This window comes from Camelus ferus, chromosome 15, assembly GCF_009834535.1.
Source record: "Camelus ferus isolate YT-003-E chromosome 15, BCGSAC_Cfer_1.0, whole genome shotgun sequence".
In the NCBI taxonomy this organism is placed as follows: Eukaryota; Metazoa; Chordata; class Mammalia; order Artiodactyla; family Camelidae; genus Camelus; species Camelus ferus.
This window is the reverse complement of record NC_045710.1, coordinates 26,957,467-27,029,555: the sequence shown is the minus strand read 5'-3', so window position 1 is coordinate 27,029,555 and position 72,089 is coordinate 26,957,467.

Genomic DNA, 72,089 nt, shown 5'->3' with positions numbered 1-72,089 from the left:
CTGCACAATGGAGATATTCCTTCCCAGGCACGGTCTCTATACCAGGAGCTGGTTTGGAGCCCTGAGGAGGCTGCCTGTGGGAGAGAGGTCCTGGACTCTGCTCACAGAACAGGAGCGAACAGAGGCGCCTGTGTTTACAGTCTTGTCCTCAGTTACCTGACACTGGTCTCCAAGGGAGTCAGCTACAGGCATCTCAAATTTCAGGGTACATATTTCTGTCTGAGGTTGAGCTGTCTATCTTCTCCCTCCATGGACCTGCACCACATCCTCCCAGAAATAAGTCACCCAGCCTCCTTGTGGAATGACCTATACAGAAAGCATGCCTTCCTGGGTCAAGAGACGAGAACTGGGACAATCCACGAGGGAGAGGTAAGGCTCTTGTGAGTTAAACAGGGCACACATAGCTGGTCAGGAGCTGAGCCGTTAATGTTTCTTTGATTTCCCTCTGGAGCAGTCAGGAACTGTTTTTCCTCTCACCTTCACTCCTCTCCTTTGCATCTTGCAGCCCCTTTAATAATCAAGATGGCACAAAAGCAGGTACCCAGTACCTCCCCATAACCTTATTTCAGTGTCTCCTTTCCTCCTTTGTCCTTGGGCAGCCACCCTCATACCCCAGTCTTCAGGCTGCTCGTCCTCCCATCTCATTTTCCCCTGGGGCTGGTTTTAGCTGTGGTCCTACCCATAGACCTTCATTGCATCTCACTGTCTCAGCACCAAAGTGTTAACAAACTAATTGAATGAATGTTTCCAAGCTAAATGAGAGAAGACTAGAAGGTACTCCAGGTTTTCTGTTGAGTTCCCTGTATCAGTCCGGACACACCATCCCTGACTTGGTGGTTCTGATGTTGGAAATTTCTCATAAAGTGGGAAATGCTTTTGGACTAATGGTCATTCAAGGGGTTTCACAGGATAATGGATACCAAAGTTCTTCATAAATTAAAAACGAAATTATGAGATGACCATCAGTATCATAAGCAAAAATACTGTGCTTGGTGATTGGGACTAATACTATAATTAAGTATGACATAATAAAGATAATCTGATGTCTATTTAGTGATATTATTTTATTCTTCCTTCCAGCCTCCATTGTAATTAGCCATTGAGGAGGAGTATCTTTCATTTTGACTTTTTGATGATAATGTATATTTTCTGATAAATTGTAGTTTTTCTTTGAAGTGTAGAGTATGATCTGAGAGCCGGTAACATCACCACCATCTCCTGGGAACTTGTTAGAAAGGCAGATTGTCAGGCCCCACCCTAGAATTAGGAAGTTAGAAATTCTGGGTGTGGGGTGCAGCTGTCTTTGTTAGAACAAGCCCTCCAGGGGACTGTGATGCACACTCAAGTTTGAGAACCACTGGTGGAGAGTAACCCATTAACCAGTCTGTAGTCTATCAACCTGCTCTAGCTTGGAGCACCCCAGCCCCTTTGCAGGAAGTCTCCCAGAGAAAATACAATTCTTGTTAACCTTGTCTCTTTTGTAATCAGCTTGCCCTGTTTTGCTTGGAGTGTGAATTGAGGTGAGGAAGAGGGATCCAGTCTTTGGAACAGAAGGTGCACCTGGGATGAATTTTAAATTGAGCAAAAGGGGAGGCTTAGACACCCACTGGGCCCTGAGGGCTGCTGGCCCCACCATCCCGGGAGTAGGTTCCTTGTCTGATCCGCCTCTCCTCATTCATCAGTGGGACAATAAGAGCCCTATAACATCTTTCACTTGTGTGTGGTCTGGTTTTACAGTAAGTCGGGGACAGGACTTGTCATCATGGGGATGGTCTGCAAGGGTACTGCCTTCTTCCTGACTAAGAAGTGATAAATTCGATTTTAGATTGGAAATGATTTCTGCAGAAGAGATGTTAGAATCATAATGGTTTGCACTGAGTGCTTCTTGCTGTCAGTGTGGCCACGCTAGGTGATGCTCCTGTTAAATACCAACTACCTCGTTGCAGTTGCTACTCAAAACCTTTCAAGGGAGGCTCTATTATTATCGAATTTATAGATTGGGAAACTGAGGCTCAAAAACGTTGCTTCAGCTGCTTGTTAGAAAGAGACAGAACTGGTACTTAAACTGAGAAGCCTCGAAAGCCCATGTGTTTAACCATCAAGCTGGGCTCCCTACCATGAATCTAATGGATCAGAATCATCCTTTATTCGTTTTCCATGAAATCTCAGCTTCTCTGCCCCTCTCCCTTGCCTTCTTGCCCCCTCTCCCACTTAGTGTCCCTCTTCTCCCTTCGTTTGTTGACAGTCTTTTCTCCATCCTGACTGAATGCTTTGTTTTCAGGGGTCTCTATGGGCTGCTCTTTGCCTGATCCGTCCGTAATTAACCCTGAAAAATAATCAGAGACAGAAATGTGTATTTAAAAGTTTTTGTACTTTCTTAGGCTATAAAACCCCAATAGGTTATGTTTTGAATAGTATTTATCATCTGAATGAAGGACCAGCAAGCTGGTCTCTCTTAGATGTTGATAGTGTTGGGCTGAGGTGGATATTCTAAGTAAACCAGTGCTTGCTGGAGCCCCAGGAGAGGGCCACAGCCTCTAAAGGACATCTGAATCTGAGCCTGGCTGTTGCAACTCTTCCCTCTCACTCTGATTCTGAATCCCCTGGGACAGGGGTCAGATAATGGTTTTTTTTTAAGAGGTCCCTGGTAATACTTAAGATTAGGCCACCTTAGGAAATGCTGGGCTGCAGGAGTAAACCTTGGTTCTCTCATTTTCTTGCACCTCCAAATCACCTATTCCAGAAGCTCCTTGGAGATCCTGAGGCTAGGGGTCCCAGGACCAAAACTTGAGAACATTGCTGTAGAGCAGATGTCCTCAAACTTGAGCATACATCAGAATTCCCCCCCACGAGGCTTGTTGAAACGCAGACTGTGGTCTCCTCTCCCAGAGTGTCTGACCCAGTTGGTCTTCAGTGAGGTTGGGGAATTTGCATTCTGTTAAGTTCCCAGGTGACACTGATGCTAGGAGTCCCAGGACCACACTTTGAGAACTGCTGTGCTAGATCATGTCGTTGCATTAAAAAGTAGATTGACCCTCAGCCTAGACCAGAGCCCTTTCTTCACTTCAAGCTAAGATGTATGACAATAGTAACACTTGACATGCTAGGGCTTCCTCGTAAGTCATGATGCTGCTCTCAAAAGGTGTAGCAGATGCTCTATTTACTGTTAATACCTGGTGCTAGGAAACTTGGGTCCCAGAATTCCTGTTACAACCCCGACAGTGACTTTGTGACTGACCATAGGGAAGTCTTCTATCTTTCTCTGGCCTGATTTCCCCCCATTTGCCAAATGTGACATCCTGAGGAGATAAAATGAGAGAATAAATTAAAACACATTCAGAAAAAAAAAACACATTCAAGGTCCAAATACTAGCCATTACCCTGTGTCTCTGACTGGGGAGGTGAAGACTGGCTCATGGGTCTTGGTTTTTCACTAACTTTTGGGGTGACCTGGAGTCAGTGGTCAAGCTGCTATTTCTTCATCTGAGCTAAATAGAACTAGACCCTGAATGGAATCTCGGCCAGTTTAGCTGCCTCCCCATGCTTACCTGTAATTTACAAGTTGCATTTAAAATTGTCTGCCGACTGCTTTAACATTCATTCTCGTTGATGTGTTTATTTTTAAAGTCTTCCATTTATAAGCAGAGAACTCCACCAGCAGGCTGTTGGGCAGCAAAGGCTGGGGGTGGGGGCAGGGGGCTGCTGCTGAATCAGCCTGCATCTGGGGAGCAGTTTTTGGTTGCTAAGGAATGCTGTGACAGTTAGTGAGATGTCATTAGAGTACATAAATATAAACAGCTATGAAAACTAATTTTTGTGGTGGTTAGGGACTGACTGATAGTAAGAGAAAATATTTAGCCCGGATCACTAGAATTATAAAACAGTTGACATGTATTGTCATTGTTACTTGTCCACAGCCGCACCTAGACTAGAAGGTGCGTTCGGGTGGGATCCATCTTTATCTTTTCACCAATGTTCTCTCGCTGCTAGTGGAGGTGGCATTTAATGATTATTTGTTGAATAAAATTATTGAATGCAATTGATGATAGACACGAATTGACTTAAAAATGTCATCTTTTGGATAAACTGGTTTCACCTTAAATCCATTTTGTGACAAAGCAGGGATAAGTATGTTAATGAATGAGTAACTGAATAAACCAATGATCAGATGATAAATGAAACAGACAAATGAGAAAAAAAAGTACATCAGTAGCCTCTTGGCTTGTCCTGATGGAATGAGGCTTTGGACATCCCCTGTTCTGAAGATTATTTTGGGCTCCACAGAGGTCCCTAGTAGTCAGCCCCATTTTGATGGAGACCAAGGGCATCAGCTTGACTTACACAGGAGCCCCTTAGTTTTGCTCTGCCTGGTGGCCCCGGCTGCAGCCTGGAACCAGACCCAAGTCAGAGAGGTCCTGATGGATGATGGCGGGAGCAGCGCCTGCCTTCTCAGGGGTGCTCCTTGTGGAGCGATTCCTCATCTGCCTACAAGGGTTAGAGCCACGCTCCATGTCCCAAGAACATGTTCCCATCCCACAAAGGACAACATCCCAAAGGCTATCGTTTTCCTCCATTTAATTCATCGAGGGGCCTTTCCCATGGTATTCTGCTCTGCTCTGTAGACAGTGGATAGGACCTGGTTACCCTAGTAAACGGGAACGGTCTCCAAGAGGTGAAAACTCTCGTGGTGCGAATGTCAGACCTGAGAGCCAGAGAAGGCATTTCTGGGAAAATGGGCCACCCATTCCTCCCTTCAACAGGTTAGTTGTTTACGTGTTAGATGCCAGGCCAGGTGCAATAGAAGATTAAATACAGACACAGACCGACATTCGTGTGCGCACACAACACGCACACTCCAGAACCTTACAGATGAATGGAGGAAGCCTTACAGATGCATAGATCATTATAATAAAGGCACTATATAGTGAGAACAATCACTTTTTGTTTAAATAATGGTTTGCTGATTCCTATAGATAGCCTCTCTTGCCCTTCTTTTCTTCCCATTAACCTTTCTTTCCTGTTCACCTTTATCTGATTGCACTTTGCAGCTCGGGGCATTATACAGAATGGCAGTTCCTGTGAAAAGGAAGAATAAGAAAAACAATAGCCTTTCAGTCCATTCTTGTAGGCAGGAAAACACTGGAGACTAGAAGGGTCACATGAGTCAGTGAACTGTTGCTCTTGGCAATTGAAATATTTAACTTACCGCCTGAAACAGGGAGGTCAGGACTGCCCTGGAGCTCAGCTGAAAACCATGGGGTTATCTGAAGTCTGGGGCTAAGTCACCAGGACAGGAAAAGGGAAGTGACTGGGGGGGGGGGGGGAGGGCAGGCAGCAGAGGCTCCAAGAGGGACGCAGCTTCTTTTCTCTGCTCTGCCATGTCCTGCATCAGACTTTGGGAAGTCATGTTGCTTCTCTGAACCTCAGTTTCTTCATTTGCAGCGTGGCCATAGTATCTACTCCGTCCACCTCATAGGGTTGTTGTGAGGATGAAATGCTCATTTCGGCAGGACTCACATTTCTTGGTTCCCTGGAGAAGAGGTGAAGTAGACAAGTACCTGACACCCCTTGAAACTGGAGAAGTGATTTAGTGATTTCGCCGTGAACCTTGTAAGGACACAAACAGCTTTCTCAGCATCCACTCTGCAGCAATGTACATGATTTAATTCAGTCATTTCAACAGCCCCACAGGGAGGTACATTCTTCTCCCTTAGACCAAACCAAAGATCAGGAAAGGTGACTGCTACAGGATTCGAACTCAGGTCTGTCTGACTCAGAGCACATTCATTTCTCACTGTGCCCCACAGGCTCACACTTTAGATACAGATGGATATGGAAATAAAACCTAGGCCTTCTCATTAAGTCACTGGGACCCTGTATACCCGAGTAGGCCATGGAGAGATGAGAGAGGAGACAGTGGGAGCTCTGGAAAAGAGACCTCACCTCAGGACTGTTTTGTGGAGACAGCTGAGGGCCCAGGAGAGGCCCGTGTCCATGAAATGGGCAACACATCTTCGTCCTCTTTCTTTCTCCAGTGTCCATTGAGGAAGACCAGAGCCCATGGGCCATAGAACACATCTTCTTGGCCTCACAGAGGGCTCTCGAAGCTGCCCTGCTGCCCTCCAGCAGTCGGGCCAGGTGGACACTTCTGGCGGGACCTAGTTGGGGAATGGCTTGAGGGCTGAGTCGGGGGAAGGGTGGGTGGGGGCAGGCTTCACTCTGACTCCCATTGTCGCAGTGCTGCCTCCTCCTTCTGGCCTGCTTTCTGATGTCCCCAAGGCCTTTCCAAGTAGGGAGAGTGGAAGGACAGAGTGGATGTGGCCAATCAAGAAACGACATGCTCTAATCAGGTCACCCAGGCAGCCCCCTGTCTAACCCAGTTGGCGCTGAGCCTTTTGCCTGGGGCTCATTCTGTTTTGTAACAGTAAAGCTGACCTCAAGCTAGGCCACTCTGACCAGATCCTTGTTTGATCTAAACAGGCACAGCAGCTGTCCCGGGGAGAGTTCTGTCCTGTTGGCAGGTCTCCAGAAGGGGGCGTTGCTGTTTAGCCAGGGGAGTCAGCAAATAGCCTTTCTCCCAGCTTGGACTTCTTGGGTAACCTGCTGATGGGTTTTTCCTTGGGTACAGAAGGATCCAGATTTTCTAGAGATGTGTGAAAAAGAGCTTCAAGGAGTTTTATTATAAGAGAAGGCATCAAGGTTGCTAAATAGAAGCTCATTATACAAATATCGATTTGTATTTTTATGACCAATCACAGTGAGGGAGCAAAACTTTTAAAGCTAACATTTATAAGAGAAACAAAAGCTATAAAGGACCAGAAATAAATCTAATGAAATATATGCATAATCTTTATGAATAAAATTATAAAACTTCACTTATTTAGGTATTCTTTGATAGATAAGGTGTGTTCATGATACACAGATTCACTGTCATAAGATTTCAATTCTTGCTAAATTAATCTATAAATTCTAGGTGAATCCAACTAAATCACGACAGGATATTTTGTGTAACTAGATAGATGATTCTAGCTTGCTGCCAAAAAGCAAAGGGCCAAAATAACTATGAAATTTTGAAGAACAAGATGAGCGACTTGCCTAATAAGACTTATTAAATTAAGGCAGTGTGGGGCGAGGATGTAGCTCCAGTGGTAGAGTGTGTGCTTAGCATGCACAAGGTCCTGGGTTCAATTCTCAGTACCTCCTCTAAAAATAAATAAACCTAATTACCCCCTGACCAAAATAAAAAATAAGTAATACAATAATAAATATATTTTTAAAAAAGTTAAGGCAGTGTGGAATTAGCCCAGAAAGAGACAGACAGACCCAGGGAACTAGCCCCCAGGCAGGTTCCTGTGCATGTGAAGACTTGATACATGACAGAGGCAACATGCAGATCTGTAGAGAAAGAACCAACTATTCAGTGAATGGCACTGGGAATTCAGGAAGCCGTGTAGAAAACCAAAACCAAAACAATCCATTAAATTCTAGGTGAAAATTTTCAGCAGCAGAACTTTAGGACTTTTAGGAGAAAATATAGAAAACTTTCAAGATCATAGTGTAGGCAATAATATCTGAAAACACAAAAAGGACACCACCATAAAGAAAAATAGTGATACATTTGTCTGCATTAAAATGTAAAGCTGCTTTTCATCAAAAGAGGCCATAAGGGAAAGATTAAAAATACACAGACACGAACCAGGAGAAGCTGTTGGTGACAGGGCAGCCTAAGGCGTGTGCTGCTCGGTCTCCCTTCAGGAGAGAAGCACCAGCCTGGTGTGTGATTGGCTGACAGCCTGTAGCTGCTGCACCTTCAAGATCCACCATGTTTGAGCCCAGGCCATGCTTCCCCTTGGCCCGATCCCCACCAGTGTCTGAGCATGGTGGGAGAACCTGAGCTGAGCCATTCTTGCCCAGTGCTGGTCTCCTTCAAAAGGCAAACTTTCTTCTGGGGCTGCTCCTTAGCCTGACCGAGACTTTCTCAGAACTGCCTTGCTGATGGACGCTCTCCCTACCCAGCTCTCCTTTCTTCTCTCCGGTCACTGGTATCAAGATCTGCATTGGGGTCTGAAGGCTCTTCCCAACCGAGTACTCCAGCTCCTTTTCCCATTACCTTTCAGGAGCATTGACCCCCAATAATTGGCTTGCACTTCTCATTCTCTCTTGGTGTCTGCTTCTTGGAGGACCTGAACAGACATAGCCTATAAATAACGGACAGCTAGTGACCAGAATGCATATGTAAAAACAAATAACTCAATAGAAAATTAGGCCAAAGATACAGATGGGAAATCCACAGAAGAAATCTAAAAGGCCAGTAAATGCACAAAAAAGTGCCTGATCTCCCTAGTAGTCAGGGTAATGTAAATTACAGCAAACCAGACACCAATTCATACTCATAAGATTGGTGAAAACCAAAAACATTTGCTGAAGTCTTGGGGAAGATGTGGAGCAACAGGAATACATATGCCTTTGGGTGGGGTGGGAAGGGTGGTAAGCTTGATGTGACCATTTTGTACAGTTTAGTAATTACTTGTTTAGTAAAGATGGGCCCATCTTTAGATTTTCCCACACGTGCATAAGCATACACACAGAATACACTGCAGAATTATTTATAAGAGGAGAACTGAGAACAACCTCAATGTCCAGCAAGAGAAAAAGACATTGTGAAACAGACGTGCTACAGAAGATCACACAGCTGTGACAGTAAATAAACCACAGCAAAAACTTCCACATGGAGTGGAAGTGAAAAACTGACTTCTGGCTGCAAAAAGTCCTAATAATATATACTTTATTTATTTTAAAAAGTTAAAAAAAAACAGAGATGGGAATAGGAAAAAGAGGCTTGTTTATCTTCTAGTCTATATGAACTAAGTTTACAAGGACTTTTGATGTGATTTGTCTTGGCTTCACTAACTGCTGAAGGAAACTAATAATGATTTTGTAAACCTTTCCTCTATTAAAAACAGATGGAAAGGAGTCATTTGTTAACATTTTTTTTTCTCCTCAGTCCCAGCAGCTGTTGAAGTTGCTAGAAGTTTGATAGTACTGTCTTAAATGTCTGCCCTGTGTGGGTCTGGCATTCAGGAGTACATAGGAAGGAAAGGGAGATGGGGAGGGGGCTTTGGTGGGGGAAGAGGAGGGGTAGGGGTGGGGGGCGGTGGGGGCTGCCACACTGGCCCGGCCTTCATCTAGCCTGAGGCTGACAGTCCAGCTGCTGCCTCATGTGTGCTGTCCTGGAATTCCTATTATGTCGCAGGAATCTGGCTCTGGCCAGCGATGAAATTACAGACAACAGTGTCCAGCCTCACCCATGTGACCCTAGAGGGGAACCTCTCTTCTGGATCCCTGCTTCGGAAAACCTGCCAGGACTTTCTGCCAGGGCCTTGTCCCCAGTTGCCTTCCTGATCTGGGACCGATAGACAAGCCTTGAGCTGTTTACTGGCCCCTTCCTTCCCCTAATAAAGTGTCCCTCTGCTGGATTTGTCTCTACGCTCTTCAATCAGGCCAACAATAGGTAGTAAACACTAAGAAAACAAGACCTGGGCTAGGGTTGAACATAGGCAAACCAGATCAGGTCTGAGACCCAAAGGGTTTTCAATCAAAGGAGTAATTTTATTTTTAAAAATTCTATTCAGAAAATATTTATTGAGCCTTATGAGGTAGTTGGGGGACAATATGGAACCAGATTCTGACCTTGTCCTCAAGGCAGGTAAAGCTCACAGAAGACAGGTCTGTGACAGGCAGTTACGAAAGGATGGAACAAGGGCTGGGATGGATAAGAGCAGTGTACTTGTGCCCACTGGAGCCGGAAAAGAGATGCTGGTGTGGTGGTGTTGGGTGGGAAGAGGTGTGTGGTAGGCAGAGTAATGGCCCGCAGAGGTCCATTTCCTAATCCCCAGGACCTGTGTTACCTGACAAGGCAAAAAGGACTTTGCAGATGGGATTAAATTCAGGATTTTGAGATGGAGGATTATCCTGAATTATCTGGGTGGCCCCAAGGTGATCACATGAATTCTTAAAAAGATGGATGAAGAAGGCAGAAAAAGTCAGAAGGTTGAAGATGCTGGGCTGCTGGCGTTCAGGATGGAGGAAGCAACCAGGAGCCAAGGAGTGCAGGCAACTGGACAATGTCAAAGGGACTGATTCCCCCTAAAGCCTCTGGAAGGAATGCAGCCCTGCTGACACATTCATTTTAGCTCAGTGAAACCCACTTTAAACTTCTGATCTCCAGAACTGCAAGATAATAAGTCTGTGCTGTTTTAAAGCACTGAGTTTGTAGTAATTTGTTACAGCAGCCATAGGAAACTAACATAAGGTGAATGGGTTCCAGAATGATTCAGTAAATAATTTCATTAGGGAGAGTAGGTGAGAAAAAGACCTCACGGGATGTCTGGGTCCGGCAAGTTGAATTGAGGTCCTGTCTCCTGAGCTCAGGTTCACTGGAGAGGGGTAGGGGAGGAGAGATGGTGATACACTCGGTTTTGGATGCGTCACGTTAGGTTTGTGTGTCCATGAGTGTCAAGGTAAAGATGTCCAGTAAGCAGTTGTCTGCTCCAGGAAACTGGCCTGGAGATCGGGTTGTCGTGGTAACTGAAGTCCAAGAGATAACCCACAGTGAGTGACACTGGGGGGGAGAACTGAGGACAGAGCTCGACATCGGAGGGAAAAATCTCTTTATAGGTAGAGACAGAACAGAACACACCTCCAGTGAGTTCTTTTTTGTTCTGTAAACATTTCTATTCTTGTATCCTCTTTGCCCCCAGGATTCTTGCAAAACCTCCTCTTGTGTATGAGTGGGCAGATTTCGGTTCTACACTCCTGGATTCTCCCTTTTATTCCAGTTCATGGCGTCTCAGACACATAAGGGGGTTTAAAATGTCCCTAGGCTCCAGCTCCCACTCTTCCTTCAAGCAGAGCAGCCCCGTTCCTCCTGGTTGGGGATGTCAGCGTCTGCACAGACAGTCTGCGTGGCAGGAGTGTGCCCAGCTGTCTCGGCAAGCCTGCTCTCCCAAGCAGCACCCACGAGTCCAGAAAGGCCTTAGGGCTGCCTGATTGTCCAAGTAACCTCCCTGGCCTCCCTCCTCCCTGGCCTCCCGTCTCCCCACCCTGCTGTGTCCCTCCCGTCCCTGCCTGACCTTACCTGCTCTCTTCTCTCAGGTTCTCCTGTTCAGATTTTGGCCCCGTTGTAAGGAGGCCACCTTCCTACTCTGCTCCTGGCATTGAACCTTAGCTTAATTTGATTGTTTCAGGATTAGAGCACCCCAGCCCTGCTCCCTGGCTTTTGTATGTACTGTTCTCTCTGCCTGGAACATCCTTCTGGAAACAGCCACCAGGTCTGCCTGACTCAACTTTCAAAGCGCTTCTGCAGGATTTTTGTCGACTGGAGATTGTTTCATTTTATGTATCACATGGATTTGGACAACTGGTTACTGGCCTGTGTCCCTCTTCTTGACCACAAACTCCTTAGCAGCCAACAGAGGACATGGTTCAGTGAATGCTTTTGCTGAACTGAACGGCCCCTTCCCGATGGCTCTCTCTGTCTTCACTCTGACAGCTAGGTGAGCTCGCGCAGGCTGACGCGCAGCGCACTTAGCAGCCGCAGGTGAATAGCTGTGCTCAGACCCATGTGCTTCCCTCGCATAAGGAACCCTCCTCCTCGGTTAGCTGGCTCCAGGCCCCAGTCACTTCCTCCTCTCCACGCGCCAGAGGCCGCAGGGATCACATGCTTCGGCCTCCCTGACCGATACCTGTCTTTGGCCTCACATATCTTCCTTGACAACGTGAGCCAGACAGGAAGGAGTGGCCTCTGTCTTGGAATGTTCTGGCAAGCCCAGAACCCAGAGAGAGCCAGAAGGAATGTGTGGCTGGGGGGAGGGAGGGGTATGGGGCTAAAAGGTGACAGTGGGACGGAGTCTCCTAGGCTATAAAATTCCATCTTCCCCGGGGGTTGGTGGGGGGCCTCGCGGTTGAGAACTGCTAGGGGGACTGAACCTGAAAGTGAAAAGGGAACGGGGAAGCATGTGAACAATCTCAGCTGTCACTCTTCTGTCATGGGCCACACTCTGAGTTCTGGTTTCCCAAGGGAAGGACCAGGACCAGCTGGGGCAGGTCTTAAGGCTACTTCTCAGTTGCCTGGCCAATCCAGACGGCTCTGAGGGAGCCACATGCAACCACAGCTTTTTGTTTACTTTGCTGGACCACCCCGAGCCTAGAAAAGCAGCAGATCCAGTGAGTCCAATTACAAATTTGGCCCGTTGCACCTCCTCCTCACCCTCAAGGCTAAAATAGTTGACTCAAAATATGCATGATAATGGAAACAGCCTAAATGTCCATCAACTGATGACTGGATAGAGAAGATGTAGTATATTTATACAATGGAATACTACTCAGCCATAAAAACCAACAACATAACGCCCTTTGCAGCAACATGGATGCTCTTGGAGAGTGTCATTCTAAGTGAAGTAAGCCAGAAAGAGAGACAAAAATACCATATGAGATCATTCATATGTGAAATCTTAAAAAAAAATCATAAATACAAAACAGAAATAGACTCATAGACATAGAATACAAACTTGTGGTTGCCCGGGGGCTGGGGGTGGGAAGGGACAGACTGGGATTTCAAAATGTAGAATAGATAAACAAGATTGTACTGTGTAGCACAGGCAAATTTATACAGGATCTTGTGATGGCTCACAGCGAAAGAGAATGTGACAATGAATGTGTGTATGTTCATGTGTAACTGGAAAATTGTGCTCTACACTGGAATTTGACACAACATTGTAAAATGACTATTACTCAATAAAAAAAAAAGGTTAAAAAAATGCATGATAACCCCAGCAACACTGAGCTACATGTCAGTGAAAGTTTAAACACAAAAGCCAAACAGAGATGGATGAAGAGCAAAAAGATGAATGATTTAGGACTTTTCTAGGGTAGTGGGCCTGCTGAGGAGTGGTTCTCAAGCAGGCCTACATCAGCATTGCCAGAATGGGCTGCTGGCCCCACCCCTTAAGTTTCTGCTGCTCTGGGTCTGGGGTCACATAGAGCATCCGTAGTTCTAACAAGCTCCCAGGAGATATTGATGCTGCTGGTCCAGCAACCCCTGTTTCAGGAACCACTGGTTTTTTAACAGCTAAAGAAACTTATTTAGAGAGAAAGTCAAACAAACAAACAATAAACAGAACACAAGGTACTACTGTATGAAAACTTGGTCTCAGGACAGTTGCAAGTAGAAAGGTAGAAGGCTTCCGGACACTTCTTATTGCCCCTTGTATGATAGTCATGTTCTTCCAGAATCATCCAAGGTCGAGGAGGAATGGCTTTTCCAAAAGGGGTGCTCTGGGATTCCCAGCCTTTCCCCCTTTGGGCTCTCACAGTGTCCCTCCCACACGGTGTCTATGCATCCACCCTCCTGGGGCACAGCCAAGGGCCGACGAATCTCACGAATCTCAGGGCACAGTACATCTAAGACTATGGGTTTCGGAGGTTAGAGGGATCAGCTTGTATTAACCAATAATATTACTGAGCTATTTCCCAACCTTCCCAATCTCCTGCCCTTCTCTACTCCCCTAGCCTAACTTTTAAGTCTCGTGTCTCCTAAAAGCTGACTTTAAATGCCAGTGTTTCTCCCCCGCGTTTCCCCAAGAACATGCACACATGCTTCTCGGTGAAGACTGAGTTCTTGCCTTTGCTCTTAATTCCCGAGATGAGTCCAGATACTTTCCTGCTTGGGCTCCATGTCTGCCCTCTGATTTCACTCCAACGTCGTTCTCCCACAGGCTCAAACAGCCTCAGTTCCCTCCCGGGAGACTTCCTGAGCTGGACTTTGCCATCTCTTCCCCACTCGGAGATGACAGCATCAGGCTCCTCCCCTCCAGAGAATTCTCAACCCTGCTCCAGCGAGCTGCCCCTCAAGTGCCGTGGCTACTTTAGACCACTTTGCAGTGTGAGAAAGGCTCTCTCTCCCCCTCTGGGAATGAGCTCTCACTTTCTAGGCAATAAGCACTCAAAGGCAACCTCTCCTTCTCTCCCCCCCAAGGCCGGATTAAACATTTGGTGGAGGGAGGCGGGTGGAGGGGTGGGATCATTTGCTAATGAAGTATTCATCATGGGGAAAATCAGATCCTTGTTTTCCTCCCTTTATAATTAAAAAAAAATTTGCAGTTTAGTGTTGTTTTTACTTGGGATGAGGTTTCTTAATCAATTCTGTATTTACGGTCTCTAAAGGTCTTAATCAGGTCCTGACCACAGCTGCTGGATTATCAAATCTTGTGAGTGACTACAGGCTGTGTTTTAGTGAGAGAAATTTATGCATCGCTTAGCAGGCTGTTTTGGTTTTTCACTGGCTCATGTATTTGTTGGAAGAGGGACTGGATTACGCTCCTGTGGTCCCACAGGCCTTGGCTTCGCTGTATGATGGGATTCACAGTAACAACATCATGCCTCATACAGACTTTGCTCCAGAAAATATTGAAATTTTAAAAATATTTTTGTGATTGGAAAAGGTAAAATCTGCAAAACGTTTTTGACCTCCACAGAGAAAACCTCACCACCTGTGTCCCTTACTCGCATACAAAGAGTAATTCTCTCCTGGAGGAAGATGCTGTCAGTCCCAGGTCAGGGCCTGCGCAGCTGGGGAGCAATGCGGGGACTCTCGATCCGTCTTTCCTGACCCAGAGCCTTCCTGGGATTGCGTGTTTGCGTCCTTGGTGAGGCTCGGATGTACTGCTTCTTACCTCCTGTTACACCGGTCAGTTGTTAGGATTCACTTGTGAAGCAGCTATGGAAGCTGCAGGCCGGCAGAGCCCAGGGTTCGGCTTGGGATCTGATTCAAGGACAGACGTCTCTGTGCCATATGAGTAAATACCAAGAACTGGTCACTCCTGCTTATGGCTCACATCTAGGGGTTAGGAAATCCAAACTCAGAGCCAAAGATGTCACTCTGGCCACACATGAAGGCTGTCTGTCAGTGACAGACGGCGTGGCCGAGTGTGGCAATCCAACCAGCAGCCGACTCAACACACAGAGCCACTCACAGTGCAGACACTAACTTCTAGATAAAAAAACAAACAACAGAGTCCTACTATACAGCACAGGGAACTCTATTCAAGGTCTTGTAATAACCTTTAATGAAAAAGAATATATACATATATATATATGTATAACTGAACCTCTATGCTGTACACCAGAAACTAACACAACACTGCAAACTGACTATACTTGAATGAAAAAAAATATGTATATAAAAATGCAGTGGGACCCTCTCCCTTCCCCTCTCCAGTCCTTCTGCTCCAAAGGAGACTCGTCTCGGGGTCACCAGGTGATCATCTCTGGGCAGTTGACATTAGAACTACTGCAGAAGCACTGAGTGATGCGTGGTGGAGACCCCCAGCCCTTTGCTGCACGGACGGCTCAGCTCAGGCCAGGCCGCCAGGGTTTGGGGCTCACTTGTTCAGATTACTCCCTCAGAAAACTCTGAGTGAGGTCACTTGGGCTGGGCGTGTGCCCTCCCCGCTCTCGGCCCACCAGCTGGGTCAGGGCCCGCTGGTTCCAGTGAGGGGCTCTGCAGAGGAGAGCAGGCTACATTCTGGAAATTAAACTCTTCTTAAAATGTCCACCTCGTTGTGAACTCCAGGTGAGGGGTTTCTGTGCTCCCAGCCAGGAAAATGAAAGACAAAAGAAAAGCTGGGCAATCACTCCTTTAAAGGAGGTGAGAGCAAAAACCATTCTCTGTGCTTTGCAGGGGAGCTCTTCAGGCCCAGAGTGATTTCTTGTCCTGGTTCCGTGACTCGTGTGTGCTCAGGCCCCCTCCACGGTCAGGGGCACGCCTGGAAGTTGTGGAGTACAGGGTTTTTCTGGGACGCAGCAAACAAAGCAGTCCCTGTGATTGTGTGACAGGTCATTATGATGGTCTTTCCTTTTGGAGGAGACCGAGGCTCTGTGGCAGGAGGGAGCTGCACGAGGCCCCACAGTACAGATGCAGCTGAATGAAGGCCTAGCACTGGCCTTAAGGGAGGAGGACCCCCCAGCAAGGGTTCCATTCTGATGTGCACAGGAGGGCTGTGGGCACCCACACAATGTGCTTCTGGCCAGAGGAACCTGTTGCTCTGAAAAATAGTAGTCATTTATTGAGCATTTACTATATGCGAGGCACTGTTCTAGGCACTTGACATGTGCCAACTTCGTTAACAACCCCATGAAGCAGGAACTATTATTATCCTCCCCACTTTACAGATGAGAAAACTGAGGCACAGGAAGCTAAGTCATTTGTTCAAGGGCACCTCATGTGAAGGAAGTGCCAGAGCCACAGTCTGAGCCCAGTCAAGTCTGACTCCGGAGCCGGTGCTCTTACTGTCCACATCCTGCTGTCTCCTGCCCTTCCTGGTCTGGGCATTAAGGACAACTACCAGCCTCACACACTGTATAGGCCTAAGTAGGTTCACGTGCAGGATCACCTTGGATTTCCTTCTGCCACAGCCCTAGGAGGTGAGGGGATTGAATAATATTGTTCCCATCAGGTGCTGAGGAGACTGACCCAGAGGTCAAGCACCTCTCTCAACATCACCTGACTGGTTAGTAATACCCTACTCAGGGCTCCTGATTTTGAAGTAACATTTGCTCCATTGACCCACATGGAGTTAATTCCGCGCGTTGGAATCGGAGTGAGTCATGCCCAACACAGAACTCAAGGTGTCCAGTGGTTTATGACGCAGGCCTTCCCATCATGACCTACTTACAGAATAGAATGGAGACATCATCTCTAGGTGCTTTGGGGCTTGTGCTTAGGGTTGCAAGGACAAGACCTGGAGACCTGGCTCTCCTCAGATGATGGATGTTGACTGCAAGGCCACGAGAGAAAGTACGGGGCCCTGGAAAGCATCTTAACAGTGGCGCAGCTGTGCCTTGTCCCAGTGCGCCCAGCGCTGGCCAGGGGACTGCCCGGGAGAAGTGGGACAGTGGCCAGTCCTCGTTCAGAGCACCCTATCTTCCAGTGGTTACTCCCGCATGCTCCCTGTATGAACCTCACATTTATTCTCCTGACCTGGGAGGACCTGAGGGTCTGGTCACTATCATTTAGGAAGGTCCCTTTTGGGTGGATCACCTCCCTGGTGGCAGCCTCACTGGTCCAGTGTGTGGATTGCTCTTGGTCTGGGCATCTTCTCTGTTCCAGCTGGTCCTGGGCAGGGCTGCAAGGCTGATGTCATTCAGCATGCAGACACTATCCAGGGTAGTGTCACCAAAAGAGCCTCCTGGGCCCCTTTCCTCAGAGCAGGGCTAGGGACTCGCTAGGCAGTAACCATTGGTGGCCTATTAAACACAAAGGTAGAGAAGAGACCTTAGAAACAACCTTTAAATTTTACTGAGAGGCCAAGTTTAGAGAGTCAAGACATTGCTGAGGACCACTGAGACTGTCTGTAACAGAGTGAGAAGCAGAGCTGGCCCCTGACTCCAGGTCCAGCACCCCTCCTGCTGCCCCCTAGAGAGGTCAAGGAGGAGTCTGCCACCTGCTCTGCTGGATGCTCTCCAAGTGCTGCCCAGTAGTTAAAAAGAAAAAAAAGCAGGACTGTTTGTACTAACATTTCCATATCTTCTCTTCCCCCCGAATCCATGCTATCTAATTTGATGCAGACTCGGTGTGGAATGGGTGAGAAGGCATGAGGAAACCCCACACAGCAGAGCCAGGAATCTGTCTGGAAGTGGGAGAGATGTGGAAAGGCTCAAGCAGGTGGGCAGGTATCAGACACCACGTGTCTTTGAGCCAGCAGCACTGTCACCCAGTGCTGCCAGGCTTCCTGGCAGTATTGGCTGCCTGCCCCCTCCCCCCCTGCCCCGGGCCTCCCTGACAACCCAGAGGGATGATGAAGCCAGAGGCCACACTAGAACCTGCTAGGCATGGAACACCAAGTAAACAGCCCCTCGGAATTTCTCTTACTTGGATTTCAGCTCATTTATTTGGGAGCATCTGTCCTCCCCTCTGGTTGGGGAGAGGGAGAGTGGGGGTGGGGAAGGCTAGGGTTACAGTGTCCTTCTGCCTAAAGGAGGCTGCTGGCTGAGGAGCGGTGGTCCCCACTCTTCCCAGCAGTTTGCTGGGGGTATTGCAAGGGCAGAGGGTGGGGAAAGGGGAGACTGAGGAGGAAGCTCATTCTCTCCCCTCACCTACTCAGCTTCTGCTTCTCTTAAACTGAAGCATAGTTGATTTACAATATTATATTATTCTCAGATGTATAGCATAGTGATTCAGTATTTTTGCAGATTATACTCCATTAAAAGTTATTACAAGATAATGGCTTTAATTCCCTGTACTATATAATATATCCTTGTTGCTTATCTATTTTATGTGCAGTAGTTTGTGTCTGTTAACTCCATGCCCCTAATTTGTCTCTCCCCCCCTTCCCTCTCCCCTTTGGTAACCACAAATTTGCTTTTTATATCTGTGAGCCTGTTTCTCTTTTGCACATACATTCATTTGTATTATTTTTTAGATTCCACTTATAAGTGATATCATATAGTATTTGTGTTTGTCTGACTTATTTCACTAAGCATAATATTCTCTAGGTCCATCCATGTTGCTGCAAATGGCAGAATTTCATTCTTTTTGATAGCTGAGTACATTCCATTGTGTATATGTATACCACGTCTTCTTTATCCATTCATCTGTTGATGAGCACCTGGGTTGCTTCTGTGTCTCAGGTATTATAAATAATGCTGCTGTGACCATTGGGGTTCATGTATCTTTTCAAATTAGTGTGTTTGTTTTTCCCAGATACACCCAGGTGTGGAATTGCTGGATTGTATGGTACTTCTATTTGTAGTTTTTTGAGGAGCCTCCATACTGTTTTCCTTAGTAGCTGTACCAATTTACATTCCTACCAACAGTGTACAGGAGTTCCCTTTTTTCCACATCCTCTCCAACACTTGTTATTTGTAGCCTTTTTGATAATGGCCATTCTAAACTTCTACCTGCTTTAAACAGTAGATTCTGCCTACATTTTGTTTCGGGTGAAGATCCTGTTGCTGACACTTTCTGAGAAGCGCTGATCTAGTGGGAAGATGCAGGATGGGCAAGAGCCAGGTCTTAGGCTCATACCTGCCACTGGTTTCAGAGTGAACTTCATCAAGGCTGCTCATCCCAAGGGCCAGCGCTTGATCATTTCCACTTCAAGGAAGGCCTACCTGGGCTCTGTCCTCCCTTCCCTCATGGGAAGGCAGTGAGGGTCACAGCCCAGGTGGGCTACCTTCCTTGGAAATGTTCTCAGTCTTCCATCTATGCTCCTTGGCCAGCCCCACAGCTCACTGCCCTCCAGGCTCCCACTCGCCTGCCATCCCATCCCTAAAGTCTTTCTTACATGGGCTCAAAGGTATGATGCTAACTAAAAAAAAAAAAAAAAAAAAAAAAAAAAAAAAGAGATTCAACATCAAGGTGTTATTATCACATAGACTGACCAGGAAGAAGAAAGACTGGAGGGTAGAGAAAGGGAGTGAGGGAGAGGGGAGGGAGGAGGAGGAGGGACTCTGAGTCGTAAACCCTTCCAGAGCTACTTTTAGCAATTAACATTTACTGTCTAGTCAAACAAGCTTCAGAGATTCAGTAGAAAGGAATGCAGAGAGTTTGAGGCAGCTCCTGCTGGCTCTGGTTAGGGAAAGTACACTAATTAGAATGGGGTAGGAAGCCAGAAAAGACATAATTACTCATCTGATTCCAAATGAGGCTCATTGAACCAATGGGAATCTTGCCACGGTAACGCACACTGGAAAGGTCAGGATCATCAAATGAAAACTGCAGGCAGATCAGGAGTGTCCTCTGACATTCAGCTGAAGACTGACAGGTCTCCATAAAAAGGACTGGCTCCTTTGCTGACTGTTGAGTTCCCAAACGCAAGCTTGCTCTCCAGATTCCATGACGAGCATAGTACTCCACCTCCCCCGAGTGCCTCCTTGCTGTTCTGTGCAGTTATCTATTAAAGGAAAGATGACTTTTCCAAACAACATTTCCTATGTAGTAGGTGTTCAGGTGGGGAGAACGTAAGTGATGGGGAGTAATGGTGATGACGAGGAAGATAAAGATGAAATGAGGGGGGAAAAAGACCCCAAGATATAAACAGATCAGCAAATATGGATTTTTAGAAAATAGTTTTTGGAGAATATCTATTCCCCAAAAATAGAGGTAATGGAAGGGAAAAAAAAGGTCTAATATTTCCATTAAGATTCTTAGGAACAGATGGATTTCATCCCAAGGGGATGGTAGCATGGTAATTCAACTCCCTTGTCCCCATGACTAAAAATAAGTTTGATTAAAGAATGGAATCTTAGCACCCCGTCATCCCAGACAGCCGAGCCTTGTCCCTGGACCTGTGAGTTGAACAAGCAAGCACACTGGAGGAAAAAATGGCCTTTATAAATATTTTGACCATTATTCATCCATTATTAAGGCAGTGAGGTCAAGGACCACAGGGTCATTATTAGAACCCCACTGGGTCCTTCTCTGGCTGAATGCTTTCTGGGTGGATCAGAGTACGTGCCTGAAATGACTTGAAAGTCATCTGCCCTCTCTCAGACCATCTGTCCACGTGTCCCTGTATCTTCAGTAGCTGGTGGCAATTTGCATGTCCTCCAGAATTTCTCAGGCTGGATCTCCAAGTGCCTTCTGCACTGTTGGGAATGCCCTGCTCATCTCACAGCCTGTTCTTTCATACCATGTGTCAGTCCCATTGGTCCCACTGCGTTCCCTGCATCTGTACCAGGCGCTCACACTGCCACAGTCGTGCGAGGGGAGCGAGCCAGTAGACAGGTGAAACTGTCACTTCAGCAGTTTCTCAGACATGGCAAAATTATTCCAGCAAATGACAGAACCCAAAGAACGTCTCCTTTACGGAGGCTGGTCAGTGGGACGCATGAATCCTTAGGGGCAAGGCTTAAAGATTTCTGAACAGGGTCAAGGCCAGTACTGTGGTCAAATGGGGCAGGAAAAGATGGCCTAGGGAGGAGGAAAAGTGAGGGCACAAGTAAATCCAGAAATGCCCTGAACCAGGCCAGCGAAGGACAAATTTAACACCAGCTCATGATTTTGTGTGTGTTTGTGTGTGTGTGTGTGTGCATGCATCTTTAAACTACTTTTGGGATTCCCCATGTACTAAATTCTCTGAGACTTTGACATTTCAGAAAGCATCGAATGTAGATTGCTCTGTGTTCCATTTGCCTTTTACTAGAGTTGTGCAGGTTAGGATAGTCTTTGGCCCATGTTGGTTGGCTAAAACCAAACTGCACAGAATCCCATGAGAGATAAGGATATATTTATTTAACTGTTCCAGAATCCCACACACACACATACACATGCACACACGTGCGCACACACACACACACACTCTGCAGGACTTTATTATTATCTGTATTGAGCCAGTGTTTCTGCTGTCCTGGGAAGAAGGAGGGGAGGTGTTAATGGCATCGGTATTAACGAGTTAGTATAGGTTTTTTCTAGGGTTGGCCTCTGGCACTGGAAACTGGGAAGTCAACTTAAAAGGAAAGAGAAAGACCAATTACTCTGCCATCTAGAAATCTTAGGAGATAGGCAACACAAGGTGAACTTGTATTATTGGTATCTTCAAGGCTTCCCCTTGGCTCCAGTCATTCTGGAGAACCCAGGAGAGCAGATCTCCCCCACCCTCCATGAGCCTGCGATGCCTGTGGGTGGGCTGACCCCATGAGCTGCTCCAGGAGAGAGTGAGGTCCTCATACAGCCACTGAGGACCACAGGTTGGATAACAAGGTTGTTCATGAGATAAAGCCTGATTTAGAATCTGGGCTCCACCATCTGCCAGCTGTGTGATCTTGTCCATGTGCCTTTGAATCTCTGGGCTTCAGTTTGCTCATGTGGTGCAGTGATCAGAAATTATCTTAAGTGACATTCTGGGAATGGAAATATCTAAAGAGGATGCTTACTCCAGAAACTCTGTCCTAGAGCACAGTGCTGCGGGGGCTTCCTGGGAAGCAGCCTCAGATGGAGACTGGAGAGCAGGGTGCTGACTGGGGAGAGCCATTGGGGTCAACCCCTGTGGAAGTAGGTGGGGGAGAAGAACAGCAGTGGCTGGAGGCGAAGCTGGACTGTAGTGCCTGCCCAGTGAAGGCCTCCACTCGCCCACAGGGAGCTTGGGAGCTGGGCGGGCCCTCAGTTGCCTCAGGCAGGCCGAGGGAGCCTGGCCATTCTCTCCTGTGTCAATTAGTCATTGGATATGGGCTCCCCTTGGGAAGGTGTCGTGACCTTGGGTGAGGCAGTAACCTTCAACCGAGATAATCCCCAAAGATGGTTGACAGCTGAGACCTATCAGCTGACAGCAGTTCCAGCATCTGGGGGAATCAGCTTTCCATTTCTGAAGGGGCATCTGGTGGCCCGTCACAGAGTCCCCATGTGCTGACTCCCTTCTGGTCCCCTTGCCCTGTAGTGCACTCCAGGCTTAGGACTGTCAGACTCCTTGGGCCTCTTGTCTCTCCTCATCCAGGTGATGATTTTTAAAAAATCAACTTGAATGTGTTGAGCAGTTCGTATGTACAACGTCTTCAATACTAGATACGAAGACAGATGTATAAGTTCTTATTAATTAGTTTATTTGGCTGATTAAAAAGAATGTTTATTCATTCAAAATGCAAAAAGTTAAATATATGTTTAGAATATATTTGAAATATAATAATGTGTTCTGATATTATTATTACTTTTAAATGGGATCCCCAAGGAAAATGTTAAGACCCTTGTCATCTTTCCAAGCAAAATGAACAAATCCTCAGCCTGTTGGGAATTCAGAGACAAAAGTGGTTTTTATGTCAGTGGAGGAAAAAAAAATCAAAGCCTGCAGCTGTCCATACTGCAGCCCTTGCTCCAGCTGCTAACATCTCTCCCTTGTCTCTGGACTTTCTCACTTTAGTGTGAGTAGTTAACTCTTAAGGAGCTGGAGCACTAATCTCAATAAACCAGTGGCTACCTCCTGCATGTTCATGGGAATGAACAAAGTGGGTCTTTGGTAACATTTCTGTATTATTATTATTATTATTGCAAATCACAATTAAAATCGACTTAAATGAAAAGAGATCATATTTGCTTATGTGCCTAAAAAAGCTCAGCCTAAAAAAACTTCAGGAATGGCTGGATCCGGGGTTAAAATGTCATCAGATCCCAGATTTTCTCTGTCTTTTGGCTTTGCCTTGTCTCAGCTGGCTTCATTCTCAGATAGGCTTTTCTCTTGCAATGGAAGATGGGTGTGGCAACTCCAGATTTTCCAGGTTCATGCTCAGCTGGAAGGAGCAAGCTCCCTTTGCAGGAGCCTGTGCAAAACCCTGGGGGTTTGAGCAGCTTGAACAGCCCGATGTCAAGAGTCTGCCAGAGTCTATTACTGTGGCCAGAAAAATGAGATACACTGATTGTCATGTGCTGCATTCCTAGAATCATAGGTAGACCTCCTCCCCTCTCCTCTTGAACATATGGGCTGATCTAATGAGTGAGAAGCCATAGCCAGAAGAAGGGTGTGGCAGACATAGTCGGTTGCTGTGGGTGATTTGGTGGAGTTGGAACTCCGTATCTTCCATCCTCTTCCAGTGCCTTCCTGTAATGCAAGGGATTGAGAGCTAACCATTACATCTACCGACTCTTTTTCAGCTATAATTTCTGCTGTGATTTGATCCTGCCTATTGGATGACCCCTTGTAAAGCTCGGATCACTGAAATGAGATGGGGCCAAGACTCCAGCAAATTCAGTTTCAGAGGTGTTTGGTTTTTGAGTAGTAGCTGTAGGGGAGACCTCAGTGCCCAGGCCCTAGCCTTGTGGATGTCAAGAGGCAGGGTGGGTCATTTGTTGAGCCATTGTGGTCCACAGCAGACACCGTGGAGTCACGGAGCTGGGAGCAGTACTGTGGCTTCCTGAACGTGGCCATGGCAGTGTGGTTCTTTGGTTTTCTGAGTGCAGACCAGCAGCAGCTTACTTGGTGGTCCAGTTCTGCAGGGTGACTTGAAGACTTTTTCCTGAATGCTCAACTCAGAATCTGCTTCTTCAGCCCGATTTTGTTGGCCAGTTAATACCTTAAAAACAAATTCCTTCTGCTTAGTGAGAATGAACTCCATTCTGTGCAGCCAAATGCTCTCAGCAGCCCTACAGCTGTCTCTTCCATGCCACCCCCTTGCACCCCTGCCTCCCACTTCTCCCTTGCTGGCAGTGCCCACTCCTACTTTCCAGCCTCTTATGTAGCCGAGTCTGTGTTGGGCGTGTGTGTGAGGAGGGGAGCAATCTGGGATAAGTTTTCTGCCCTAATAAAAAGAGACATTTAACAAAAATCTTCCCTCCTGCTTTTGGATGTGGTTGGGAGAGAACATACTGTGTGATGCTGTGGCAGCCCTTGTGCATCCCTGTGGCAGCCAGCGAATCCGTGTGCCGCTAAATGAACTAACCTTGGCATTGGAAATTTTATGAGAATTTTCTAAATTTTCTGTTGTGTAAGCCACTACAGCTGGGTTATATGGTTACCTGGGGCTGGAAGCGTCCTGATTATCTATCTTTCTTTCTATCTCACTGTCTCTCTCTCTCTCTCTCTATCTACTGATCATCTGTCTATCTAGAGAGAATAGAGATGGGGGTTGGGGGGTATACATTTCAATTCTGCTAATGCCCTTTTGGAGTTAAGAGCACTTGTGGGTCTTCATTTTGGGGGAGATCTGGATATTAATCTTTTGGCTTCTTTAGTGCTGATTACATCAGGCGTGGCAGAGGGGAGGTGGTAGTGACTTCATGGCTGGTTGACCTGCATGGTGCCAGCCTCATACCTCCCATCCTCATTTACATTTCATGAAATAGTATAGCTCTTACTCATGTTTTTCGAAGGCTTCTTATGCCAATTTTAATGTGATTTTCATAAAAATCTTCCAGGTGGTAGGGCAGATGATATTCGTCCTGTATTTCTGATGAGAAAACTAGGACAGAGACTTAAATTGCTTGACCAATCTCACGCAGCTAATTAAGGGAGGTACAAATTTTGTGACCCTCCTTGCTCTAGTTTTATTTCTATGGCGCCGTATTGCTGCCTCTAAACTTTGGCAAGCTGATTTGTTAGGGGAAAAAAAAAGTAAGTGCTTAGAAGGGAAACAGAGCCTATGAGTTCACTCTCTTTGTTTCCAAAGGGCAAAGGGCCCCATGAGGTTGAGACTTCATCGTTCTTAGGGGGACCTCACTGGTATCCCAGTGACCACATCGGGCTCCGCAGAGACAGCAGACCTCTTGCAAAATTGCCATGTGGCTCATTCACAGGCAGGGACCCTCAGAAAGTGGGAGCTTTTGTAAGAGCGGTAACACTCCGAGCAGAGCGAGAAGCCTCTCATGTATATATGCAGGAGAGCAGCCAGTGGGGGTCAGAACTCACAGAGGAGGGGCTGGATGGGTGGCTCTGGATCCTGTCTGTCTCCGTGGACGCTGTAGAGGGCATGACGACCTTCATTCCAGGGTCCTCCATGTGGCTTGGCCGTCCTGTGTGTCTGCTGCCTTCTGTCCTGCCATTGGCTTCCTCTGTTTCTCTCCCTGATCACTCCCTCTTGCCTTTGGCCACGTGTGACCTGTTTGGCCTCCTCTAAATCACCAGGAGAATGGGACATTCAACAGAGCAGGGGTGCAAACAGCAGTAGGTGAAAATGAAGCTCTCATGGTAATACCTGACCTAGCGAGGCTGCGTCGCAAACTGCTGTCGTTGCTGTGTAAGAGGCCGAGGGGTCCAGGCCTCCGTTCTGGGTCACTGGCTAGGCAGTCGGCTGTGGTGGTGGAGGGCGCGGCAAGGGCGCAGGGTCAGATGGTCTGACACCCAGGACCCTGGGTCCAGGCCTTTGTCAGAGGGCAGTTTCTGTAAAAGAGCTGACGGTGGGTAGGAGCCACAAGCCCCTTCCTGGGTTCTGATCCCGACACTCTCCCAACAGTGGACTTTCTTGGGCAGCTGCGCCTTTGCCAGACTCGTGGGTAAGCTTTGAGGATGCCTTGTGCTTTTCAGGACCATTGCCCTGGGTTACTCCTGCATGTGATATGACCTCCTCCACTCTGGGGCCTTGCTTCATTCGCCTTTACGGCCCCTGGGCCCAGCCGTCTGGGTCCTGGCACACAGGGGATGCCAGACGTTCAGTGAGTGCACAGGTGTGGTTTTGACTTCGTTTGTTTGAAGGGAGACAGGTCAAAAGGAGGATTTCAAAGCCTTACTAACTTTCCTTCTAAATCCTTCCAAACCTTCCTGGCTCCTGACAGCTCCATGTTCAACATTTTCTTCCTGGTCTCTATTACTCTACATTTTGGGCTCAGCTTTGGAGGGTAGGCCACTGTGTGGTTGAGTATAGAGATCATGAAGACCCTCCTCCCTTCCTTTGTTAGCTCCCGACAAACTGTGAACTCAAATGAACATGAAACCTAATAGGGTTTGGCCACTAGATGGAATTAGACTATTTTTAGATGAACTATTTTGATATTATTCCCACCTGCTTTGCATTCATGTTTTTAATACTTCTCTGAAACTTCCATTTGTCAATATTCTGTTTCATTTAATTCCAAACTGCTGCTAAAGGTGCGATATGAGCACCTGCCCTCTGAGTCAGGGTGGGGCCAACCGCTGATTCAGAGACCAGCTCTCTTGCTGTCGATGTACGTTAACATGCCGTTATAGCTTGCTAATCAACTTGACCAAGCTTCTTGTTTTACACAGCTAAGTGTAAAACGCAAAAGGAAGGTGGAGATATTGGAGCTCAGGAAATGCATGTTGAATGAAGAAATAAGTGACTAAGGAAATGAGGAATTAGCTTTAGTTTAGGTCCTCTGTGGCGCCTTGTCTCCCCTCTCTGGACTCCCCTTCCCTCCATTAGTGGCCTCCCTGCTTGGACGCCACCTCACAGTGCCTCCTGGCCACCTTGTCTCTCCCCTGTGGCACATCACCCAGTCCAGGGTCTTATTTTCAGATGGGATTCTGGGAGATGGGACAGTTAACCTAAAAGGAAGGAATCCTTTAAGGACAGACATCCAGGCAACGACAGACTGGTTAGAGAATGATTTTTTTGTTGGGGTGGGCCAAGGAAACCTTTCTGGGGTCCCCGCTCCGTAAGGCTGGTCCTGCATATGGGAAACCCAAGCCCCAGGTAGTAGAAGCAGTGATCCTTGTTCTCACCCAGCCCTTTGTGCAGATGAGCGAGGCAAAGGGAAACCTGAGACCCGAGAGCTGTGCCTCGTGGGGAGGGAGTAGAAGAACCAGGAAATACCAAGTCATTGGATTCCAATTTAGATTACAGGGCCTGCCTACAGAATTTACAAACATGTTCTAGGACTTACATGCACACATGAGGACTGTTCTGTAATGGGGGCAGATCACTCGTTTCAGTGATTCTTCCATAATTTTTCTTTTATTTTCTTGAACAAAGAACAACCTGTGATTGAGAATTCCCTTCAAGTCAGTCTGGAAGACACACAAGAAAACTAGTCTCTTATCTTTTCATTAAAAAAATATAAAGGGAGATTTCTTAGTGGGATGATGAGCCTTAGATGATCATTCTTTGCAACAAATAACTTTTAAAAAAACAGCTTTATTGAGATATAGTTGATGTGCAATAAACTACACATATTTAAGTATACATTTTGATGAGTTTTGACATATATATACATTCATGAAACCATCACTACAATTAAGATAATAAACACATCCATCCCCCCAAAGTTTCCTGGTGTCTCTTGTATCCCATGCCTCCCATTGCATGTCCCCACCTACCCTGTCTTATGCAGCCAGTGATCTGCTTGTAGCAAATGACATTTCATCTTTTTTAAATATCAGATTCTTTCTGAAAGGATGAAGATTTTCTCGTTCCTGGGACGTGAGCATGAAGGGAAATCCTTGAAGGAAGTCCCAATTAGTCCTCAGCAGTGGCAGCATTGTAGGAATGAACGTCTATCTTCCGAGGAAAGGATAATATTCATTTATCCTCCAAGGAAGGGATCATATCCACAATCCTGGTATGGCTTTTGAAGAATTGACCACAATATTTTATGTTTTATCTTGTATTTTATGATATTCTGTAGTTGGACTCTACTAACCCAAATTAATTGGCCAGTTCTACAACTGCCTGTTGAAGGCGATCATCTGTGAAAGTAATAACCCTTGTCTTTATTACAACGGGTCATTTGAGGAATTCCAAATAGCCTATGAAACATAGTTTTTATCTTCTTGCTCTGTCTTCTATGAGGGAATGACTCCCTTTTCCTCGACGCTTGTTGCTTGTGCCCCGACATCCGGTCCATCTCCAGCGTGTGTCAGTTTCACCCCGTTCTTCCTGGGTCTTCTGTCAGTCTCTCAGGCAGGGCCATCTACATGTCTCACCTGGAGGACTCCGGGCCTGTCAACGTCTTCAGCCTCCTTATTGATTCTCCTGCTTCCAGTCTCTCCCTCTTTTCATCTTCTAGGTATCAGTGGAATCTTTATAAAAGGCAAATCTGATCATATCATTCCTCTGCTTCAAATATTAAAATTTGTGACCCTCTGATGTGGCCCCTGTCTACCTCTCTGGTGCCTCTCTCCTCAAAGCACCCTCCCAGCCCCACTCCATAGTGCTTTTTAGGTTGCAACCAGGAAAGATTTTAACATTATTACAGAAAGTAGGGTTTCTCCTACTTTCTCCCCAGTTCGATCCTGGTTTCCTGAGACTCACCTTCCAACCATGCCAGATAACCTGAGGATCCCTGCCTGCACCGTCTGCCTTCTTGGCTCTGTGCCCTCGTAACTGCTATTTTCTTCTGCTCGAAATCCCCGTAGACTTTCCTGTGGTTACCTCCCTTCTTTGCAATGCTTTTATTACCATCTTGTCACTGAACTCTGTGAGTAGTGATTTTTGGTCACTAATCTTGAGGCCAAGGGATCATTACAGAATCCCCGAACGTGGCACCTATGTTTGTGAATGGAATGCAACTTATCCCTAAATCAACATCTAATAATTTCTAGGACTGTGTCGCTGGTGAGGAGGGTTTAATAAGTCAGAAATCACTGGTGGTACATGATGGAGAGTGTACCAGTAACCTGACACAAATGCTGATCACTTGTGCTTTTTTTCTCTGCCAGGAACTCTCTTCTCCCAGAGTGACAACCTTACTCCCTTAACCCCTTTAGCTCTCTGTATCTTGATTAGCAAGGCCTTCCCTGCTCACTCCTGTAAAATAGTAATGACCCACCCCTAGCAATCCCTATTCTCTTACATTCTTTTCTTTTTCTTTTGCTTCCTTCATACTTATTACCATCTGACATACCATAAATTTACTTTTGGATTTGTTTACTGTTTATTTATTATCATTAGAAAGTAAACTCTGTAAGGGGAGGAATTTTTCTGTTTTTTTCTTTTTTCTGCTGGATGCCTAGTGCCTGGTACAGTGCCTGACACAGTGCCTGACACACAGTAGGTGCTTGAATACATGTGTTGAAAGACTGAATGTGTGCAGAGAACAGCTCATGTCACTGGAGGACGTTGCTTGGCATTTCGGTTTCTACATGATGGAATGAGTTAAAGAATAGCTTGCAGGCAGAAACAGTAGCAAACTGTGGTCATAGGGACGGTTTTGAGAATTTCAAGAATGAAAAGAGCCTCTCTCTTATCCTCAAGCAATATAAATATATATAAAAAAATGTAAGTTCTCACCCTGTGTCTGGAATACTAATAATATACGTGAAGAAGCAAAGAAGGAACAAAGAAAAATGAATTCTAATAAATCAGAGAGATTGAAGAGAGAGGGAGAAGGAAAGAGAGGCTTGATCACGCCAACCTTTCGATGCTACCAGCCGATCTTTGGTGTTTGCTCTAAATTCTGCAAAACCAATTGCACTGACCTATGAGAAAAAGAAAATGGCAAAGACAAGCTGAAAGCTGGGATTTTATTTTGAGAAGCAACCCCAAGGGTTATGGGTGATTTGCCTGAGGTTCACCTCGATCTCACAGGAGCTTTGAGCGGGTGATTTGTGGCCCCCGAGCCCGTGGCCAGCCGCTTCCTCCTTCTGGGCCTCAGCTTCTGCTCAGAGGAGAGAGAGAATTGATGAACACTGATGTCCCAGATCTCTTCCACCAGTGAAGTTCTGTGACTCTGTGTCCTGACAAGGATTTTTTAAAAAATGTATTTAATTAATTTATAATTTTTTAATGGAGGTACTGGGGATTGAACCCAGGACCTTGTGCATGCTAAGCATGTGCTCTGCTGCTGAACTATTTCCCTCCCCCCGACAAGGATTTTTAATTTGTCCTCATTAATGCAGAGATTCAATTAACCAGGACATTAAATTCCCTGAGCATTCTGGTTAATTGGATCTTTACTACAATAGCCTCAAATTTTGTTTATTACTGTGTTAAAAAAAAGTTTTTGTGTGTGTGTATTTTACATCTGTGAAGAATGTAAAAGCATTTAACTGTAACAACTAGAGGTTTGGCTAGAAGTTATTCCTCAAAGCAGAGTTCCCAAAACATTTTTGACGTGACCCATGGTTAAAGAAAAAAAAACAAAACAAACTAACCTTTTACATCACACACAGAGTAATGAAAGTTTTGCAAAACAGTTCCTAACCTTACCGTAGGATGGAGTGTGAAGTAAAGTTATTTTCTATTCTATTCAGAAATGTCAGCCAGCATACTAACTGATTTCCTGGCCTTCCTGGTTCCCAGTTTGAAGAGCATAGCCCTAAAGCCCCACAGGCCTCTGCCTGCCCCCCTTGGAGCTCTCTGGGTGTCTACTGGTAATAAAATGCCAAGACATTCCAGCTGTGAGAGACGCCCCTGTGCTTTAAATCCAGGTCTCCTGATTCCAAGTCTAGTGCTCTTTCTAACTGTCTGCTCTTGTTAATTGTGACTTAACAGTAGCCTCAGTGGGGCTGGAAGCCGAGGGAGAGGAAATGAGTCTTAATCTTCCTCAACTCCTGAGAAACGCACTCTCTCAGATACACACTTCTCTCTTCTTTTGATTGAGGGAGGAAAAGACAGGAGAGGAAGGACGATAACGTGATATGTCCTAAGTGGGAGGTGGGGACTAAAGCTCAAAAGAAGCACAACTTTCTTTTCCAACTTCCCTCTTCTAGCTCTGACATCATTCTTACTGAGTTGAGAAGAGATGACCAGTCCTGAGCCTGGTGCTCGATAGCCATCATTCATTCATCAATATTAATTGCTTCCACTTTTGAGCTCAGTGCCATGGACCAGGGGCCGGGACTGCAAGAAGCAGGAAGGAAAAAGGAAGAGACAGTAAAGTGGGCGACTCTCCCGTCCTGGCTGAGCCGTAGAAATACATTCCCATTTCTGCTTTGAGCCAGAACCACAGTGCTCCCCACAGAGCTCTCACCGTCTCTGCCCCACTGTCTGCCTCTGGGTTTTGAGCTGCTTTGGGTTCAGGCAGGGAGGTACTGCAGGAAAAAATAATGGCAATCTCACCCCCAGTTTGGTGGTGCTTTGAATCTCCGTCTTTTCCTCTGGTTCACCTGCTACTGTTAACTTTTCAGAGTTCTCAAATGCACAGCCCATGCACTCTGGTAGGAGAGACAGAGTTGTCCCAACCTGAGTCAGGGGAGGGGGGCTTTCATGCTCCCCCAGCCTCATTCCTTGGCTGAGGGCCACAGGTGGGGGGTTAAGTTGCCAGCTACCTTCAGCTCTTTTAGTTGCAGGACGAGTGGGTTTTAGCAGCCCCAGGGCAGTCCTATAAGAGAGCGAGGGAGGGCACGGAACCTGTTGAAAGAGATCTGAGCGAATCTGGGAGAAGCACCAAGATAATCTACTATAGGAGCCTGCCCAAGTTGGGCAGATCCTAAAACAGACTGTGGCCAGGTGACCCCAGAACACCTGGGTGTCCACCTAGGGGTAGGGGTGGGGCAACCTGCTGCTCTGGTCCCTCCGCTCCAGGCAGTGATGGGGATGTGCTTGTGCTTTGTGACCCCCTTCAGGTTAAACAGGGACAGACAGAATGCCCACAGAGGTTTTCGGATTTTTCTAGTAAAATAGTTTAAAAGCCCCTTCTGTCTTTGAAAAGAATTATTTCTGGGCCGAATGTTTCCTGGGAGACTCTTGCTATTTCTTAGAGCTCTTTGCTTGATGCTTCTTCCTATCTTTTTTTTTCATCAAACATATCCCCAGCTGTCCCAGCTGCTGTCGAAAATTCTTCTTGGGGTTTTGTGGTTTTGTTGTTTTCCCTTCCACATGTATGCGGGTTATATTTGGATGTTGTAAAACAGCCTTCCTCATGGTGTCACATGGCACTCTGAGTGATGTCCGCAGTGGAAACTGCTGGTAAAGTAGGCTTTGGCAGGCCTGGTGTGGGATCAGAGATGGGGTCATGGCATACCCCAAGCAAAACCATTGATACCTGATACCTGAGCTGTAGGGGAAAGAGGGAAATGACCCTTACCACAATGTGGCGACCTCAGATTCCCCTGTTTGCTTGAGATTTTTGGTTTGGTTTGGTGTTGCACTGGGGCCAGTGTCGTCACTGATTAAAGAGCGATGAGCTGGATGTTGATAGATGAAGGTGAAGAAAAAAGGCAGAGGGTACCCAGTGCTCCTCCCAAGAAATGAGGGGCTTGGCCACAATGTGAATCAGCTGCTCCTTTGCAAGAGTCCTGCTCTGAAAACACGCCAGTTGAACTACACACAGTGGACTTAGTAATGTAGTTTCCAGACAGCCTGGTCTAAGTTCCTTATCTCATGTAAAGCAGCGACAGTTTGGGCACCAGTGGTCTGCAGACCACTCTCTGAGCAGCTCTGCCCTAAGAAATTCTTGCACGTATATTATACAGGAGATGCAGACAAGAGTGCTTATAATAGCTTTGTTTGTAATAACTAAGAAAGGAAGCAGTCCAGATGTCCACAAATAATAGAGAGGTAATGGTGCTAAAATCGTACACTGGAATCCCATAGAGCAGAGAAAATGAACAACCTACCAGTATACACATAAACATGGACGAATTTTAAAAATACCGTTGACCCTAAAGAGCAAATCAAAAGGTGACCATCACATGAATTCATTATATGAAGTTTAAAACTAGGTACCATTAAACAATTTAGTGGTTAGGGATATATAACCCATGGATTGAAACTGGAAAGAAAAGCAAAGGAGTGGATAACACATGTGTCAGGTCAGTGCCTTGCCTGGGGTGGGAAGGGATAGGAAGACAGCTGGGAAGGAGCGGGCCCAGAGGAGCCTACAATGTATTGGCAATAGTTAATTTCTTAAGTTGGTGTGCATGTGGGTGTTTGGTTTTTTATTATTACTCTGTAAACTGTACATACATGTTACACACACACTTTTGTAAGAATGATCTATTTCACAATGAAGAAAAATTTAAAATAAAGTCAAAGCCAAACCCTCGCCCCCAGTGCTACTAAAAGGTAGTGTGGATGAATGGTATGGGCCTCAAAGGAAGAAGAACTTTCCCAAATGTAGTGCCGTGAAGGTGTGGGACGGAATCAGGGAGAAAGGAGGAAGTTAGTCCGCCCCTGCCCTAAGCACCAGCAACTGGATGGAGGCATGTCCTGTTGTCCTCAGGACCTCTTGCTCACGTGGCCCTGGGTCTGCAGCTTGTCCACGTTTACCCCTTCCTTTCTGCACCACAGTCCTGAAGATTTAGCCTGTTTTGCTTTCCCTTTCAGAGCTGCCCCCACATACTCCATTTCTTGCAGCTTTCCCATCTCTGTGTGCTGAATAAGATGCATTAATCCTAACCTCAAGTTGTGACCCCCCCAAAACAAGTGCACCGGCCCATTTGGGGTTAAAGTGTGAAAGCATTTGGGATGGTGTAGAAATGTTTCCTAATACTGCTTCCAAAGTTTGGTCACTCACCATCTGATTACCTTTTTAGGGAAGGTTTATCATTCGCCGGCTGAAGTTTATTTTAAATTCTGTCTGGTTTGCAAACACATTTTTCGTTGACAGCTCTTGTTTGAAATGTTTGGGCTCACTTTGCTTTGGGTAAAACACATTGTCAAGTCTTTTTTAAACCCTGGTTGCTAGATGGCTTTTCTTGCCCTACAACTTGGTGTTCATGAATCTTAGAGTCAGAAAAGCTTAGGGTTAAAAGGGACCTTGGAAGTCACCTCTCCAACTTCCCACCAATAAAATAATTTTTCCTTAAACAAGCCTGGATCACCGGCCTCTAATAACTTGCTTTTTAAGGGCATTGCTATTAGGGACAGGGAGTGCCATAGGTTACAAACTCATAAAATTTTGCATCGATATTCTTTTTGTCTTTGAGAATCGAAAATCAGTGTGAGCAATTCCAAGTTTGCTAATTGAATTAAAATGAACACAGACGCTTGCAAAACTTTCTAAAGATGCAGCATGCCTTTCATGGTCAAAAACACCTTTAATCTACTTAATATAATCATATACTGCATTAGGAGGGACAGAGATGACAGAGGAGTTGGACCCATCACTTGGAAGTAGGAGTGGAGAAGCCAGGGAGATTCTGCTACTTGGGAATCCTCTGTGCACAGGTCCATCTGTCCCTTTGTCTTTGCTTTCTTTCCTCCTTAAAGTTACAGAAACATAGGCATTGCTTCTCCTCAAAAATGAACTCACTACTGGTCCCAGCTGAAGGCAGCAGGACTGTTCTGTCACCCCTCCCCCACTCTCAGTCTTCCTGGCCTCCTGGGTCACTGGCTGCCTTTTCTCAAAAGGCTGAGCCCACCTGCATTTCTGAGCCCACCCAGAGACAGTGCAATATGTGTTAACAATCGCCTTTTCCACTTGACTTCCCACCTTTTGTTCTGCTCTGCTAGCGCCAGGAACCATGCCATGACCCCAGCTGCCATCATAGTAAAGTGGGTTTGGGCCCTGATCCAGGCTGGGACCTCAGGGGAACATAGGTCCTATAAGGTGAGGGAAGGAAGCCAGCCTGGAAAAGACCAGAATTCATCCACTGGAGCAGCAGGGTTGTTTCACACTGACCTCCCAATCTCTTGCAAGCTGGGGAGAGTTTCTGGGCTAAAGAGGGTAGCTGAAGATGCTTTTTAAAAATTGAGGGCAGGATGCCCAGACATAGGTGGGGAGGGAGCAATTTAAGGTGCTGACCCAGCCTGGACACATAGCGTTCAAAGTCCAGTGGGAAGAAGACCGAAATGAACTTATTTACAAAACAGAAACAGAATCACAGGTACAAAAAAACAAACATGGTTACCGGTGGGGGAAGGAGGTAGAAAGGGATAAATTGGAGTTCAGGATTTGCGGATATTGACTACTAGTATATAAAATAGATAAATAGTAAGTTTCTTCTGTATAGGACAGGAAACTATATTCAATATCTTGTAGTAACCTATAATGAAAAAGAATATGGAAACAAACAAACAAAAAGGTCCAGTGGGCATGGAAGCCCAGGCAAGTTTTAGTAATGGTGCAGTGAGTCGTGGTTGGTGGGACAGGGCCCTTGGTGGGAGATGCACAGAACTGGAGAACTGACTCCTTCACAGCAGGATGTCCCGGTCACAGCCTGTGCAGGTGGGAGTTGCGGGGGTGAGGAGTCAGGGGACAGGGTTCAGGGTTCAGCCCATGGGCCAGGGGCAGGCTAGAGCCAGGCAGAATGTCAGGGCCACAGCCTGGTGGTCAGGGCAGCCAGCGTGCCCCACAGGCAACCAGAGGCAGCAGCCTCCTCCGCAGGCTGTGATCCTGCGGCATGGGCCCCCCCCAACCCCGTGGCCCCCAGTCTAGGGCCTGCAAGGGGGCGAGGGAGTCTGGGGCTGACTATATGAACTGCTGGGCTCCAAGTTCCATCCAATCAAGTCAACAAATATTTGACGGGATACTTGTGTGCGAGGGAGTTGTGGTAGGATCAAGAAGGGTTGGGTGGCTGCCTGGGAGGTGGATTAAGAAATGCCGTCTGTACACCATACAGATTATACGGCAGATTACAGAACCAAAGTGTGTTCTTCACTAGTCGATACAGGCACCAGTTTGCATGAGTCGTTTGCATGGGGAGGAAGGGAGGCTGAGGACAGACGTAGGGGAGAGGAAGACGGCGGAGAGAGTTTGCACGGACACAGGGCAGTGCTAGTCTCTGACCTTGTCTCCCAGGCCATCAGGAAGGGACTGAGGAGGTCATTTTCATAGGGCCTCATGCAGACAAGGGCCCCAGCTGTCTGCTTTGGTTCCAGAGTGACTCCCATGGACACTGAATGGAGGACGGGCCTTCCTCCCATCCCTGTGCAGCACATCTCTGAGTGTGAGCGTAACCCCATGTTGGCCCCTACACCTTTGGTGTAGTGGAAGCAGCCCCCTTGGCAAGAATACAGGTGTATTCCCAGAGGGCAGCCTGGGAGTACCCGAGTCCCTTCCTAGCCTCTGGGAATGCCGGCAGGACTTCAGTGGGGCTGGAGGGCCCCCATCATGTAGGTGCAGGTGGGAGCCAGTGACGTTCTGACACATCTGTTAGTTTCACTGGATTGGTACCCGCAGCCCAGTGAGACCTGGAAACACTCCAGATAGGGGGTTTTACAAAGCGGTAGATAGAGCAGTGGAGCACTTTAATCCTTACCTTCATAACAGCCTTGAAAAATGCCACCCCCTGCCCTTTTTCATTTCACAGAGCTTCTCTGAATCTGTAATTACCTTGTTTTTCTTCCTTTAGTCTGAAAGTCAGCAAATTTTTTTCCTGGAAAGATCCAGATAGTAAATATTTTCAGATTTGTGGGCTATGCAGTCTCTCTTATGACGGCTCAGCTGTGTCCTGGGAGCGTGGAAGCAGCCACAAACATTGCAGCGGCTAATGAATGGGATGGGGTTCCAACGACACTTTAGTTGTGAACACTGAAACTGGAATTTTATATAATTTTTCACAGGTTGCAAAATATCCTCCTTTTAATTTTTTCACTAATTCAAAAAAGTAAAACCCCTTTTTTAACCTGCAGAGTACAAAGACAACCTGTGGCTGTGGTTTGTCCCTCCCTGTGTCCTCGTCATCGTGCTCCTCGTGCCCAGCATGCTGTCTGACACATACTCGGTGCTCCAGTTATCTGTTGGAGGAGTGACCTTCTCCACTTCACAGACAAGGAACCCACGCCCCAGATGTTAGTCACCTCTCTCAGATGTGGGGCTGCAGCTCAAACCTGCCTGCTGGTTGGGTCGCTGTAGAGTTGCAGTCTGTGATTCTTCCAGATCCTGTGCTCCTACCAAATCACGGTTTCAGCTTTTGCTGAAAAAATACCGCCACACGGAAGTTCAGAGTTTGGGACTAGGAATTTCACTTGAGCAGAAAACTAACACTGTAGATTCTGTTACGTCGTCACCTTTCAAAATGACTGAGCTGTGGAAACTTCGCTTTAACGCCTCAGGTGTTTTTTGTTTTTTGTTTTCACTCTGGGGGCCGCGCCGTTCCTGGTCTACCTTGGAAGACGGCTGTGAAGAACAACGGTAGGGGCTTCACAAGTATGAGTGTGTTCTTCAGATGGGACATTTTCTTACAATCAAAATTAGTATTTTGTGTGTTTTTTAAATAATGGCTCTGTGTCAGGTGGGGGCTACCCAAAACCTAGAAAATTCCAGCTCCCTGGTGGAAAAACCGGTTTTCCTTCAAAGTCTGTCTGTATCTCCGCCCCCTTCACTGTCAGTGCCTACACCCAGTTTCAGCTTAAGTCTCTGTCTTGATTATTGCACTCTTTTTCCCACTCTGGGGACTCACTCCCACACTAGTTCTCACTTGGCCTCAAGCCTGCCCTGCGCCTCAGGCGCTGCGGTTAACCGCAAACCACCCAAGGTTCCAGGAAGCAGGTCAGGACGGGCTCGCTCGCCTTCTCCTGGAATCTTGGAGTCTACACCTGGGTTTCACTGTTTCGGGTGGATTCTTATACTGAATGCTCTGGGAGGGGTGGGCAGGGGTCTTGGCCACTGGCTGGGCACTACCTCGGTGCCTCCCCTAGGCCCCTGGGTGCTGTCCTGACCTACAGCAGCCCCAGCAGCAATGTGATCCTCCCCTCCTCCACTCTGCTTCCTACTATTGACAGAGGCCTGCCCCACCCAAGGGTGTGCGTCTCAAGGGTGGGCAGTGGCAACCCTCTGTGAGGCCTCTCCGTCAGCAGGCCTTGTGTTTGATGGGCCTCTTTGGTTTTCATACTAGGAAGCATAGTTAATATCAACACAAGTCCCCTCCCCAATTTTTTATATTATAAAAGTAATATACACTCAGTGTGGAACGTTTGAAAATACAAATAAGTGCAATGAAAATAAAATCCACTTACCATCATTCTACTCAGAGATAACCACCATTAAACATTTTAGAACAGATCCTTTGAGTCCTCTTATATTCACATCTTCTAAACATAATGCATCACATCGCAATGCTGTTTTGTTAACTCAGTTTGTGTTTTCACTTAATACATTGTGAGAACATAACCACTTCATTACGTATCTTTTTATACTATGATTTTTTACTGCTATACTGGGTTCCATGGTAGATGTGGGCACAGAATATTTAATAAATGCTGTTTGTTGGACATTGAGTTGGTTTCTGTTTTTTTTTTTTTTATGGCAAGATGAACATCCTTAATTATAAATGCTTTTATGCATGTCTTTCTGCTTCCTTAGGATATATTTCTAGAAGTGGAGTTAATTAGGTCAAAAGCTCTGCATATTTCTAAAGGCCAGATTGCCTTCTAGAGATGATCCAATTTTTGTTTCTACCAGTAGCGCAAGAAATCCCTGTTCCCCAACCCTTGCCAACATATTACTGGATGTGTGATAACTTTTAATTTGGTTGGCAATAAACAGCATTTCATCTTTGTTTTATTTTCTTAGACAGCTGATAAGGCTGAATTTTTCCATGTGTTTTTTAGCCATTTGTATTTCCTTTGTGATTGGCCTTTTGTGAGCATCAATAATTCTTTCCTTGAATGTATTTATTAGGCATATCTTAGGTTCAGATTTTGGCTCTTTTTTGACCTTGAACAAATCACTCCATTGAGCCTCAGTTTCATCACTGATGGGATTAGAAAATATTTCTTATTAAATAGAGTCACTGTTAGGATTTAATGAGATAACATATGTAAAGTGATTTCCAGCCTCTGTCACACAGGAGGTGCTCAATAAATGCTAACTTCTTTCCTTTCCCCAACATAGGGAAAGTGCTGTGAGAAACACGTAAATGTGCAAGACAATGTACTTGTTTTCAAGAAATATGCAATCCAGTAGGGGCAATAAAATATACCCAAATATTTGACATAGACTTTATAAGCTGGATAGAATTTTGATGGGGTGGGAAGAATTCCAGAGAGAGGTGGTGGCAGAGGTGGGAAGGTATCCAGTGTGTTTGGGGAGTGGCAGGTAGAATAAATGGATTCTCGGGGAGTAACAGATAAGTCCAGAAATAGAGATTAGGGCCTACACAGTGGAGGGACTTTGAAATCTAAGCTAAGAAATTTGTATTTTGATCTGCAGTAGTAAGGATTTATTGAAAATTTTTGAGTAGTGAATTTAAACAGTCAAAAGTAGATTGTGGGCTAATACGAAGAGACTGAAATTGGGGAGATTAGCTGGGAAAAATATAATCGTGATCAAATTTATAGGATATATAAAATGCCTTGATCAGTGCTGAATTCAAAAGATCCTATGAGATGAGAATTAATAATACCTGGTAAGTGAGTGGTGGGGGAGTCCCAGACAGGACACTAGCATCAGACAAGAATGAGGGACAAAGGAGTCTAGGCATTAGGACAAAGTGAAGGGATGGTCCATGGCATTGGTACCTGACAAGGATTTGAGTGAGGCCACAGAGGGCTAACAGAACGGAGACACTGGGCTGTGACTGGAGAAGTTAGTGATGAGACTGGTCGTTGGTGGTCTGGGGCTGCTGTGGGAAGGAGAGGGAGGTTTATGCAGTGCTCCAAGGTTGAGGACATGAGAGATGCAGAGACTGATGAATCTGATAACTTCTGAAAGCCTCTGAGAACAGTGAACCCTGGTGGGTCTGAGAGGAAATATGTGAACACCAGTAGGCTTCCTGTTGGAAGGTGGAAATGGGTTCTGGTACCCAGCAACAGGGCTTATGTGAATAAAGTAACAGGAGTGGATGCACAGCGTACAAATGGGAAGCGGTAGGGCGGGGCAGCGACCTTCTCACAGAGTCACTGGGGGTGTAAAGAAAGCTGGTCTCTTTCCCTTCTCATGTGGTTGAGGGAGGGGAGCAGCTTTAAGGTAGTGATATTTTACTTTTCTTCTTTTTTTCAATTTCAGATTTGCTGTAAGTAGGAAATATATTCACATAGACAGAAATTTGAATGATACAAAAGAGTGTACAGAGAAAATTCCTTCCACCCTTGCTCCCAGCCTACAAGGTCCCCCCTTACCCTCTGCTTTCCCTAGGTAATTATATTAACAGTTTTTGTGTGTCTCTCAAGAGCCTTGTGGTCCCTGGACTAGCAGTAAAGTAATCACCTGGGAGCTTGCTAGAAATGCACATTCTCAGGCCCCACCCCAAGCTTACTGAAAAAGAAACTTCAGGGGTGGTGCCCAGAGATCTGTTTTGACAAGTCCTCCTGGTGATTCTGGTGCACACTGAAATTCGAGAACCACTGCCCTAGATATAGTCTATGCATATATGTGTGCAAATATACATCAATTTTCTCCTCTTTTTTGCATAGTGTTTTACATTAATATTTTTGGAGATCACAGACCACTTCAAAATATTTAAAAATCTATGTACAATGTTTAAAGTTTTGCAGATAGTTTCACAGTCCTTCTATGCGGGTGTTCTTGGATGTCATATTTAAGACTTTTTATTGAATAGGGAAAGGGCTCAAATTAAGATGGGGACTAGGTGTATCAGCAGATACAGTGTGTTCTTCAAGGGAGTGCCAGGTTTTGGAGAATAATAGAGGTAAGAGAATGGAGTCAGAAAAATAGGTTTAGGGTGAAGGGATTTATTTTGGGGAGGGGGTGAAATTCACATAAATACAACGAACTATTTTAAAGTATTCAGTTCAGTGGCATTTGTTGCATTCACTATGCTGTGCAACCACAGCCTCCTTCTAGGTGTGAAGGGAACTTTGCCCACTTTGGAGTCAAGGTTCCTAGAGAAGAGTTCTTGGGACAACCAAGAGCAAAGTAGGGGGCCAGGGGCCAGACAGGAGTGGAAGGAAGCAGATGAAAGCAGAGTGGGTGGCAGGGGCAGCGGGTAATAAGGCGGTCAGGGAACCAGGGGTGGCGGAGGCTCCAAGGAGATGGAGAAGTGACGGCCGAGATGAAGAGCTGCTGGAATTGGTGGACCACTAACATTCTTCAATAAGTATCTTTTCTACTTAAATTAGCCAGTTAGAATTTCTGTTGTTCAGCTAAGAACTGTGACTGCTGGAGCTCTGGCTCCCAGTGAGAACGGGAAGGTGGGCGCCGGCCATTACTCCAGGGCATCGAGCTTCGGGCTCAGACTGACTTCTTTCTGCAGCCTTCTTGACAGAAGCCAAGTCCAACAGGGAGAAGACAGGAGGAGGAAGAGGGCAGGGTCTGGCTCTTTTACCAATTGGGGCTTAAGAAAGAAACAGAAGAAAAAAAACTGTACTACATACTCTGTGCTTCTGACCAGGCAGAGTGACCCCACCCACTAACCCAGCAGCCATTGAAATACCTCCTGAGAGGCAGCCTTCCCCCGAGGGCAGAGGGTGACCCAGCCCATCCCTGAGAGGACACTTAGGTTCCCTGAGAGGCCAGCATTCACTTGTGGAGTTGGCTTGGAGGCTGCGATCAGTACAAAGCCTTTGGCCGTCGGCAGGCCTTTATTCAAAAAATGTATTTATTGAGTGCCTTCTCTGTGCTGCATACTGTTCTTGGTACTGGGAATCCCGTGAATAGGACAAAAATCCCTGCCTTCTCGGAGCTTACAGTCTGGCGGAAGGAGATGGTAAACACGTAAGCAGAAAGTAAATGATGTCAAAGGTAGTGAGTTCTGTGGTGAAAAATGAAGCAGGGGCAGCGCATCTGAGAAGGCCCCACCAAGAAGGTGGGCATGGAGGAGGTGAGGGACTTGGCAAAGGGGATTTATTGTTATTCCAGGAATGTTTATCCTGGCTGTTCTTTCCAACCATCTAATTGTGGAGACTACGGGTGAAATATTTGAAGGGAGACTCTGGGCCTCGTGTTCTGATGGGTAGAGGTTAAGAGCTTCCAAAAGTGTTCTGGGCCACCAAGCTGGAGGGAGTCAGCTGGGGGGGGGCTTCCCAGAGGAAATGACTTGAAATGGGAATGGTGACCACCCTGTCGTGCCCACTGGGCAGACAAAGCCTTGTTAGAGGCTCTGAGGCTTCACTGAAGACAGACACACACTCCCCGTGAGAGGGGGAGTTCCCATCATTGATTCAGAGTCTTTCTCCTCCAAGCAGTAAATCTACAGATAGCACTGAGAAAACTTTCCTAGTCTTACTGCTCTATGAAAACAAACAAAAACAAACAAAGCCCTACTTTGGAATTCAAATTCCTTCAGAGCCATTATAAGTCAGGCTGGGCCATTTGTTTCTTTTTCAATCAGACTCATCTTTTTAATACAACAACCTTGGACCGTAATAACCTACTCAGATTCATCTACCACCTGCCTTCCCCAAGCTCTCATTATCACTATGTTTCCTGAGAGACTGGAAGGGAGAAGGGCTGCAGACGTTGCCTGGAATGCTGATGAAAGAGGATGAAGAGAACTCCTGGGTTATTTGGGCCTTGATTTTTTATTACTGTGGGACTCTGTGCCTTAGAAACTCTACATTATAGGTTTTTGTTGTTATCTGGAGTAATGCTTTGCACACACCACTGTGCACAGGGACATGATCTGACCTAGAGTGTGATGAACCCACAGTACCAAGCAGCGATTTGTAACATGATTTGATTGTATCGTCTCTCATTATTCGAGAGGAACCTTCCCTGGGAGTTCTTGCTCTCCTGTGGCAGGGCCAGAAAGAAATCTAGGAGAAGGACAGACCCTTGGATATGTCTTGTACTACGTTCCAGAGACTCATTTAATGTCTTCCCAGCCAGAGTTCTTAATTTCTTTGCCTTGCGCATGATTATTGCCCAGAGACTTGGTAGGCTTTTGAGAGGAACAGAAATTGAGATGCAAATTGGTATGATGTATTTTTTTTTTTTGCTTTGCATAATTCTCATATGCAACCTAACCCAGTCATGCAAAGCAGCAGGATCTAAAGATTTTGGATTTAATGCCTTAAAAAAAATAGGTGGCAGGTAAGCAGAAATGTTAGGAAATATTAAACCCATGTCTCTCCCATCTTAGACTATATATTTCCTGGGTACTGATACCCATAAGCATCAGAAGTCATATTCAACCAGTCAGTTGGGAAAATATCCATGAGTCTACACACAAATATTTATTGACTAATTACCAATGTAGAAAGACTCTGCTGACCACTGGGTCATAATCTGTGTCCTCAGTGAGCTTTACATTAATGTGGGAGTAGCAGGTAGACAAGCAAGAAGGAACGAAGTCAGGGTTAAGCAGAGGGAAAGAGGTGTGGGGATTTTTATAGGCAGCATTGCTTCTTTCTCTGTCCTCCTGGTCAATAGGCGATGGCTGTCAAAGGGATGTTGTGCCCCTCCCACCTCAGACCAACAGCACATCAGTGAGTCATTTGTTGAGCATCAATTATGTGCCACACAGTTGCTGCACTCTTTCCATGTGCTGTCTAATTTAATCATCACATTGATTCTGTGAAGTAGGTACTATTGTTAATTTAGTTTTACAGATGAGAAAACTGAGGCCTGGAGATACTAAGTAACTTGCCTGAGATCACACTGTTAGCAGTGGCAGAAGTGATATTTACAACCAGGTCCAAGGCCTAGCTGTACTTCTCCCACTCTGACTTTAGCAAGAGGTTCTAACCCCCTTCTCTCCAGATCTAGTTGTAGAATCTTCCTCCTTGACGAGAAGTTCTTGTGGACTCCAGCCCCAGAATGTTCAGAGTCCACCAAAAGCCACCCCTGGACTGCCCCTGGGGAAGGGTTTGATGTATGCCAGGTCCCATCCGGGAGCTCCTCCTTTTTCTAGGGCATTGTCCATCCAACAGAAAGGCCATTTTCCAAACAGCCTTGCAGCTTCCCCTGAGTGTCTCCTTCTGAATTGATTTGGCCAATGTTAACTAAATGCCCGTTATGCTCCAGGCACCTTACTAGGCACCAGAAATACGAAAAGACTAGAGAGAGAAAATAACAAACCAGAAGGCCCTTTTCTTTGCTGAGAGTGTAGGACTGACCATAAAGTGTGATGCTGGCCCTACAAGACAGGTTTAACTGGAAGCTCTCAAATTGTTTATATGATCAGATTTTTCTGGGCCTCACTTCTCATCTTCACTGCAGCTGATCTTGTAGGTGTTGCCTTAGTGGCAAATGAGCCAAACTCTGTTGCAATTTTCCTCCTAGCACAATACATGTCTGTGCTAGAGGATTGACCAGGAAATGGGGAAGGCCTAGTCACCTAATGCATCCCGCCTGTAACTGGCAGTGCCACCATCTTGATTTGTTCATCTGCTCAAAGCCTACAACTGCAGTCTTCATGACCTGCCCTCTCCCTGCAGAAGGGGTTAAGAATAACAACAGTGCTAAAACCAGTCTGAGGGGCTCGGTCCACTTTGGAGGGTTTCCAAACCAATGCAGCTGAGGCTGTCCTGCAGTTGTGCCATGAAGAGGATGGTGCAGGCAGCTGAGTTCATCTTCCACTGAGCTCAATGCAGGGAAGGTGTGGTCTCTTGCTTCGTAAGTTTTCCTTGTGCTGCAGAGTCTGAAGACTTGGAGGAATTAGTGCAAAACAGCTCACCTTCCCTTTTCCGCATGGGACATAGAAAGGTTGGAGCAAACATCGAAGTCTGAAGAGTGAGGGTAATAAATAGGCATTTTCACTCCCTTCCTTTACAGTGGGTCCTGGGCCTCAGGTCTTCAGCCTCTGGCTTGGGTACCTGTTCTGGGCAGTTCCAGAGACCAACAATAGCCATCGACCAGCAGTGTTTGGGACTGTCGATGGTTCTCCACTGCTCTTCATCGTGGTTGTGTTTGTGATAATGAAGAATTAGGCCACCAAGTGCTAGTCCTCAGAGCTGATGGCTGATGTTACTCAACTCAGGCTCGGCTGCTAGTCACTCAAGAAGCCAATACTGAGCGACAAGTGGTGGGTAAAGGAAAAATAGCTTTCTTTTAAGGAAGCTGGCATCCTGGGGAGAAAGCGGCCTCCTGTCCGAAAGCATCAACCCTCCACTCCCCAAGGCTTAGTCAGGATTTACATGAGACGTGAAGCAGGAAACAGCTGCTGGCTCCGTGCCGGGGTGGGCTGCTCTTCTGTCTTCGGGGTCCTGTACATTAATCATGAGGCGCCTTGCCAGCATCGGAGTGTGGTCATTACATTGTCCAGGTCAGCACTTCTGCTCTATAGGTCAGTGGTCCTACATTTCTGGTAAAACAAGAAGAAAGCCGAAAACAGAGCAAAATGGACAAAGCAAAACAGGAACCAGTCCATCAAACCCGAGAGCTGTATTTAACTATTAACAAGCCCTTGGTTGTAAAGCAAGCATGGTTTCCATGTTTTCCATTGAAAATTCAAATGGTCTATACTGAGGACCCAATCCAGTGATGCTAGAGGGTCTCGGGCAGAAAGAATCTGGCCTTAAAGAATAGTGTCATGCCAGGCAGCCTGATGGATAACACGTTCTGGAGGCTTCCAGACATTATCCTGGAGGGAACACAGGCGCCCATCCAAGCAACAGATGCTATAGAAACGCTCCAGACATGGATGTTCTGTTCTTCATTTTGACTAACTTCTTTTTCACTTGCCCTCAACACGGTCTCTGCATCCTTTATTTGCAGCTGCTTTAAAGGTGTCAGGTCGGGCCTCCGCCCACAGTTCCTCAGGGTGATTTAAAGCTGACGGGTCTTCCAGGGAGAGAGGCTTTCTTTCTTGTCTGGGACTTTCCTCCAGATCTCATTTCCAAGCAGAACTGCAGTCCCAAAGCAAACAAGGCCCTGCAGTCTGGACTTGCCTGGGAGAGATGAAGGGCTGGGCCTGCCCTGCCCTCGTCCAGCCTGCGAGTTTCCTTCTGCAGCAATTGCATCTCCTGGAGAGTAGCCAGGAATTTCCTGCAGAGCCAAAGCCTCAGGGAATTTCTCTGAGAGGTTAAATGCCCTCAGGTTCCCAGGGAGGAGGGCAGTCTGTTTGGAAGGTGTTCATTTTCCTTGCAGTCAACAGATCACCTGGGAAATCTCTCACATCCAGCTGTGCCTGGAAGGGGAACTTCCCTCCTCTCCTCTTTCCCCTCATCCTCTCCACCCGCCCCCCTCCTCCTCGCCTCCCAGTATACAGAGCCTTAATCTGAACATCACAGTTGCCACAGGGGAACAAGTGTGTAGAGAGGCTGCTCCAGATACAATTGTTCCTTTTAGTTTCAACAGTGCTGCCCTCAAGCAGAATTCTGACTGCTATGCTGATTCTAGGTCCCTTCCTTCAGTTGCCAGCTCAGACTCAAGATTTGGACTTCCTTGCTTTAATGTGTGGCTCAAGGAGGGTTGGGATACCCTCAGATACAGCTCCCTCATGGTAACGGAGCCGGGGGACACTGCTGAGGCCTAGTTTTTTCCCCTTTAAGTCGCTACAGCATCTGAAATTCCAATGAATCTTCCAGCGCTTTACAAAGGTAAGCCCGTGGGAGGAGTACGATAGCAACCACAGGTGCATACATACCTTAAGTGTGTCGGTTAATCAGAAGTTTCTTTGTAATACCCAGCGGAGGCTCACAATTCCTGGAGGATGTGAGTTACCTGAGGAGGCCAGAATTGCCCAGATGACAGGATAAGCCTCACTTTTTCCTGGCCAGGGCAGTTTTGTCCCTGCCTTCCACTCCCTGCATGGCTAAAGGCTCCTCTGAGAGAACGCCCTAGAAGCAGTTCTCAAAGTGCAGTGCCCAGCCCTGTGGTGGTCTTAGAAAGTCTTCCACGTGTCTCCAGACAGGTTCAAATTACACGGATGTGGTTCCTCAGTATAATACTCCACCCTTGGGCTGAAATGATGCTGGAGAGTTAAACCCAAGATGCTCTATTCAAGGGGAGAGATTGCAGCCTCTGGTGAGGATCATCGTCATCGCCGTTACTAGAGAACGCGTCCCTGGAATTCACAAACTCAACTTTCGACAATCATTCATTTGACAGACTTCTATCAAGTATCTTTTTTTCCATGCACTGTGTTAGGACAGGAGACAGAAGACAGTGCCCCTGTTTTTCAGAAGAGGTTATTTATCCTAGAAAACACGTGTGTAAAGCAATAATGACAGACAACATGAGACAGTTCTCTAAATACTGACAGAGGAATGCAGAAAGTGTTATGGGGACACAACCCACATCTGCAGGTGCCAAGGACACCTTCCCAGGACAGGTGACTTTCAGCAGAGGTTTGAAGGACAGTGAGGATGAGAAGGAAGACTTCTCAGGGGGCCAGATACAACAACCTATTCTTGAGAATACATAGAATGAACTTGCTGGACTTCACTCCTTCCTTCTTTCAAAAACCAGATTTTCAAAGGAGGCAGCATTGAGTTGAGACCCCAAAGGATGTATCCTTTATGGACATTTGGATATGGAGGAGGGATCAGCATCCTAGGCTGAGGGACCGGCAGAATCAGAGAAATGGGGAATGAGCTCAGTTCAGAGTATATGAAGGGGAATCGGGGGAAGTTAGGTTGGAATCAGACCTTGTCACCCAACCAACCAACCAACTACCTCATCCTATCAATTCCACCTGGAAAAGGCAGTGCATCAGGGGCAGAGTTCAAAATTCAGGTGTTACCCGTCCTCGGCTCTCAGTCCTCTTGGCCACTGCCTACCTCATCAAGCCCTCATCATTTCTTTGCTTCCTCTCTCAACTGGTCTCCCTGCCCCTGGCTTCTTCTCCTTCTAGTTCATCATCCATATCACCATTAGGTTGATTTTCCTAAAATGCAAGTTGTCCTTTGTCAGTTTTCTGCGTGACTTATCTCAGTGGCTCACCATCATTTCCAGATAGTCCCCAATCCCTTAGAATGGCTTATATCATAGGGGCCTTTGGGATCCAGTCCCTGCCTATCTCCTTAGCTCTGTATCCACTGCTCTCACCTTGCACCCTGCTTTAGATACACCAAACTACAAATGCACCATGTCATTTCATGCCTCCGGGCCTTTGCGCATGCTGTCTCCTCTCCCTGGAAAACCCTTCTGCATCTTGTCCTCTTAGCAAACTCATACTCATCTTTTAAATGTGGACTCACGTATCACCTCCCTCAACCTTCCTATACAGAGTTCATCACTGTGGTTACTTATTTATATTTATAGTGTTACCCTGCTGCTGGCATGAGCTTTTCACAGGAGGCTCCTCTGTCAGATACTGAGCAGCTTTGGGGCAAGAACTGAGTATGATTCACTTTTGCAACTCCAGCCCCTAGCAAGGGCTAGGCTCATCATGGAACAAAAGGAACAGACAGCTGAGTCAAGCTAGGCAGGGGTGCAGGGGCTCTCAGTCCTGGTGGCACACCCGTCACCTGGGCAGCTATAAAATGATCACATCCAAGCCCCACCCGGGGCCAGAGAACCCAGGATCTCTGGGGATGGGGCCGAGCAGGGCTATTTATTTATATATATATTTTTATAAGGCTCCCCAGGTGATTCTAATGTGAAGCCAAGCTTGAGAACTACCGGACTACGTGAGGCAAAGCAGAGCAGCCTGAGACGCAAGAGACCTGAATCCTAGGCTCTGCCACTGAGTCACTGCAGGATCTTGGGCATGTTGATTGTTCCTCCCTGGCCTCATTTTCTCATCTATAAATTGAGAGTTCTGAACCAGATTTCTAAGGCCCTTCCACATCACTGACCCTTCTTGAACTGTCATTAGCATTCCCAGGCTGGTGGAGGGTGGGAAGGGGGGCTGGGGGGCGAGGGGTGGGGAGTGCTCCCGGCCACTGGGGCTCACTTCTGCTCTTGACCTGACAGGTGGGGGACAGGAGCTGTTGTTCGTGGGCCCCTCGTGTTCTTCCCTGGGCTGTTTCTCCTCTGCTCCCTCTCCCACGGGGTGGGGTTTTCTGTCAGCCAGCCTCCGGAAGAAGCTGGGAGCAATTCCCACAGCAGCCAGACTCCCTCCGATGTCTCACCATTTCTCACCGCTGAGCTGACGAGGGATCCTGGAGAGTCAGGGACTGGGCTGCTTTCATGGCACTGGGGATGATTTCTTTTCAAAACGAATGGGCTGTACCTCTTAGGTTTTCTTTTCAAAATGCCAGGCGGCACTTTTGAGAGCACACGGAGGAGTATGTAATTCAAGCGTTAATAGTAAAAAAAATAAGCAGAAGTGGTGCTTCCCTTGTGCTTTGCTGACTGACCTGGAGGAGCAGGACCCGGGGTGGGAAACGTCACTGCTGTGAAATTCGGGCTTCTGAGTTGGGCATGTGGGGCTTCTTTGACGTTTAGTCACCGAGAACAAGAGCGGCCTCTTGCAGCCCCTGCAAACAGTTTCTGTCACTACTAATCCATTGTGTCCCGATCACAGATGAGACTCTGTCCTACGGTGATGAGCAGAGACAGAGCCCGTGATGCCTCCATTTTCATTTGAAATAAATCACGTCATCCTGTCCCTGCAGTCAGTATGAATTTGATGTCTCGCAAATAAAAGCAGCTCTCACTTGAGCAGACACGATCCATTATCCTGCCATCTGTTGTGTCCTGGTTTCCATATAGGGAGAACAAAAAGATAGAGTTTTCCTGAGAGCTTGGCGTTTTGGGTGCAGAGGAAAACACACTGCCCTTAAAAGATATTTAACTGGCTCCCTTGGGTTAAATATCATGAAATCAGCCTTGGGTACTCATAGTCTCCGAATTGCTGGTTTTCTCATTTCTGTTATTTTTATATTCTTCATGATGACTAGGGAGAAGGAACAAAACCACTTTTCCTTTTTCAGTTATCTGCCATGTTTAAGGATTATTCATTTCTAACCCTGGCTCCACATTAGAATTCTCTGGGGCCCTTTGGAAATATACTGATGCTGGGACTGCCCACTACTCCTTTCAAGATTCTGATTTAAGTGGTTAAGGGTGGGGTCCAGGCTCCTATAACTTTGAAAAGTTCCCTAGATGACTCTAACATGCAGTCAGGGTGAGAACCACCAGACTAAACGTTGTAGAACTTGGTATGCCTTTATTTTGAGAAAATAATTCATAGAGGTTGACTGTGCTTTTGTGAATCTTTCAAATCCAACATTTATTGCACTGTGGTGGATAGACACTCTGAAGGATACCAAGATGAACGTAGCCTTCCAGGAATTATAATTTAGTTGTGTGGTCATTTTTTTTTTTCCTGTATCTTACTAGCACTGGTATTTGTTATCTGAAAAGAACCAAAATCTTAAAAAACAACTAAAACAAAACAAAGCACAAATCTCCCTGCGGCTATTTGGCAAAATTGCCGTAAATATTAAAATGTGCCTACCTTCTGTTCAAGAAATTCCACTGTCAGGCATTTATACTGAAGACACTGTTAAGAGTGTTCACAAGAATGTTTGTCAGAACATTGTTTATTTCAGGGAAATACTGGAAATTCAAGGGGATTGGTAAATGAAATGGTAAGACATCCATATCTTCTAGAACACTCTGCATCACTAAAAATGATGATGCAGATTTGTAATAGATTAGGGAAAATGTTCACAATATTCTGAGTGGAAAAGATCAGATTCTAGAACAACCTCCTATTTAAGTAAAAGAACCATTATACACTTACGGGGGAAAAAAATCTAAAATCGAGATATTCCAAGGTGTTAGCAGGAGGTGTCTCTGGTCTACGGGACCATGGGTGATTTTACTGTTATTCTTGGTCTTAGGAAGAAGGTATAAAAGTGGATCTTGGTTGACTAGTAAGGCCGGCCAATTTTAAGAGGCAGAGACTTCTCAGAAGAGAATCAGATTCCTAAGTGTTGATGTTCTATAGTCTGGAAGAGCTGGGCCCCCACTTAGAATCACAACTTTCTCCTTGCTAGGTTGAAGGTGGCCTTACCCCTCCCCTCTCCGCGGTGCCTGAGTATGAACTCATGGACCTCCTCTATCGTGGGCTGCCTCACGATGCGATCACCTTGAACAGGGTGGCTGCAGGATTTCCACACAAGAGGGCTTACATGTGGATGGAAGGGGGATAGGCAAGCTGGGGGCCTTATCTTGAGGCTGCTAACATCCTATACCTTAGATCATGTTCTTTAGCTAGTTAAAAAGGGAAACATTTTTTTAACAGATGTCTTTCTCACATTTTAGGTAAGATTGTGAAAATATCAGTTGTCTCTGTTAAAGGCTCTCCCTGTTATTACCATAATTTGGAGGTCTGGGGAGAACTAAGAGATTGTGTCTAGCATTGTGTAATCGCGCAGAGTGTTTACAGTGGGAACTGAATGGGGAGAATCAGTTACACAGGTGCTGGATGACACTGAGAAACCAAGCAAAGAGCAAGGAGACAAGTGGAAGATTGGCAGTAGTCAGATATCACTACCATCCTTAGCCTGGAGGGACAGTGGAAGAGAGGAGGTGAGTTAACGCAGCCCAAGACAGAAAAGTGGGGAGAAATGCCCCAGCTTCTCCTTTTCTCCTGTTTTCTTCTGCCAGTGCCTCCCTTTGGCCAAACTCAGCTGTCAGTCAGTCTCGGGGGAGCCTTCCTGCCTGGGTACAGAGCAGGCAGGAGAAGTGGGAGGAGTGGAGCTGAGGTCCGGAGGCCAGGGCTGTGTTCCGTGAACGAATCAAAGACGACCTCTGTGTATTGGCCCCTGGCTGGTTTATTCACTGCAGGCTGGACCCGTTAGCTCAGAAGCTAGCTGACACCAAACTCAAATTTTTACACATCCAGCAATTTATTTAAATAATAAATATTTTAGTTATTTCTAAAATAGCCCAAACAAGCAGTTTTTAAAGCCATTAGAGCCTGCCAGCTTCGCATAGTCTACGAAAGCTCACCTAGCACCTGCTGGCCACGGATAAGACAGAGCCTGTGGCTGTAGGACCCGAGGTGCTGTGGCCCTTTGGAATTCTCTGATGCAGAGACTCCCCAGCTTGCAATACTGTAATATTTCCCTGTTGACTCCCACATGAAGCCCAGGCCTCAGTCAACAGGGGAGACCCGCCATGACTGGCCCATGCCCCTCTTGCTGGGTCATCCTCCTGCCTCTTCACTTCCCCCCCAAACACACGCTCCAGTTTTGCTGGTTACTTACTGTTCCCCAGACACCCGCCCCTGGGCCTGCAAATTTGTCTGTTCTGAACCAGCCCAACCTGCTTATTAGCTGCCACCAATAAACAGGAGCCTCCTTCTCTTCCTGATCCGCCAGCTTCTGACCCTTTGATTCTGTCGCCAACCGGCCTGGACTTTGTCTCTCTCCAGGACTTGGCTGGCAGTCCTCTGTGGCTCTCCCTACTCGTTGTTTAGCTTGACCTTGAGGTTCGCGGCCAGCTTGCCCGGCCCACACGCTGTAGGGGCCCACTCTGGCTCCAGACAAGCAGAGAGATTCTACAGCGCCTGCTTTTTCTCTTTCACCTGGAATGCCCTTTCCTCACTTCTCAGCCAGGGGAGCTTTTCAAGACTTAGCTTGAAGGCCGTGTCCTCAAAGATACCCTTTCCAATGTTTCCAGGAAGAATGAGCCACTCCTTTCTCTGGGCTGTCCTGGTACTCTCTGCAGACTTGGAACTGCCTTTATCTCATTGGTTTGCACAGCACCTCCTCCTTGGGGCCGGGAACTTATCTGAATTGGCCTGCTACTGTGCCAAGTGTTCGGTGAGTGCTTCCTGAGTGTTTATGCAATGAGCGAAGGCTCGCTGACTTCCACTCTGCCCCAGGTTGACACCCTGGGTTCCATATGCTGGTCACCTAGGGAAAGCTAACCACAAACTGCACCACCAGTAACAGAACAAACATTAGAAATGTGCAAATCTTAATGAGGCTGTAGGTTCTTTCTTCCTGAATTCATTCAAACCTCTCAGATGAATTTATGGCCCTGCTGCTCGTGGTTACCTCATTAATTATTTTCTGTTCTGCATACTTTGACATCCCTGCTCAACATCACCTGACCTTAGGAATTAGGTCACCTTCTTAGAGTTGTGCACTATCTGAGTAATATTCCCAGAGGACAATTATCATGAGTCCCTCTGCAACTTGTTAATAATTATAAGCAGGAAGAAGCTTAGCAATGTTTAATACATGTATTGTTAAAACCCAGTACATAATCCTTATAGATGAGTAAGCAGACCTTATTCTCACAGTTACTTTCAGCTTTTTCTTTTATTACTCATCTCACTAGAGGGTGAGCTGCGAAAGCGTAGGAGTCTGCATAAGAAGAGGTTACATCTTATCTGAGGGTTGTTTTTGTTGGCTGTACCAGGAAGAGCTCATTATAGGAGTTTTGCTTGGGACCTGATCTCACAGCATGGCCCCTAAGGACAGTGCTGGGCCACAGCCAGGCTCCAGTGAGTACTGTAAAGTCTAAAAGTCATGAGGGGTGTGAAGTGTATACCCAGGTCTCCACTTGAGATGCAATACCCAAACATGAGACAGACACAAATGATGACCAGCATTATCTTGTAACAGACAATGATTTGGTATTTAGGAACAAGGACTAACCTCGGTTTAGAGCTGGGGATATTTGCCATCTGCTGAAATGGCATGAAGCATTTCAATGGTACTTTTAAATTTTATAGTCTTTGTCTCATTGATTCTCATTGATAATAAAGTTATGAACTCTGTTTGAAAGTGAGGGAAACAGAGTTAAGCATTTTGACCAAGATATAAGAAGTAAGGACTTCGCAGGTAGGTTTCCAGCTTTAAGATCTAGTATTTTATACCCAGTGCTAGATTCTGTTTCCTGTGGAGCAGTTGGATGTGCCCGTTGGGTTGTTGTGGCCCAGGTCATGGGTTGTATGCCCAGCTGGCTCACCCAGCCATCTGGAGAAAAGGACTGTGCATTTCGTCTTCATTCCTTCCAGTACACGTGGCTTCACAAATATGTCATTGGTGTTTCAGCAGTCAGACTTTATTGAACATCTGTTTCATGCCAGGCTCTGTGCTTGGTGCTGGAAATGCCGTCTTGCCCTCAAGAAACTCAGAATTTAATAGTCAAGACAAACAAGTAAATACAGTGTAATTAGAACTTTGATAGAGGCATACACGGGCTGGCAATGGAGTCAGGCAAAGCATATCTAATTCATAAAGGGGGCTGGGGTCCACAGAAATTTCCAGGAATCTCCTGATCACACAAATCTTGACAACTGCTTAGCTAGGCTAGTCGGAGATAGGTACTGCAGGAAGAGGGGACAGCACGCGGGGACAGGCGTGGCAGTGAAAGAACATGGCATGTCTGGGCAATAGCAAGTGATCCAGCGTGGTGAGAGCTTAGAGTAGGCAAGGTGAGGTGGGAGAGGTCAGCAGGGCCAAACTGAGAGTGGCCTTGGGGCCCATGCTAGAGTTCAACTTTGTCTTGACTGTTTTAATGCATCATGAAGGATTTTAAATTGGGGCGAGGATGTACATTTCATAAAGATCCCTCGGGGAAATCACTTGTACAGGAAGAACAGGTAGGGAGCAAGCCTGGAAGCAGATCCCTGGTACCCCAGCGAGTGGTTGGAGAGGGAAATGAAGAAGACATCAGGAAGGGACAGAGAACATCACTGAAGATGTGACAGACCTTCTGTGTGCCAGGTGTCGTGCGGGGCGCTCTTTGGGTACTGTCTCAAATTGTCACTCCAACACCAGGAGGTGGGTGTCAACCATCCTTCTTTACAGATGATAAAACTGAGTTTATACATGTTGGAGCAGGCGTTTGAACTCAGCCCTTAATTAACTCCAGAACCAATGAGCTTAACCTCTCTCTCACATTGCCATTTGTCAAGGATGGGCCTCATCCAGAATACAGAATGAGGTCTTTGTCTGAGACACAGGGACTCTTCAGACTGGCAGCTCAATTTTTTTCTCCATTGCCCAGTGAGAGAAAAGGGATCGTCTATGTTATAAGCCAGTAAGCGGTAAGGATTCCACACTGGCTTATCTAAAACAAACTGCAGCCTCTGTCTTTCAATGTAGCTGGGACATAACGGGGAAATTCTCGTTTTGCTCGATGGGCCTGGGACTGGTGGAGCTCAGGAACAAGTTGAAGCGATGACTCTCACTTATTCTGATCAACTGCAGCAATCCCCTTTTGGGGGGCTCTCAGGCCATGCTCTGCCACGCCGTGCCCCCAGCTCCATCCAGGGCCTGCAGTGGAAGCAGTTCATGTTGCAAAATGGACTAATGATCCCCTTCTGAAAGTTTAGGACAGCAGCAGACCAAGAGGGAGTGGGATGGAGGTCCTCTCTCCAGTAAATGAAGCCGCAGAATGAAACTGTCAGGAGCTGTTGGTGGCCGGGTCTTCCACCGTGAGAAAAAAGCTGGTCTCCAGAGATGATTAGGAACTTGATCTCCTGTAGGAAGAGGCAGATACTGGCAGAAATGCGGTCTTTGGTTTTCATTGTTTGTGAGGCTCAGCTGCATCCCAGCCTTTCTTACAACTGGATTCTTTTATTCTTCCTTGGGTCCTATAAATGCCCCCAGCGTCCATCTAACACAATCTGTTCTTTGTTTAAACTAGTTTGAATTAGTCCTAACTTATTCACCAGCCTCATCCCAAATCCTCTGAATAGAAATTGGCTCCTGGTTTCAAAAGGAGAATGATTTGGGGGAGATAAAAGGTGACCACTAGGTGCTCAGTCCACCTTAGGGTGAGCACCTACACATAAAGGCTCAGACAGGTGGTAGGGAGGACATGTGTATGCCATGTCTGTGTGCAGCTGCTTTTCAAAAAGTGGGCCTCCCTTAGTAGGGCTCGTTGGCTGTGTAGCCTGTCTGGTACAATAGGTTGGCTGCTTTTGGTTCTCTGTGTTGTGGCTAGACGCCTGAATGAGGTGGGCTTGTAGGGAGGGCTCAGTTATTGCCTTTTCTGGTTGTAACAATTGACTTATTTTCTGTTTTTGTCCAACCTTCCATGTGGGAAATTGGAACTTGCCCAGCAAGGGGCTCGCTGGCGCCTGTAGGCTGGACTGTGTTCCCAGGGGAGCTTCAGGGTTCGTGCAAGTCCATTGCTGGCAGTCATAGCAAGGGAGCAGACTTAGAGTATATTCTCCAGGGATCCGGGAGCAAGACACAAAGCCCAAAGGGTCTCAAACAAGCTGGACACCAAAATGGAACAAAGGTAGACAGTCTAAGAAAGTGGCTGCCAGTGGGACTGGTGTGCCCAAGATTCCCTTTTATTAAAAGACTCCCTTTGATTGATGTACGCTGACCTGAGTATTTAGGTCAGTTTAGATTAAAACATTAGTTACAGGTGGACAATTTTAGCAACCTCCCAAGGATTCGGTTACCTCATGTACAATGAACCATGGACTTGGGGGAGGACCTGGTGGTGGCACACAGAGGAGGCAAAGAGGAGGGTGACAGGTTAAGCAAACATATTCTTGCATGGATCCCTAGTCCCAGGAAGCCGCCTCCTTCCTCTTTCCTTGGCCTTGGAAACTACGCAGCCATGAAATGGAACACAATCGAACAGTGTTCCATTCTATGTCAATTTGTGTAAAAGTGACAGATAGGGAATTTCATACAACATCTTTATTTATCCAAACATTTGGCTCGTGTGGGTGAAGATAACAGCATTATCTGGGCTCTCTGTGGAGGCTCCCCATGACATAAATAGACACAGTTGGCCAAAAGCATGATTTCTGTTCTAATAGCTGTCTGGCACCCACTAATCCAGACAGTTGAATAAATAATGCTTCTCTCTGACATTCACTTTGTCCGGCATGGTGTCTGCGTGTCTGTGTCTTCTCACAGTCAAAGAGTTTAGTTTGTTTTTCTGTCTTTTCTTGATCTGAGCAAATAAAGTCTAGAAATGGTTGTTGAATCAACAGGCCCAGGGGCCCCATGCTGCTTTCTGGTGGGGAAGGAGGCAGCAGGTTGACCCCAGCCGTGATGGGAATCACTCTGGGGGTCCTGAGAAATGGGTTTGACCATCAAAGGAAAGTCAGAGTGAGTTGGTGGGAGGCGGGTGAGGAACTCACTTAGCCAGCCCTCACTTCCCCTGTGGGAAGCACACCCCTGAAGTTCAAAGCGAAGCTCCTTTTGTTTTACCTTGGGCTGTAGAGATAGCTATTTTATAAGCTGAATCAGAGGGAAGGAAGGCAAGGTTTCTGCATTGCCTGGAAATTGAAAGCCAGCCTCTGCTTGATGGTGGTGAGCAATGGGGAGTGCAGGAGAGGTCACGGCCAGCTCCGCTGTCAGCTGTGGAGAAATAGTGGGTGGCTGGCAATTCAACAGGCACCCACTTCTCTCCTCCTTTTCTCCAGAAGCAGGATGTGACACAGGTGGCAGGGAACATTTCTTGGTGTCCTCAAGTCTTTCCCCTACCAGGGCCCCACAGCTGCTGGACAGATTTTCCACCTATCAGATTACATCATGATCCTGATTAGAATTCTTCGGGGATCTTCATCCACTGCAAGACAAGATCCACACTTCTAAGCTGGTGTACGCTTCGCTGGCATCCCGGTGTGACCCCACCTGCCTCTCTAGGTCCCAGCTGAAGAAGGCTCTTGCTGTGTGCCTGTGTGCACGCTGTCCCCTGATCTGGGTTGTTTCTCTCAGTAAACTTTGCTGAAGTCCGTTCATCCTTTAAGACCCAACTCAGAGGGTGTTGCTGAGAGGCTTTTCCTGACATTCCTGACCCTTTGCTCAGGGATACCATTCTCCTTGGGGCTTCTCCTTGTTCATATACTGTCCTTTATTATCTCATGCGATACTTAAATGTCACTTGACTGTCCCCAACCCAAGCCACACTTCCCCAGCCCTCACCAGGTTATGGGAACAAATGAGGTCACATTAATATTTAAAGTCCACTGGCTGCACATCCCCACCAGGATGGTGGCGGGACCTCAAGTCATCTTTCTGGGTCCCCTTCCACCTAGTCTCTTTCAGTGGGTCTTCAGGTGAGGTCTCACGACTCATCACTCTGGGTCACTGCCCATGCTGCAGTGACTCCCCCTGCAGTTCTTGGGAAGCCACAACTACCCTAGCCCCAGGGGATGCTAGTGTCTGGGTACCATGCCAGCTCGAAGGGTGGCCACAGACCTGTCCTTAGTTCTACTTCACTGATAGCTCTGGGAGAATGGGAAGAAAATAGAGAGCCCTCTTGCTGGCTTCTAGACATGGCAGCTCTCAGAACCCAGAGACCCAGATCTTTTCCCATGTTTCCTTACAGGGGCTTCCTTGTCAAATGGCAGAGGCACCTCCCAGCCTAACAGTCGTGGGCCCCTCTGCTCAGAGCCAACTTCCGTCACCACCGTCATCAGGGCCAGCTGAGTGCACAGTTCTAGCAGGCAGTGTCTTCATGAAATACAACACGAATGGCACCCCCCTGGGGTTGTCCAATAGAGTAGCTCTGGGTGTACCTGTTTCCCAGACTTCTTGGGATACAGGTTCTGGAAAGTAAGCCCAGAAAGGCCAGGGGGTTCTTGCCTTTCCCCTGTCCAGGCCCTCCTTCCAAGCTCTCCTTGGATATTTTAGCTCCTAAGTTTTCCCAGCATGCTTGACAGTAGGGTGAGCCTGCCCCTCACCCCCAGATTGGGGTGCCTTTTGGGGCCTAGTAATGGAGTATGTACAGGGTCCATGACCAGCTTCTGTGCCACAGTTACATTTATGTGTCTGTCTCCCCTACTAGACTAAGTGCTCCCTGGGAGCAAGGACTGGGCCTCATTCATCTTTATTTCCCTGGAACCAACTGCTGTCAGTGTTGTGAATGAATGGATGACTGAAAAGCATTAGGTTTAAAAAGCATCAGTAGGTGATTTCTGAAAACTCGCAGCTCTCCCTGTCGTGGTCCTCTCGAGACTTCCCTCTCCTCCATGACTCCCCTGAGAGCCATGCCAGGGTTCCCTCCACCCCATCCCACCACCTCCTTACCGGAGCCAAGCAAGGCTTAGCTCAGTGCTTCTCACCCTTGGCTGCACGTTAGAATCACCTGGGGAGCTTGAAAAACATACGGATGCCCGGACTCCACTCCAGACCAGCTAACTCCAGCTGGGGTTGAGAACTCCACCCCTCCACCCAGGTCACCAGAAAGTTCCTTATGGCACTTGGAGGCCGTAGTCTCTCTCTCTCTTTTTTTAAACACTTTTTTATTGAGTTATAGTCATTTTACAATGTTGTGTCAAATTCCAGTGTAGAGCATAATTTTTCAGTTATACATGAACATACATATATTCATTGTCACTTTTTTTTCACTGTGAGCCACCACAAGATCTTGTACACACTTCCCTGTGCTATACAGTGTAATTTTGTTTATCTATTTTGCATATGCCTGTCAGTATCTACAAATTTTGAAATCCCAGTCTATCCCTTCCCACCCCCTGCCCCCTTGGCAACCACAAGTTTGTATTCTATGTCTATGAGTCTATTTCTGTTTTGTATTTATGCTTTGTTTGTTTGTTTGTTTGTTTAGATTCCACATATGAGTGATCTCATATAGTATTTTTCTTTCTCTTTCTGGCTTACTTCACTTAGAATGACATTCTCCAGGAGCATCCATGTTGCTGCAAATGGCGTTATGTTGTCATTTTTATGGCTGAGTAGTATTCCATTATAAATAGACCACATCTTCTTTATCTAGTCATCTGTTGATGGACATTTAGGCTGTTTCCATGTCTTGGCTATTGTAAATAGTGCTGCTATGAACATTGAGATGCAGGTGTCTTTTTGAAGTAGGGTTCCTTCTGGATATATGCCCTGGAGTGGGATTCCTGGGTCATATGGTAAGTCTATTCCTAGTCTTTTGAGGAATCTCCATACTGTTTTCCACAGTGGCTGCACCAAACTGCATTCCCACCAGACGTGTAGGAGGGTTCCCTTTTCTCCACAGCCTCTCCAGCATTTGTTATTTGTGGACTTTTGAATGATGGCCATTCTGACTGGTGTGAGGTAATATCTAATTGTAATTTTGATTTTCATTTCTCTGATAATTAGTGATATTGAGCATTTTTTCATGTGCCTATTGATCATTTGTATTTCTTCCTTGGAGAATTGCTTGTTTAGGTCTTCTGCCCATTTTTGGATTGGGTTGTTTGTTTTTTTCTTATTATGTTGTATGAGCTGCTTATATATTCTGGAGATCAAGCCTTTGTCGGTTTCATCATCTGCAAAAATTTTCTCCCATTCTGTAGGTTGTCGTTTTGTTTTACTTATGGTTTCCTTTGCTGTGCAGAATCTTGTAAGTTTAATTAGGTCCCATTTGTTTATTCTTGCTTTTATTTATATTGCTTGGGTAGACTGCCCTAGGAGAACATTTTGGAGATGTATGTGAGATAATGTTTTGAGGCTGTAGTCTCTTCAAAAGCATCAGTTGGCGTTCACTGATTCAGCGTCCACAGTACATGTGAAAGTCCAGAGGAGAGTAATAAAAAGTAAGAAGGGAATGAAAAAAAAAGGTTCATGATCTGGATAAGAGCCTGCCCAGTTGTGATATCCTGGGCAGCTCTACTGGGACTATGTACTGTGAGGTATTAGATGGACCCCTTCCCTGGACTTTGGTCCTGAAATCAATTGTTGCCCAATCTTCTGTGGACCTTTTAGTCACCCTGCTCCAGCATGTGACCAGTTCATGGAGGCCCAAACGGCCACTGCACCGCAGAGCCTACTGTTCCCTTACCACACCCTGAAGCCCAGGCTGACTGCCACCCTTGTCAGATCCAGGTGGCCTCTAGTTTAATTGGCAGCAGTGTCCTCCCAGGAGGTTGAGCTGAGGTTGCAGGCTGATTGCCCAAGGCCTTGCACCCACTCTGGGGGGCAGCTGAGTAATCGTGTAACAATTAGGGCACCACGGCCATGGCCCAAGGTCAGGCCCACTGGCTGCTGAGCATGAGAAGCAACTTAATTTTGACTTCTGCTGCCACTGCAGTGGGAGCCCCCGTGGCATTTTCTATTTGGAAATTTACTCATTAACCTTGACATCGTGGCTGTCTCTTCCTTCTGCTGGTGAACCAGGGACTTAATTAAAAACCTTTAACCTTTTTCAAACTTGTGGACATTTTAGTGGGAGCACTTGAACTGCATTCTGTTCAGAGAAGCCAAGTTAAAACACAGTTATCTGTTATTTCTCTTAGGATCACAGAATGTCAGAGGTGGAAGCTTAGATCTCCCACGGGGGTTCTCAAGTGTGGCAACACGTTAGAACTAGCTGAGGAGTTTTAAAAAGTGCTGATGGCCGGGCTGGACTAATTAAACAGCACCACCATCGGTGGGGCTCAGGCCTCGGTGTTTAAAGCCCCCTCGTGATGCTAGCGTGTAGTCAGGCTTGAGAACTGTTCAGTGATTAAAATTCCTTTCATTTTCATATGAGAAAATTAGGACTGAGACGCTCAAGGGCAATTCTGAGCCATGAGCCCTGCTTGGACATCCAGGTGTTGGAGGAGCCAGAGCAGTAAGAGCTGTCAGTTCAGGTCTGCTCTCTCCTGCCACGTACTTTCCTCTGGGCCACCTGCCTGCTCCCACTTCTTTCCCCACCAAGTCCAAGATCTCAGAGGTTCCAGAGTCTCTCTTCTTTCTCAGCCCCCCAAACTCTTCAATTACAGGTCCCGTAGCTGAGCCTGGGCAGAGGGTGCCTTGTCCAGGACCCCACCCCCATCGCCCCCAGCAGGTGACTGGGCCAGGGTTCCATTTGCTGTCCCCATGGCAGGAATCTGCTCAACGTGGCCTGTCACCAGGGGGCTGCCAGGAGGATGGAATTCTGTTCCTACTTAGTCCTTTCCAAAGCTGGAAGTTGGGACATTTAAAACTGTATTAGTTGTAACTTGGGGGCAGTTAGAAATTTGGGGGTTTTGTTGACCCCTTTTTTATTTGGTAGATGCTAAATTGTTGTGATGGTACCTCAGGGGTGGAGTGGTGGAGGGGGAAGGAGTTAACCAGGCTGGGACTGGGGTGAGGCAAGCAAAGGGCCCAGGGTGCAAAGTTGAAGGAGCTGCTCATTCTCCAGGTTGTGCAAAGGCCTCCTTCCATTTTGTATTCTGGGCCCCTTACTTGCCTCACCCTCGACCTGGCCCTGAGGCGAGAAGAGGGAGGGGAGGGGAAGAGGGAAAATTCTAGCTGAAGAGCTAAATCTAGAATTGATTCCAAGTCAAATACAGTTGGAATGCTAACACCCCAGGCCCAGCCTGCCTCAGACACTGAGTCCTGTGCAAAGACCAGTGACCCGGCAGACGGAGAAAGCCCAGCCGAGAGGGCCCTGAGGACACAGGAGTGAAGTTCAGCTTTTTCCCTCCAGGCTTGCTGGGTGCTACCACCTGCCTCACTAGCCTCCTGGTGCCTCTGGGCAAAGGTGGTCCCTGGAGAGGCAAAGAGCTGAGAATCCTCAGAAGCAGCAAGGCTAACTATTTGTTACTTTTGTTCCTTTGACTTGAGAACTAGCTTCAGAAACAAGCCTGGGTCCTGAGGCTTTGCACCATTGTGCAGGGCAAGGAGTGCGACTTCAGGCCTGGGGAAGGTCTGTCCTCTGTGCCTGGAAATGCTCAACCTCACAGTCCTCTCCAGTCCCAGAGTCCTTGATTAGAGCTCTAACCCTTCATCCAGTGTGAACTGCAAATTCCTTGGGCAGCCAGCACACATGAAGACATACCGGATATCGCTGAGTGCTGGGGTGCGTGCCCTGACCCTTCCCCCCGTGAAGCAACTCCCCGTCCCTCCAGGCTCAGGCAGGGCCCCACCTCTTCCAAGATGCACGTCTAGGTATCCCTCGCCAAGGGAGGACGCTCTCGGCTGTGTGCACTTCACATTTCCTGTGTGGTTATATTACATGTGTTAATGCTCAATATGGGATCCTGGAACAGACAAAAGGAGATTAATGGAAAAACTGGTGAAATTCAAATAAAGTCTGTAGCTTAGTTAATAACAACATACCAATGTTGATGTATTAGTTTTGACAGATTACCCTGGTTAAGTAAGGTGTTTACACGAGGGGAAGCTGGGTGAAGTTCATACAGGAGCTCTTTGGGCTATCTCTGCAAATTTGCTATAAATCTAAAATCATTTGAAAGTGAAAAAAAAATTTTTAATGCATTAGATTCTTTGCTCTATAGTAAAGTTGAAAGACTGAGGCTTTGGAGTAAGAATCTCGACGTAAACACTTACTAGTTTAGGGTCCTTGGCAAATAAATTAACTTGAGTCTGTTTGGCTGTGAAAGGGAGATAATCCGATATGGCCAGGACTGCTACTTGTCCACCAAAGTTGGTCCTCCACTTCTTCCACAGTAATAGGACATGGTTGCCCATTGTAGTTAATTATGGTCAGGTAACTGTTGTGCCAACAGCCAGAGACCTGATCAGACTCTGGAAGCCTGTGATGGAGCCGGGTCATGCCGGACACACCGCTCTAGACAAGAGGGAACTCACATCGTGGGGTCTGGGTGGAGTTTGGAGTAAAGTGGCAGGGATTATGATGATCCACATTAAATCACCTGGGGAGCTTTAAGAAACTTCAGATACCTAGGGCACACCCTGGACCAATACATCAGCATCTCTGAGGGTAGGACCCTGGCGTCCTTTTTTCCAGCTCTCCAGGTGATTGCATTATGCACCAAAATTGAGAATTAGTGAACTTTAAAATTCTTTCCACTGTCAAGTCTCTGGATAGTGCAAAAACCATGTTTTTGGACTTTAAAATGTGTTTCCATATCAACTGATGATGATGTGTTTGGGAATTCAAAACACTCTGAAATGAAGTCTGAAAGTCTCACATTGAAGGGCTGCTATAGGAGGCTTGGGGAAGGTGTTAAATTTCCTCATTCTGACCCCTTCCAAGCCTGCTGTACTCTCTCAGTGGTAGAGCCGGCACAGATTTTCAAATGGAGAGAATCACCAGGTTTCTGAACCAAATCTTTTCTGAATAGCGAGGAGTAATTAAGTGGACTTTGGCAAGGCAATAGAGAGAAAGGAGAATCAGTGAGGTCAAGAAAGAACGTTTACTAAAGCAAATGTGACTATTTGGAGAAGTACAGGCACTACTTGTGTTGTGTGATACACACATAGTGCTTCTGTGCTAGCTGGAAAATACAGAAGACTGCAAAGAAGAACGCTGAAATCACTTGTAATAGCAGTTTTAGAGATGGGGGCTGTCAACATTTCGGCACACTTAATTCCCCTTTTTTAATTTACGCAGAAGTGGGTGGTGGTGAACGGCAAGTTTGGTATCTTGCTTTGCCACTTAGTGTTTTGCACTAGAAGTTGTTGAAATCCTGAATGGCCAAATAATACTTGATCATATTGTTGTTCTATATTTTATGTAACTGATTTTGTGTGTGTATCATCAAATATCTTTCCTTTTAAAATTTCCTTTTATAAATGTCTTCTCTAAATGGATATCTTTGTCCAAAATGCCTTTTAAAGTACCTTTCTGTGTCTTGTGTTTTGTGTGTACGGTGGGTGGGGTGTGTGTATGTGATTGAGCCTCCTTCACAATCAAGGGCTTGTTTCCACATCCAGCAAAAAATCTGCTCAAGCATCTTGTTTGGGAAAGTTGTGCTTGTTTTCTTAGAGAGGTCTGGAGGCCTTAACAAATACCTGTGGCTTCCTTCTATTTATTTCAAATATTTTGGTCCGAAGATTTCACAATTCCATCCTCACCCTGCTAGTCCCTAGGGCTGTAAGAGAAGAAGAAAAATATTTTTTAAAGGGCAGGGATTGTAATGTTTCCTTGGTATGTTCCCCCACAAAGCACTGTGTACACTTAAGGCCCCGTCTCAATAAATGACACAAATATAGATCTTGTGGGGGAGGGCTCTTGCCTGCTGTTTCTCTTGGGGCCCAATATAACTGTTTTGTTCACATGTTTATGTATGGAGGCTGGTTTGTGTTTGAATGAGGCCCAAGTAGAGACGTATTTGCATATTTGAATTAGGACCAAGTAGAGACAAGTAGATATTGCTGTTCACACATAACTTGTTTTTGGAATTTGAGGAAGAGGAGGATGAAAGGCGAAGGGAAGAAGAAGAAAAAGAAGACCGGAGAAAAGAAGGAGACGGGTTGCAAGGGCTCTAAAAAAAACTAGGGCTCAATTTTCTGTGCACCCAGTTCTCTGGGGATCCTGTCAATCTGCAGATTCTGATTCCGTGCGTCTGGGGTGGGGCCTGAGAGTCTGCGTGCCCTAACACACTCCAGGTGAGGGTGAGACTGCAGCCCCATGCACCTCACTTGAGAAGCCAGGTCCTAGCTTGGAATGTACCATTTTAGAACTTGTGCAAAGATGCTCGCTCTCTCACTGAGGCTGTTCTTACAGGCTGCTTCTCTCTCACACTTGTTAATTCCCTCCTCGGTCACTAATAATGCTTTTTTGTTTTCATGTCATTTTTTACAAAGCGTCTCTCAACTTTGCATAGGAGTCATCTTTACTCCCAAAGTCCCTCCAGTAGATTCTCCTTCCCCTCCAGAATGATTTTTATTTCTCGATTTTCTTCCCAGTCCTTTCCTGGCTTGACATTTAGTATTTACTCGTTGAGGCAATTCTTCTGTCTCCTCTACCACACCAGGTTTTCTCCCCCTAGAGACTTCAGTGCACAGTCCTTGCACTAACAGGAACAGGCTTCCACCTTTTGTTTCTGGTCCCAAAGCAAAATTACAAAATGGAATCTCCTAGTGGTAGATGAATTTAGATGCGACTCAATTTACAGCCTCGGTGGACAGCTTTTCTTCAGCCCAGACCACTTCTTCATGCAGTAATATCTGCCACAGTATATGGTTTCCAGAAAGTCTGAAGGAAGACAGATGTTTTCCCTAGAATGCAGTTTCTGTGTCACTGTGGTAAATAAGAATTTTCAGACTCGCAGTCGATGAAAACCTTTAAAATTCTCTTTGGATGAGACTAATCACCAAGGGTTCCTTAACCTCCCTGTAACCTAGAATCTTACAAGGCTTGTTGCCCAAATATTTGGTTTCCCTGCCTGAAAACAAGGATCTGTTTGTGAATCACTGACCACACATCGTAATGCCTAACACCATCCCTTTGAACCCACTGGGGACCAGTAAATAGTGATTAAGCTGACAGAGCTGGAACAAACCTTTCCAGCTCTGAGTCTGTATTTAACTTATGAAACTTTAACACTGTTTTGGCGATAACCTCATTATATCATTCACAGTGTGTCCATTTGAAGACAATACAGTATTATTCAGAAGGTGGCTTAGTACCATTCTATCAAATGGAACTTTTTATTAACTGGTGTCTTGACAGATCTATGGTGTAATGCTAAAGAATGTCTGTAATGAGCCTGAAGCACTTGCTGAAAGACGTTCTGAATCATCACAGAGAGATGCAATTCTTGCTTCATATATTTTGGTGTTAAATATATTAGAGTTTCACTCTTGGGAAATCGGTCAGCGTATGCCTAACAGTACCTTACACTGGCAGATCGATTTCCAAATTTATTTAGTATTTTAAACAAGAATACTTTATCATCCACATTCTGAAGCGGAAGGAATTGAGATGAAGTGACTCGCCCAAATCCCACAGGAGGCAATCAGTGAAAAAGTGAGGACCCCAGACCCAGGTCTCCTGTTTCCTTTTATGGTTGTTCTTTATTTGGTTAACCCGAAACACCCACTTCTCTAACAACTACGAATGATAAAGTCAACTGAATGTTATCCTGGCTCTAAAGTGTGACTATAAGCTAAAGAGACAAACTTGGTTTTACTTCCATGTATGCTGTGACAGAATTTGCATATCCAGAATTCACGTGGACGTTGTCCTTTAAAGTAATTTGTCTCAGGATGATACATTATCTATTACTTTGTTTTCCTTCTCACATTATTTGTGAGTTGAACAAGGAAAAGAAAGTGTCTTGTTACTCCAGAGTCACACCGAATTTCAGTTCAATTCGATTCAACAAACATTGGTTAAGGACCCATCAGGTGCTGTGCACAGTGCCAGACACTGAAATATGGAGGCTAAGACACGGTCCTCTCTGCCTAGAGGATTTACAAACTCGTAAAATAGGTGAGTCTAATACAGTGGTGCTGAGGCTACTGTAGTGGCCCAAGGAGGGCATGGTCAGCTGGAGGAGGCAGATTGGTGGGGAGGGAGCAGCTGATTCTTCAGGATGCGGAGGGAATTCCCAGGCATAGGAAGGGCAGGGACTATTCCTGGGTGAGGAAAGCGGACAGGTGGTCAGACCACCAGGTCACTCCAGCCTCTAGCAGTCTGGACACCTGAAGGTGAGTGTCTGGAGGTCCCAACAAGAGATAGGGCTGAACTAGGTCCCATGTATCACCCTAACGGGCAGCATAATTGGAGGTGACCCTTTGACAGGGAGAAGCCAAAGAAGGATTTTAAGTTGGAGAGTAACCGTGAGCTCAGTGGTTGGCAATTTTAGCTTTTGACCCTCGTGGGCATCCCTCCTCCTCTTCTCTCATTGGTTATCTTTGTCCTCCGATGAGATGTACTTTCTGCTCTCCAGGTAAATAATCAGCCACCTCCAGCAAAGCCCCTGGGAGCCATCCTCGTCAGGGGCCCCGCACGCTCCCACTAGAGAGACTGAACGATTTTGAGTCCCAAATCATATTTGCCTGCTTTACTTACCAGACCTGACCTAAATATTGTCAACCGCAATACTTTATAGTCAAGATAAAAGAAGTAGAGATTTTCCACGAAATGAAGTGTGAATCTTGGCACCAGATGCTTAGACAGTCTAAGTTTTGGGTTGTGTCCATCTTTGGTGTTGCAAGAATGGTGAATTGTAGAGATGAGTAGATTTGAGTTATGACTCCAGGAGGAAGTTGTTGTCTGCTTTCTGGCTGGCTGCTGAGCAGCAGGTGAACTAGCAGCAGAAACAGAAATGTCCTCTGTCTTTCCCTGTCCCCATTGGACCCGGCCTTCTCACACCAGCTCCTGGAGGAAGAGGAATATCTAGGCCCCCCTTGATGCCTAAATGACTCCTTTCTTGGCCATGTCGAGGCCACAGAGGCTTTATTGAAAGGTGCTCTGGCTCCTCTCCCAAGTAGACAGTTTCTTGTGTCTGCTCTTACCTCTGTCTTCCTAGTTTGCCTCCTGAGGGTCTAATCCAAGCCCCTGAAGCCACTGATCACCAGCTGTCACTTGGTTTACAACTGCGGGGCAGCGGCGGTGGGGGGTGGGGGAGGGGAGTCTTAAGATGAGGCCAGAAGGATTACTCTCCTCTGCTCCAAGAACAGCACTTGGAGGGACATTCCACCCTCGCTCAGCCACCCCCAGTCCATTCCTGCCTGGCCCAGCAGAGAAACAGTCAACACATGCCATATTTGCAAACTGTTAGGTGACTAACAAGAGCCATCTCACTCCGTTTGGCCTAATAGCCTAATACCTTCTTTGCACTTAGTTGAGGATCATCCAGCACATCAGCAAAGTTTACACAATACACAATCATCAGTGAGGCGTGTGGTGCATACGAGGTGCCTTTATTTCACAGGCTTTCAGAGTTCTGCAGACTGTATCATTTCAATCAGCTAAGTTGTTGAAGTAGAAAGCTCCGCACCCACCTCCCCAGGGGCAACACAATAATTTATAATTTAAAGAATATGCAGATATAATCCTTATCTACCTGTGCTCCCTTCACTAATATTTTAATTATCTTTGATTCTTCCTTTGAAGGATGAAAAATTTAAAAGCACATGCTTCATATTTCTTTTGAGCCTTTTATCTTGTGCCTTTCTTGTCTTTGCTGACATTTTTAGAGAAAAGTATTAAAAACTGTCATTATCCATACTGTGGGCTCCCAAAGGGGAAAGAGGGAAAGAGTTGCAACTGATGTTGAGTTGAGGGTGGACAGGAACTAGCTGGGGGTGGGGAAGATGGCTGCAGACCCATCCCCACCGGGAGCAGAACCCATGGTCCAAACCACTGAGCTTGGGGAGGGAGCTGAGTCTGAGCCAGGCCAGGCTGGCTAGGGGTGGATTCTATCTAGGTTGAGCAGGCAGGGCACAGGGTGGGATTTCTAAGGAGAGTTTGGGTGCTCTGTGTGTATCCCACATATTTATCCAAGGGTCCATTTGTCCTGGGGAAGAGACTAGAATGAACAGGGCCCCAACCAATGGGACAAGAGTTCAGGGTAGGGCTCTGGTCCCAACAGGGAGCCAGAGAAGAAACTGGAGCCAGAAATGATGGCAGAGGACAGTCAGAAAGATGGGACACATGTGGGGGTGGTGATGATGATCCTTCCCAGAGAGTCTTTGCTCTTTGCGGGGGGTGTAGCTAAATCTCCATGCCACGTGTGGGAGCACTCCAAGGTGATGATTAATTCCATTCAAGTCACAAAGCAAGTCAGAGGTGAGGCAGAAGCAGGCGTTAAATCTCTTTGCTCCTAGACTCTGTCTCTCTCTAAAATGACAGGCAGCATTGGAGAGCCTCGATCCCTCTTCCATTCAGCTGGGATCAAAGAGCTGGTTATAATCTCCTGCAGCAAAAAGTGTCAAGAAAATGATCAAAAGAGACATGATACTACCAGTCATTCTTTTCTCATCTTTTGGTCTCTTTTCTAACATCTGAAGCATACGGTTTAGAGAAGATACTATGAGTGGGATGGTCACAGTGCAGGGCTTGACAAATAGCATCACCACCCTCACTCTCCCGCTGCCTGATTCCAGAGGTACGGGTAACTCTTCATTGGCAGACTTTGCTCAGGATCCAGAGTGGGCCTCGTACCCGGATGCTGGTCATGGGATCACATCTCTGCGGTCACCTGAGCACACTAGCTGTTGTGGGTCTTGTGGCTCATTTTTTACTGTGTTTGAAAGTGGACCAGACAGGCTTTGACATAGGAAATAAATGACACTCTTCTTATCACTCTGTGTCTTAGGTCAGGTACCCTAGAAGCCAAGCCCCAGGCAGGGACTTAGGTGCTCATGTCTTGGTGGGGCAGTGCTCTCGGAGAAAGGGAGTGAGGGAAGCTGAATGAGACAGAGGAAGAGGCTAAGCAAAGATGCCATCTCAGCTGGAGTCAAACTTCAGTTGGATCCCAAAGCAGCAGCCTGGATTTAAAAATTGTGAATCACCATGTTGTACACCTGAAACTTATATAATACTGTAAATCAACTATACCTCAATGAAAAAAAAAAAGGAAAACAAAAAGTATAGATTGCACCACAGAGCTGATTTTACCTTGAGACAGGACTGCAGCCTTTTGTTACAGGGAGGGGGACCCCTCAGATGTCAGGTAGCTGCTCCGGATGAGGGTGGTGGTGCAACCTCCAGGACGAGGGGCTCCATGCAGCGAAGGGCAACTCTTCAGAGAAACGGAAGCTGTGAGCTCTTCACAGTCACCCAGGAGGACACTGACAGTGTCCATCTACTACACAGGGATGAATGTGATCAGTAAGCCATAGAGATGCTTACTGTATTCTTGCTTCCTGGTAATAGACTGAGCAGCCATTATTAGGAGACTGATCTAGGTTTTGTAGGTCCTGAAGCTTATTACAGTTTGGGGGTCCCTCCTTAAGAAAAAGAACGCAAGAGTGAATTCAAAGTTAGGCTCATAGCCTGTGCAGGTGGCAAGTCCTAAAGGTAAAACTTCACTAGTCTTGTCAGTCTCTGGATATTTAAGCTCCTTTGTGCAGAAGAGAAAACTGAGGTTCAGAGTTTAAATGAAATTGCCCAAGAACATCAGTCAAGGAAGTGATTGGAGCCAGAGCCCGTGTTTCTGGTTCATAGTCTGCTTCTGTCTTACCCAGGACTAAGACCCAGACTCCTTGTCATCTCCTTCTTATACCATCAGATCATTACACTTGCAATGGTTTCTTTAAGATCTGTCTTCCTTACTATACTCTGTGGGTGTATTTGGCCTGTTTCTCGCTGTTCCCCAGCACCTAGCTCAGTGCCTTGCGTATGATTGGTGTGTGAGAAGTGTTTATTGGATGAATGGATGAATAAATGAAAGAATGAAGAAAATCAATTTCTTTCTTTGAATTACAGCTTTTCAAGTATTAAAATACAGCTGTTAGACTGTCTCTCCGATTCGATAGCTTGTGTTTTTTTTCTAATAGGCTAATTACCCTTCAACAGTCCCTTGCATTTTCCAGACCTACCTAGATTTGTCAACTTCCCTCACCGGTATCCCTATTAAACTGTGGCTCTTACAAGTGTTCCCAGCACCGCAGATGAGGCCTCACTAGTATGGAGCAGAGGGTAGGATCATCTCGTGGACACCATGAGCCTTTTTCAAAAAGAAGGCCCCATGAGTTCCTTTCAGTATTTACATGGAGAAAGTGAGGGAGGAGGAGTTTCCAGGACCTGGTGGCTCCTACTGGGGAGAAGCAGATTGCCCTATCACTGGATTTGGAATCAGACATATCTGAGCTTGCATTTGGGTTCTACCACTTGCAACTGTGATTTTATAAGTGACTTACTCTTTCTGCCTTTTAGATTCAGCATCTGTAAACTGGAAGTAATACCATAGGGCGGGCGTAAAGGTGAAATGAAATGATGGATGTAAATTACCTGAGATGTTTACTGACCTGTAAATAGTAGACATGACTCTGTGAGACGTGAATTCATGGGAGCTAGAATATTTTTCATAATCTTTAATTAGGGTAATATCAAAGAAATCAGGTAGATTCAGGACAGATTCCCACTTAATTAGAATATAGGATAGTTAAAGCATGCAAATAAATAAACACTAACTTTCACAGCTTTGGATGTGAAAATAATCAATATATATTCTGCATTCAAAAAGCAATGTGTATAGCAATTATAAGATCGCCTAGGTCAACATGATAATACTGTTTGAGATTTCCCAGAAGTTTTTGTAATATAACCTGTGTAGGTCAGGTAAGCCTGAGTACATCCAGGGGTGTACAGGCAGGACGATATATAAGGTGCCATGCACTTGGGGGGTTTTGCTGCTCCCAGGGGCTACAGATTAGGCCACAGAAGTGTCTCATATAATTTCTAGTCGACGGGAGGTAGAGGACAGCACAATGCTCACACCAACTTCAGAGCCACCAGAAGAGCAGAAATAGTATAAAATTGGAGAATGTAGAGGCCTGTTTCCTGGCACTGGTTTTCTCCTCTTCCTCTGCACTTG